At 40.5% G+C, this 72089-nt stretch overlaps 5 protein-coding genes across 6 annotated transcripts in view; 3 read left to right on the plus strand and 2 right to left on the minus strand.

Annotated features, from left to right (window-relative positions):
• Window positions 1–2493, minus strand: part of LOC116207155 (protein LURP-one-related 11-like) — a gene marked incomplete at its 5' end in the record, with an annotated part of 8289 nt that extends 5796 nt beyond the window's left edge. Inside the window, one exon of the mRNA XM_031540028.1 lies at window positions 2471–2493. Within this exon, the coding sequence (XP_031395888.1) occupies window positions 2471–2493 (23 nt within the window). The remainder of the gene's footprint in view (window positions 1–2470) is intronic.
• Window positions 2494–25792: 23299 nt separating this feature from the next.
• Window positions 25793–32222, plus strand: LOC116192651 (probable LRR receptor-like serine/threonine-protein kinase At1g06840). Its single transcript, XM_031521252.1, has 20 exons — window positions 25793–26263; window positions 26792–26942; window positions 27045–27116; window positions 27214–27285; window positions 27500–27643; window positions 27754–27825; window positions 27944–28015; window positions 28164–28238; window positions 28416–28484; window positions 28567–28635; window positions 28793–28864; window positions 28969–29055; window positions 29167–29235; window positions 29349–29854; window positions 30023–30181; window positions 30372–30658; window positions 30791–30842; window positions 30985–31235; window positions 31447–31581; window positions 31661–32222. Exons 1-20 carry the CDS (start codon window positions 26113–26115, stop codon window positions 32012–32014), a joined length of 2919 nt encoding a protein of 972 aa, XP_031377112.1. The 5' UTR covers window positions 25793–26112; the 3' UTR covers window positions 32015–32222.
• A 2554-nt stretch (window positions 32223–34776) lies between these two features.
• LOC116192579 (heavy metal-associated isoprenylated plant protein 39-like) lies at window positions 34777–35774 on the minus strand. Its single transcript, XM_031521163.1, has 3 exons — window positions 35597–35774; window positions 35403–35481; window positions 34777–35202 (listed from the first exon to the last, which is right to left on the minus strand). Exons 1-3 carry the CDS (start codon window positions 35603–35605, stop codon window positions 34976–34978), a joined length of 315 nt encoding a protein of 104 aa, XP_031377023.1. The 5' UTR covers window positions 35606–35774; the 3' UTR covers window positions 34777–34975.
• Window positions 35775–45502: 9728 nt separating this feature from the next.
• On the plus strand, window positions 45503–48682 carry LOC116191468 (O-glucosyltransferase rumi homolog). The gene is made up of 6 exons (XM_031520260.1): window positions 45503–46006; window positions 46085–46713; window positions 47230–47422; window positions 47556–47620; window positions 47730–47940; window positions 48019–48682. Exons 1-6 carry the CDS (start codon window positions 45821–45823, stop codon window positions 48385–48387), a joined length of 1653 nt encoding a protein of 550 aa, XP_031376120.1. The 5' UTR covers window positions 45503–45820; the 3' UTR covers window positions 48388–48682.
• An 18060-nt stretch (window positions 48683–66742) lies between these two features.
• On the plus strand, window positions 66743–71503 carry LOC116192316 (probable LRR receptor-like serine/threonine-protein kinase At1g63430). Of its 2 annotated transcripts, XM_031520845.1 has the most exons (13): window positions 66743–67323; window positions 67698–67836; window positions 67924–67995; window positions 68095–68238; window positions 68335–68484; window positions 68601–68717; window positions 68907–68971; window positions 69150–69410; window positions 69511–69716; window positions 69804–69936; window positions 70026–70183; window positions 70608–70823; window positions 70992–71503. In XM_031520845.1, the coding sequence occupies exons 1-13, from the start codon at window positions 67233–67235 to the stop codon at window positions 71235–71237; spliced, it is 1998 nt and encodes a 665-aa protein (XP_031376705.1). In that variant the 5' UTR covers window positions 66743–67232; the 3' UTR covers window positions 71238–71503. The 2 variants fall into 2 exon arrangements, with proteins under 2 accessions (XP_031376705.1, XP_031376706.1); XM_031520846.1 differs by lacking the exon at window positions 66743–67323 and having other exon boundaries at window positions 67698–67841.
• The last annotated feature ends 586 nt before the right edge of the window (window positions 71504–72089 follow it).

Below are 72089 nucleotides of genomic sequence, written 5' to 3' on the forward strand. Positions count from 1 at the left end.
TCCATTTGAATAACTATCAAATTTCTCGGCAACGCTATAATCTATATACATTGGCTACACATATGATTATTCACGCATGATATTTAATCCGTCTGATTCGAGTATTAGATCGATGCGTGAAAATAAATAGAAGGAAAGGCTCGTGCTATGTAGGGGTTAAATTTAATGGGCATATTAATAAATCGGTGACAACTATTGAATTGGACATGTAAGTAAAAATAAAATTCTGTCGCCAGTCAAGATCTGTCCACAAAAATCAATATTTATTTTTTTATTTGCAACCGTAAATTTAATTAAATTTTATTTCTTATTAATTATATTTTTATTGAGGTTCCTTTATCTTTCTCATGAAACCGATAACATCTATAGGGTAGTTTATAGGGTAAAATAATTTTTATTTTGTACATTCTAAGGGCATCTGCAACCACTAAAGGTGAATTTTTCTTTTTTTTTCTTCTTTAACAATATATATTATATATGACTTTTAGACTATTATAACTTAAGAAATTTTTAGAATTCAGAGTAACGTGGCTCAATAATATCATGCCACTTGTCATATTATGGTTGATAGGAACTCTAAAAGTCATTCAACCATGGATTACCTAAATCTTACGTGGCATCATCCAATGATTCGATCCGACTTTTATAATTATATATAGATATATAGATTCTTTCTTATATATATTGAAGAGTAAAATAAAAATTACGAAATATATAGAGAAATACAATAATTAGTTCCACAACATTATTTTGATATTGAGCAATCAATCACTTTCCTATTTGTATATCAATAGTACATCCTAACAAGTTGATCGAAAATTACATCTTCCTGTGTATTTGAGGTGCATTGAATAAGATGTGACCATTTATAGAGAAGTTACAAGAATTAGTGTTGTCCCTTCAAAGTTCAATGTCATATATAGCTAATGAAAGTATCGGGTACGTGTACTTAGCCCACGGCCTCCCTTGTAACTGAAAAATATCGAGTATGGGTTAACTCTCATATTATAAGGGAAAATCATAAAAGACCCCTTTTGTTCCCCTTAATACAATATATTTATATTACCCTGTCAAGTCAATGGATTACGCCAACATCTCGTAAATAAAACATGTCGTGCTTGGATGTCTTGGCCATGAGATATCGTCCAAGTTCTGTAACACTCGGTGCCTAGGTTTGCATAAGCATGGCCTATTGATATACGATTTGCCAAATGTACCTTAAACATCATAAACTCAATTATATGATTTTGGTATACCTACCATACAGTAAAATTTTTGCAGTGGACAATTTACATAATCCCTTCATCTTGACACATATTAGATGGTCTGGCTTGTGCTTAATACTAATCTTACACGCAATTGTGTTGGGAAGTATAACGAATATAATTATGTTGGCATGAATCGCTAGTTGGAATAGGCCTTGGCTAGGGCCATGGGGGCCAGAAATGTGCTTTCCAGTTCCATTTCCTGTCCCACTCTTAATATATTTTTTAAAATTTTTTCTCTTATTTTTTTAACGAAAGGAGACATTTTATGATAAAAGTATTTTAGGCTGCTTCATAAATATAACGTCAGTACAACGTCAGTATGATGAACGACACTAATAAATTTTTGAAAGTGACATGTCATGGACATGAATTTCAACGGCTAAAGTGTTTCATCTTCTCACCGAAAAAAAACCTTTTTTCTTTATATTAATTAGTCATTACACCCGCACATTGTGTATGATTATTATTCGCAGGAACTTACTGAATCTTTAAAAACATTATTTCTCGTATAGTTGCACGATTAAATTTAAAAAGTATTAAGTTATATATTTTACATAAAGTACTTTATTTATATAGAAAAAAAACTAAGTTATCCACTTAAAGAATTAATTTATACATTTTGTAAAAAGATTAGTAAAATCACATGTATTTTAATTAAAATTAAGTTAATCAATTATGACCTTTTAGTTTCTAAAAGAATTTTTAATTTTTAATTATGGAAATTGTAGAGGTTATTTGGATTTATATCTTTTATTAAAAAAAAAACCAATCATAAAATTTAAATCTTCAAATTTTAATAGAAATAAAAGCTAAATTTACTCAAATTCATTTATAAACCTTTCAATTTTTTAGCATTCTAGTTAATTTTTAAATGTATTTAATGTTAACATAGAACTTATTATAGTTTTTAAATATTTCAAAACCTCCTTACAATTTCAATTATATAAGTAATTACTTGAGTGGAAAATTTCAAAAAATAAAATTTTAAATTGAAAAACCTAATTACAGTTTCAAGAATATAATTAAGTATTTATAGAAATGAAAATGGAAAAATGAAAAATAAATCTAATTAATTAAATTCCAAAAGATATATTTATTCATAAATTGTATGGTGGAACCTGATTAAGCCAAAGATGACATTGGATGAAACCATTTTCATCTTGACTTTACGTTTTGGCAATATATATTATATGTAGATATATAGATTTGATGATGATGATGATGATGATGATGATGATGATGATAATAATAACAATAATAATCTCCCCAGCAATTATCCCATTTGGCTTAACAATAATTATATATATCTAATTTGGCTTAATAATAATAATAATAATAACAACAACAACAACAACAACAATAACAACAATAACAATAACAATTTTCCTAGGAATTACCTCATATAGGTTAATAATAACCTTATAGATATATAAGTTTGATAATAATGATGATAATAATAATAATAACAATAATAATATTTCAATTATCTCATTTGGCTTCATAACAATGATGAAGATGATAGAAATATCAATCATTTTAGTGGAAGTTATTGAAATATTAGGTATATGAAGAGTCGGTGAATGAGAAGTCACCATTTTAAATTTTTGAACAAATGGAGTGATTTGGTGATTGTCAGCACCCAATTTTGGTCAACCGGCTTCAGAGGGTCAGAATCGTCGTTTTTACCACCCGTGAGGGAAGTATTTCCGATTAATTACCCGAGTATTCACGACTTTTCGGAAATAGCACATTTTCCTAATCTAGCACCAATTTTATGATTTTTCAAAATAATACCATTTGGGACGTTTTCGAATTTCGCGTACATCGATGTCAATTTTCAAAATCCGGGACAAATTCGAGATTGAAAATAATTTTATCGCATAATATTGACCGGCAAATTTTTTCGGAGCGTGATGGCGGTCTCGAATTATCTTTCTGACATCCGATCAAGAAGACGAGATTTTAAATTTGTACGCGCGTCGATTTAAAAAAAAATAAATTTCAAAAGCCGGTCAGAAGTCAGACTGCTGACTTCTGACCGTGGCTTTCCCTTTTTCCTTCCTTTTTCCCCTAGCTTCGTCCTTCTTCTTCTCTTCTTCTGACTTCTTTCTTTTTTTCTTTCTTCTTTCATTTTTTTTCCGTTGATGGCTGCTCCCTGCAGCGCCGCTCCTCTGCCCGAGACCGACTCGTCCTGTCACCTCCCTCTCAGCTATGTTCTTCCTCTGCACACGTTAACTTCGGCTGGCACGGCAACGACCGGAACCGGCTCGGCCCCTCCTCGAAAACCCGCGGCTCTATCTCGCTCTCCCTCTCTCTCTCGATTCCGGAACAAAACCGGCAACACGGAAAAAACTCTGGGGACTCAGAGAGACAAAAAAAAAACATTTTCCCACAGCTCACGCTCTCCCTCAGCTCACCCGGATTTTTCCCCTACAGCTCACGGACGAAAAAAAACCTTAGCTCGCCCCCCCCCCAGCTCACCCGTCGCCCTCAGCTTCCACGGTCCGGACACCCATAGCTCGGAACCGACTTTTCTTTCTTTCCTCGCCGAACCCCCAGCTCCCTGGCCGAATCCCCAACTCCTTCGCCGAACTCCCGACTCTCTCTTCCTCCTCTCGCACTCGACTCGTCCCGACGCCCACAACTCGCCCGATCCGGACACTCCCTCGGACCTCCCTTCTCCCTCTGTGCTTCGAGTTTGACTAATCGGGTCGATTCTTTTTCGATTGCACAGACAACGCCCGTGAACGGCCAGAACGGCGTGCGGTGGCCCAGCCCCGTCCTCCAGCAGCTCAGCCCAGTTCAGTAGAGGTCCAGCCCGGCCCAGTCCGCCCCCTCATCGGCCCAGTCCAGTAGCAGCCCATTCGGCCCAGCGAAAAGCCCGCTCGATCCAATAGCCCAGTTCGGCCCATTCCGGCCCAGTCTTGCCCCAGCAGCCCAATCCGTCCGGCGTTTTTTATTTTTTATTTTTTTATTTTACAGAACCACCCCTCAACTTCCCGAATTAGGTAAATCCTTGACTTAGTGGCATGATTAGGGCTCTATTTCTGAATATTAATGCTTACTTGGATGAATATGATGCAAAATGAATGTTATTGGGCTGTGCGGGTGATCGGATTTGTCTCAAACTCGATTTTACGAACTTTTCGTTTTGTCTCATTTCAGCGCAGAGGACGCAATTTTTATTTTTCAGATCTGCCCTGAATTTTAAAATTGTTCCCAGTCAAGTCCCGGTTATTTTAATATCTTCAGATCAGTCCTGAACTTTTCGAAATTTTTAAATCAGTCCCTGAACTTTTCGGAATCTCCAGATCAGTCCTGAACTTTTCGTAATTTTTAAAATCAATCCCTAAACTTTTTGAAATTTTCAAATCAGTCCCTGATTTTTTCGGAATTTTTACATTAGTCCCTGAACCTTTTGAATTTTCACATCAGTCCCTGAGCTTTCGGAATTTGCAAATCAGTCCCTTAACTTTTCGAAATTTTCAAATCAGTCCTGAATATTTTCCAAAGACATCCAGCCCTTTCCTACTTGGATCACCGATCGACAGCGTGTGTGCCATGTTTAAATATTTTATTCTTGTAATTATATGTATACGGCATGACAACGTGTGTGCTTTGCATGATTTTCTGCTTTCCATGAATCGGTGCCGTTTTATCGATTTCGTTGATATCGTGTTTGCATGTATGTTTGTATGTGTTTATCATGATCATGGCGGCACCGGTTATGTAAATTTGTATGTTCGCCGTGTTTGATGTGGTGATATGCTCTTGATCTGTGCTTAAATGAATCGGGTTAATCATGCAAACTCGACCTAAAATTAATTTTTAAATCCTAAGGCGATCGGGAATTAGGATTCGCATCGGACGGTCCATCAATGATCGGCTCGACGGTCCGAAACCCGAATATTTAGAGCATTTGGCAAAACATTAATTAATTTTATCAATAATTTCACTAACGGGGTAATTGGACGTTCACACGATTAATTAATTCACTTGGACCTAATAATTTTGTACGAATTGGTAATAAACCGGTAACACGCGTCGATAGGTTGCAAACATGCGTTGGTGCCCTTATCAAAACTTGCAAATTTTATAAATCTCGAGACACGTAGTTCGATGTGACATGGATGTCTAGGAAGGACTTGCGCGTCTTGACTCGAGGCCTCACCTGATTTCAGGAAACTCAGGTCGGGACGTGGAAGTTCTTCTTAGATCACTTCCGGATAGATTAATCGATCTTTTGGCTCTTTTAGGGTTCTTGACAACCCTGGAAGGTCCAGGGGATCGGTTAGCGCCGGTCACAGGCCGAGGTGGTCCGCACCGCGTAATCTCTCTTTCCTGAAAACAATTTTTATCTCAAGGGCAAAATCGTCTATTTGCAACCTAGCGACACCCTCCTAGGGTTATAATAAGAGAAACATGCGGTATCAGGGCAGGGATGGGCTACCTATCTAGGCGCAGGTTCATCTTCATAGCCCGCCCTATCCGACCGATGAGTTTTTGTTATTCTAGCATAGCCTCGGGTAGTTAGTTCGGGTGGATTGGCTCAAAATACAAATACCGGATTAATTGTATACTTGGCTAAGACAAAATGGGCAATAGTGGGATAGGCACTAGGTTTTAGGATGTACAGGCGGAATCAATGTTCGGTAATAACCTGTAACAACTGTAGTGTCACAACATAGAACAATCCTAAAAGCAACCCACAAATACAAGATTTGACAATAGACGTCACTTACGTCAAGTCTTTGAAAATAATGCCAAATGCGAAATACCTTCCCGAGGCGATCTTTGATCGATTCACATCTTGTACCCACTTTGTTTGCTTTAGGGTAGGATTTGTATGCCAAGATTCCCCGGTTAATAATTGGTTAATTAACGTAAATTCGGCAACAATAAAACCCCATTGTTTGTTTATTTATGTCCGCTTGTTAACATTCTTGCACTTGTTTGTTATGCGGATCGAGCCCGATCCTTCAGGGCACGATTCATAGGGGGTTCAACGCCCCAATCGTAGATCACGGGGTTCAATTCCCCTAACACTGAGCGCGCATCTTAATTTCAATTTCGGTCTTTTCAAACCACACGGTGAGCACGAGTGGAATAATAACCGAATGCAATTCGACCGGGATTCAGTTGTTGTAACTTGTATTTTATTTATTTGAGAGGACAATGTAAGGATTTATATTGTACATTCATTCATGTAAGAATCCCGGTCGGAGAGTGGACGGTCGGAGTGTTCCTTCGAATTTACGGTGTCAAAACGCGTAAGATGAGCGGAACTTAATTAAGCGGTAATTAAATTAAAATGGCAAGCCTAGACAAGGTAGAGTACCGATAGAGCATGCGAGATATAAGCTCGCATGTAACAGGACCCCCGAATTCGGAACCTTGGGTTTCGTAGACCATATGCCTTAGCAATTAGGTGTACCCTGTACCCCTAGACCCGGGTAACTTGCCGGCCCTCGACCTTCGGGTCGTAAAATGGCAAGTGGCGACTCCTTCTCACGTGCGTCCGTCGCGCGTCCCCGGGAAGGTGGACACTCCCAAGCCGCGTTGCATAGGCGCGCGCACGCGTGCCCTGACGAGATGAAATTCGGGTGCGCACAGCTTGGCGACTCCACTGGGGACACTTAGAGGGCTCGGGCTCGTTCCCGCTTGCTTTGTTTGCTTGTTTATTTACCGCTTTTCGCACTTCCCGCTTATCTGTTTTACGCATTTTATTTCCCGCACATGCATTGCACATTATAGTAGTTTCTTAGGTACCTTGTCCGACATCCCACGGGCACCAATATAGGAAGCTAGGTTAGTCAGAGGTTCCGAGTAAGGGAACGGATCGAGTCGGCTATGCCACCGAACCGGCCCCCAAAGATCCTCGCTCGATTTCAAGGAATTCACACCCTTGAGTCGGGAGCCCCCCATCCCTAGTTAGCGGTTCTCCCAATAGCACTGAAAACCATGCATACACAAGGACCGTCATGCTGGACCAATTTTTACCTCCATGCCGTCAACCGACCCAAAAGTCGAGTCCTTGAGTCGGCCCGTAATTTCTTGTTAGGACGGGCATTTTGTTGTTTTTAAGAAAGAGCGATGTATACTGTAAAGAGCACAGCTATAGTTTACCTTTCCTCACTGCATACATTTTTCGAAAAAAACTTAGGACATTGCATTGATTTGATTCTAAAAACGTTAAGCCGACGTCTCCTACATCTAGGTAAGGATGGACCGCCCGGCTCCCGGTCTTAGACTCGAAGCAATCACGCCACCAAAGCAAGACATCATGCGCATCTGGAGGACTCTCCGACCGGTGGACCACGCATTCATCCAGGGCATCATCGGGGATGTGGTTATGCTCACCGAGACCCCGATAGATTGGATCTTCTTGAGGACTGCCGCCGAATTTTGGGATCCCGAGCACGCAGTATTCAACTTCCAAGCGACGGAGTTAGCGCCTACGATCGAGGGGTACACGGCACTCATCCAGAGGCCTACGCCCACGACCCACGGCATCTTCGTGCCGAACCCGTTCACAACCGTCCAGGGTCAACTCTCCACTCTTCTCCACATACCGGCTCAGGACATCCACGAGGAGCTTCATCAAAGGTGGGATCAAGGCATCCGGATCGCATGGCTCTCCGATTGGACGCTCCTCCGCGCAATGACGCCTACAACGGCTTCCTACCAGCGCGATGCCTGCCATGGATTCCTACTCTTGGTCTTTGGCACTCTCTTGTTTCTGCACTCGCCGAACCTCATTGACGGGGCTATAGCCCAAGTCGTCCTCCAAGCGGTGGGAGGCCATAGTTACGTGGAGGCTTTACTAGCCGAGACCGTCCGGTCTCTTGACTATGTTAGGGAGGTTCGGCGCGGCAGGATGAGGGGATCCCCGCACTTGCTTCAGATTTGGCTTCTTGCGCACATCCGCCCCTTTTGCTCATCACATCCGTTCTCCTACATCTCCGACGAGCGTTCGCTGATTGAGCGCCTAGTACCGGTCATCCCACCCCCCGAGCACAGCTTCTCGGAATGGAGGCACTTTTGGCGCGAGTTGACGCCCGCCCGGTTCCTTTGGGCCGCTCGATGGAATCCTGGCGGCCCCATGATCACGAGATGTCCCGGAATTGTGGGAGTCCCCCTTCTCAGCCACTTGGGGAGCACCCTCATATTCCCCGGTCGGGTAATCAGACAACTCGGCGGCTTGCAGGACATTCCCGTCGAGGCGGATCGCCTACCCTACCGCATCCAGTGGGCCGACTCTACATCCACGGCCCCCGCAAGATTCCTACAGATTCGGGAGATCCGCTGTCAGCGGGACGTTAGCACCATACAGCGTCTGTACTTCCCCGAACACCCCACCGACGAAGAGCGAGCATTCTCCGCCACATCAACATACGTGGCCCGGTTCTACCCACGAGGGTCGACATCGCCACAACGGTCCCAGGCCGTTTCGACTCCCCGAGCTGCACCTACCCCCACTCCCGAAGCCGAAAGCTCCACCCAAGCAGCAATGCGCGCGGAGCTACGGGCCATCCGGGAGGAGCGAGATAGGCTCCGTTGCGAGCTTGTTGACTCCCGCGCAGAGGTTGCGGACTACGGGGAGCTTCAGACGGAGTTGGCTCGAGCACGCACTCGAGTCGTACATTTAGACCGGGAGATGGCCCGTCTAAGTGCAAAGTTGGACCGAGTGCACAAGAGGGCGCGCGAGATCGCCCACCCATAGGATTAGCGCCCATTTTTGCCCTCGCTCGGACCTACGCCGCTCTCAACCGGCCACCGAGCGCAAAGGGATGTCGGCTTTACGTTTATGTTCCTTTCCTTTCGTGCGTTGTATTTTGTAGAAACTATGGAATTTGGATTCAATCAATGTAATGACATTAGCATTTTGAAAACTCATGCATCTCATACATCCTATCATCTTATTTATTCCGTGCTTGTCGTTCAAAATGTCGATATTGTCCTTACATACTTTTGGAATTCTAGGTAACCATAACTGGCGCCGCACCGTTATCTCACTCGTCTGCAATCGAAGATGGCACAGAACAATCAGCCTGCTAGCTCCGAGGAGAATACTCCACCGACGCCGGTTTATTATCAACCGTCCATGACTCAAGCACTGCCACCACTAACTCCTGCAGGCGCACCCCCAGTACACTCGGGAGAAATTCCGCCACCAGTCCCAACACCGGAAGCCCAAGCACCGTCCACCTCTACAGAGGGTGCGGCCCGCATCGTCGCACTGGAGGGCGATATCTCCACACTAAAGGGCACGGTCAATCAGATGGCTGCCGATATGGCCGAGCTTATGGCCCTACTCAGAGCTCCAAACCGCACCTCTTCGAACTCTACTCCGCCTCTGGGGTACGGGCCAACAGTCGACCCAAACCCTTGGGTCCCGCCGACCCATGCTCCGGAAGGTATTGAAGCGCCTGCGATACACGCACCGGCGGGCCTCCCAGCCAACGTCCCTCCGCCATCGGTGACTTTCCCGGTAGCCATTCCTCTTCCACCGTCGAACCCGACTACTCTAGTACCGCCGCCGATGTCCATACCGGTTCCGGCACCTGTTTACGCGGCTCCTCCGCCGATGGTCTTCCCGGCACAGAGCCCCCACGCTCCTGCTCACACAGCCGAGCCTGTCTCATTCCAAGCTCCACAACCCCACATCAGCTTTTCTTACCCAACTCTACCTCCTCTAAACATTCCCATCCCTGAACCGGGCACGCCAACCCAGGCTATCCCCATAGCTCCACCGACAAACTTTCTCCCGGAAATGGGGACTGAGCAGGAGCAGAGATTGAAGAAGATGGAAGAGAACATCAAAGCCTTACAATCAGGCGGCCCTCGCCTCGATGCCGGCGATTGCAATTGGAGTCTTTTCCCGGGTATGCGGCTACCCCCGAAGATTAAGGTGCTTGAATTCCAAAGGTACCATGGCACGACCGACCCCCGTCACCATCTCCGTCACTACAGGGGAAAGATGCTGCAGTACTGGGACTACGAAGAGTTCGTCATCCACACGTTCCAGGACAGTTTGGCGGGAGCGGCTCTCGATTGGTACATGTCGCTGAAAGCCGCGGATATCCCTACATGGACGGACCTTTCGGGCAAATTCATCGACCAGTACAAGTACTGTGCAGAAACGCCTCCGACCCTGTTGGAGCTCAGTACAATGGAGATGGCCGAGGATCAGGGCTTCGAGGCCTACGCAGTGAAGTGGAGGGCTAGAGCGGCGAAGCATGTCCCCCCGATCAGTGAGACGCAGCAGATCCAATTATTCCACTCTACCCTCAAAGGGGCCTACAACTTGCACCTGTTGGCTCACACGTCTTCGTTCTCCAACCTTATCGACGCCGGGAAGAAGCTCGATATCGGCGTTAAGCTCGGCAAGATAGAAGGACCGGCCGAGAAGAAAGAGGGAGAATCCTCGAAGAAGGTTGCTACTGGGACACCCTCCGCGGGAAACAGGAGAGGAAGAGACGCGTCCGTTAATGCTGTTAACCCAGGGCGCCAGGCCCCCCAACAGTATTCCATCAATTACACGCCCGCACCACCGACCACTCAGGCGTATGCCCCACCTCCGACGCATTATCAACAGCAACTCCCAGCGCAACAAGTATATTATTCCGCCCCGCCGGCCTCCTTTCCGTTGCCGGCCCCGCACAATTACGTCCCTATTCCTCCTCCAATCCAACAAAGCAGGCCTCCGGCTTCGAGAACTCCTCAGCCGGTGCAACGGGCTCCGGCCTCGCAGGACCAACAAGGCACCGCGCCGCGGCGCAAACAATTCACACCCCTTCCGGCCCCGCTCTCCCACATATACCGGCAACTCCTCGTAGGCAATAGGATTGGATCAGTAGCGCCTAACCCCGATTTCGACCCCACCATTCAGGATCAGGGTCGGCGCTGCGAGTACCATCAGGGCGCACCCGGTCACACCACCGACGATTGCTGGAAGCTGCGGGAGAAGATCCAAGCTATGATTGATGGCAAACAACTCACGTTCAACGCCGTCAAACCTCCGAACGTGCAAGCTAATCCTCTTCCCGATCACGGGTCAAGCTCGGGACCCAGCATTAACATGATCAGTGTTTGCGCCATAGGGGAGTACGAGACCGGGCAGGAGCCATCCGCCCCGTTCGTAATCGAATATGTGCCTGCGAAAACCGGTATAGGGTACGCGGGGTTTGATGCCACGCCCGCCCCATTCGTGATAGATGTCCCCGCACGAGAGCCATATCAAGATAGCAAGGTTCCGTGGACCTACGAAGGGAGTGTCGGGAACCTCGAGCGTCAATTCAGCGTCATGGGCGTGACGCGCTCGGGACGAGTGTATGAAAACCCGGAGGCCGCGAACAAAGGAAAGGCGCCTGCTGCGACATTAGGAATCGCCCCGGAAGCTACGCCGATCCTACAAAAGAAGGTGATCGAAGAGGAAGCCGAGGCTTTTATGAAGATCATCAAGGCAAGCGAGTACAAGGTTGTTGAACAAATGGGCAAGTCTCCAGCCCACATTTCACTACTCGCCATTCTCTTAAGTTCGGGGCCACATCGTGAAGCGCTCCTGAAGGTCTTGACGGCGGCACAGGTCCCCAAGGAGACGGCTCCAGATCTCATTGAAGAAACCGTTGGATCGATATTCTCCAACAATATTTCATTCTCGGATGACGAGCTTCCCTCCGAAGGGTACGCATACTCGCGGGCGTTGCACATCGTCTGTAAGTGCAATAACTTCGTGGTAGGCCGGGTCATGATCGATAATGGTTCGGCTCTCAATGTATGCCCTGTTTCCACCCTGAAGCAGATGAATGTGGATCTGAATCGTATTCGCCCAAGCAAGACAGCGGTTCGAGCCTTCGATGGCTCGCGGAGAGAAGTGAACGAAGAGATTGACCTTCTGATCGAGGTAGGTCCATGTTCATTCAATGTCACTTTTCAGGTGCTCGACATCCCCAATGCCTTCAGCTTGCTGCTCGGGAGGCCATGGATCCATTTCGCGGGCGCAGTCCCCTCCACCTTGCACCAAAAGCTTAAGTTCATCGTGGAAGAGCGACTCATCACGGTCAAAGGTGAGGAGAACTATGCGATTTATAAGGAGACGGTTGTCCCCTACATCAGTATTGGGGACGATCAAAACCTCCCCTTCCATTCGTTCGACACCATCTCCGTCATCCGAGACTACGGAAAGGCCAGTCCGTCTCGCGCCGACCGCATGGTGGGGAAGATCTTGCTGCGCCATAACTACATTCCGGGTTCCGGACTCGGAGCACGTGGGCAAGGGATCAACCGCCCAATCGAGATCGAGGAGTGCAAGAACAGGAGGGGACTCGGTTTTCGCCCTTCCTGCCACGAGATTATTGAAGCCCGTAGAGGCAAGCACCTCCACCGGCTCGCAGCGCACTACGGGAAGATCAACAGGGGCACCCCAGTTCCGCCACTCTCTCACTTCTTTTCAGGACCACAGCACATCGTCGGAGGTACTATTGACGGCCCCTCCTCGGATTTAGACGACGCGCTTGTCGATCTTCCAGGCATATACGCCGTCACCGAGGAGACTCCTTCAGGGGTCTACATCCGCCTTGAGCAGGAGAATGAGGAGCTCAACAACTGGACCTCAGTCCCGCGCTACTCAGCTGTAATCGCCGATGTGTAAGGCTATCTTTGTAGACGATGTTTCCCGCGTGTCGGCAAAGTCATAAGCCACACGACGGAAGAGGGGTTTTTGTTATGGCATCAATGTTCCCACCTTCAATGAAATTCCTACATGCATTTTTGAATTCTCGTGTCTCCTTCGTTTCCTTCTCTCTTACTCATTCACAGCACTTTAAATATTTCTAAGACGACTCGTTTAAATTTCCAGGCTCCACTCGAATCCAAATCTTCGACGCGTCGATTCGAACCCATCCGAAGAACTCCTCGAAGAGCCCCAACCCATATACTTCGGGGAAGGGCTCGACGAGGACGGTCGAGTGCCTGAGATAGAGGAGAGTTTGCACCGCCTCGAGAGCCGTCAACTCACCTCAGTTGAGCCAACAGAAGAAATCAACATAGGCACTGAAGAGGAGCCTCGCACGCTAAAGATCGGGACGGGCCTCGATCCAACACAACGAGCTCGGATGATCGATTTCCTGAAGAAGTACCAAGAGGTCTTTGCCTGGTCCTACGCCGACATGCCGGGCTTAGATCCGTCGATAGTCAAGCACTCTCTCCCACTCGATACAGAGAACTTCCCGCCCAAACGGCAACACCTACGGCGGCAGCGAGCCGGCCTTCTCCTCCGCATCAAGGAGGAGGTCGTCAAGCAGATAAATGCGGGATTCCTAGAAGTCTGCAATTACTCTGAATGGGTGGCAAACATCGTGCCGTGGAGAAGAAGGACAGAAGGGTCAGGGTTTGCGTCGACTACCGGGACCTCAACAAGGCTAGTCCTAAAGACAACTTCCCTCTGCCTCACATCGACGTCTTGGTCGAAAACACTGCGCGCCACAATCAGTTCTCCTTCATGGATGGCTTTTCGGGGTATAACCAAATTCGGATGGCCGAAGACGACAAGATCAAAACGACTTTCATCACGATGTGGGGCACATTTTGCTACAAGGTCATGCCCTTCGGGCACAAAAATGCCGAGGCAACCTACCAACGGGCAATGGTTACGCTCTTCCACGACATGATGCATAAGGAGATCGAGATCTACGTCGGCGACATGATCGCAAAGTCCAAGGAGGGAGAGGATCACCTCGTCAATCTGAGGCGTCTCTTCGAACGTCTCAAGAAGTACAAGCTTAGGCTCAACCCGGCCAAGTGCACATTCGGCGCGAAATCCGGAAAACTGCTAGGATTTGTGGTCAGCGAACGAGGCATCGAGGTCGATCCTGACAAGGTGAAAGCGATTAGGGAGTTACCTCCGCCATCAACAGTGCGCGAGGTACGGAGCTTCTTAGGACGACTGAACTACATCGCGCGTTTCATCGCGAACTTATCAGATAAGTGTCAACCCCTCTTCCGGCTGCTTCGTAAAAATGCAGCAATTGAATGGGACGACGACTGTCAGAAGGCCTTTGACGATATTAAGACATACTTAGTTCAGTCGCCGGTGTTGGTCCCGCCCACACCAGGTCGACCTCTCATTCTTTACCTGACAGTGCGCCGGCAATCATTGGGGTGCATGTTGGGGCAAGAAGATGAGTCCACACGCGCAGAACATGCCATCTACTATCTGAGCAAGAAGTTTACTGAAGGGGAATCCAATTACCCGGAGATCGAGAAGATGTGCCGCGCACTGGTATGGGTCATGCAGAGACTTCGACAGTACACTCTCTATCACACTGTCCGCTTGCTGTCAAAAGCGGATCCCCTGAAATATCTACTTGGTAGCCCATCCTCCATGAGGAACATTGCAAAGTGGCGCTGTCAACTAACGGAGTACGACATCGAGTATGTGCCCCGCACATCAGTCAAGGGGCAAGCAATTGCAGACCATTTGGCGGAATTTCCCATCGAGGATGACACGCCGATCAACTCCGACTTTCCAGACGAAGGGATCCTACGAGTAGATGAGGAGGAGGATGGGACCGCGTGGAAGATGTATTTTGATGGCGCGGTGAATTCCACCGGTTCTGGTATCGGCGCAGTGCTGATATCCCCGGACGGACGTTATTACCCGATTGCAGCAAAAGTTAATTTTCTCTGCACCAATAATGTGGCCGAATACGAGGCATGCATCCTTGGCTTGCAAGCAGCGATTGATTTCAAGGTGAAGGAGCTAGAAGTGTTCGGAGATTCAATGCTCACAATCTTCCAGACGTTAGGGCAATGGAAGACGAAAGACGCAAAGTTAGTACCATACCACGAGTATCTCGAGGAGTTAACGGAGAACTTCGAGAAAATCTCGTTCACCTACACGCCACGTATCAAGAATCAGTTTGCAGATGCACTTGCGACACTGGCATCAATGGTGAGCATCACAAAAGAAAACCTCATCGAGCCACTTGAGATCGAGATTGCCAAAGGCCCGGCTTACTGCGACACAATCGAGGCGACCGATGAACAGCCATGGTACGGAGACATCAAACATTTTCTGCAAATCGGCCAATACCCGACATTTGCCGACCGTCGGGACCGGAAAACACTTAGGCGACTCGCAGCGCATTACTTCCTGAGCGGAGAGACTCTCTACCGCCGTTCCTTCGACGCCACACTACTCCGGTGTGTTGACGAAAACGAGGCACAACGCCTCATGGGAGAGATACATGAAGGGAGCTGTGGACCCCACATGAGCGGTCTCATGCTCACCAAGAAACTCATGCGCCTAGGTTACTTTTGGTCCACCATGGAGGCCGACTGCGCCAAACACGTCAGACACTGCCACTTGTACCAGGTCTATGCCGATCAGATCAAAGCACCCCCCAATGAGCTACGCCCGATGGCGGCCCCGTGGCCCTTTTCAATGTGGGGCATCGATGTGATCGGCCCTATCAATCCCAAAGCATCCAATGGACACATGTTCATTTTGGTGGCAATTGACTACTTCACCAAATGGATCGAGGCCATAACGCTCGCTTCAGTCACCGCAAATGCCGTGGCACGTTTCCTTAAGCGCGACATCATCGCCCGATATGGAGTCCCCGAGACAATCATCACCGACAATGCCAAGAACCTGAACAACAGGATCATCGATAACCTCTGTGAGCGATTCAAAATACACCATCGCAACTCTACGCCATATCGACCCCAAATGAACGGTGCGGTGGAAGCTGCGAACAAAAACTTCAAGAGGATCATCGAGAAAATGACGGTGACCTACAAGGATTGGCACGAGATGCTCCCTTTTGCGCTCTTGGCATATCGAAGGTCCATCCGCACTTCAATCGGGGCAACTCCGTATTCCCTAGTCTACGGCATGGAAGCAGTCCTCCCAATCGAAGTGGAGATTCCTTCCATGAGGGTCCTTGCCGAGTCCAAGCTCGAAGAAGCAGAATGGGCGAAGCAGCGCTACGAGCAGCTCAATCTCATTGACGAGAAACGGCTAACAGCGCTCTGCCACGGTCAATGCTACCAACAAAGAATGGCTCGAGCGTTCAATGCAAAGGTTCGCCACCGCGAATTCCGCCCCGGTGATCTCGTCCTACGAAAGGTCTTGCACATCACACCTGACTCTCGGGGCAAGTTTGCATACAAGTATGATGGACCTTTCGTCGTCAGGGAAGTCTTCTCCGGAGGGGCAATTATCCTAAGCGATATGGACGGGACCGAAAACGTGCTCCCGGTCAGTGCCGATGCCCTTAAGAAGTACTACCCTTAATGGCCTCTTTGTCATCCGGCGGTTCCTTTGTGTTCTCGGAGGTTTCAGGCTACCCTCCAGGCCCTTATCTTCCTCTGTCTTCCTTTGGGCTCTGTGCCGTTTCACCTCACCACATTTTCTATTTATCACGCACGTGTCCTGTCCATTCAATTCTTCTCATCTAAGGATACTTCAGAGAGAAAAATAATAATTTTCCCGCTAGGTCGAAAACCTCCTTGAGGCGTCCTAGGCAAAAGTTAGGGAACGAGAGGCACGACTTAAAATCCCGCAAAGGGGAGTCGTGGCAAAAGGAGAGCGCAAATCAATTTCTCGCTAGGCTGAAAACCCGCAAAGGGCGGTCTAGGCAAAAGTTAGAGGAACCGAGAGGTGCGATCGGACCCGAACAGGGGCGATCGTAGCAAAAGGTGAGCACTCATGTGAGAAAAGTCAAATAAAATACCCCGCTAGGTCGTTACTCATCCTACGGCCTAGGCAAAAATTAGGGGCAATTGTCGGCTTGACCACGAAAGAACAGCGGCACTTCGCGTGAAACTACAGCTAGTAGTGGTTCGGCAGTCCTCGACGCAAGCAAACTCTCTTCGACTCTCCAGGCTCGAGACATACCTCGAAATGGGGTCGAATCGTCGTATCCTTAATTTGGAGGATCCTAAAGACCCCTCCCTTTACCTTTACTCAAAACTCTGTGGGCCATGCCCCACCTTGTAAAAAGCCTTTCTTTTAGTCAAGTACATGTCACATTCGGGGACACGGCCGCCCCTCAAATGGCCACTGTGTCCAAATCCTTGAAGCATCGCTACATAGATTTCCTTTGCACATCGTAATTCCAGCGGTATTGCGTGACTGACAACGACCGTTAGCCGCTATTCCTTGTGTGCAGGTGTGAGCATTCGGATCCTGAAAGGTGTCTCTTCCTGACGGACTCATGTCTGCCTTATGCGACAAGACGAAATTCCAATCCGAGCGGATGACCCTCAAGGAGACACACAACGCCCAATCCTGCGACAAGCGACGAACGACGCTGGCCACGGCACCGTCATAAGCACAATATGGACTCGAATTCAACGGATCATAGCCTTCGCCCTCCGGCGCCCTGCGTTGTCCCCCAACATTAGTCATTGCTTCTACATTCCATCTTTACCGCTTCTCGGACTTCGTGTCCATCTTTACTGCTTTTCGGACTCCGTGTCTAGGACTCCGTGTCCAGGACTCCGTGTCCATCTTTACTGCTTTTTGGACTCCGTGTCCATCTTTACACCTTTTCGGACTCTGCGTCCATCTTTACTGCTTTTCGGACTCTGCGTCCATCTTTACTGCTTTTCGGACTCCGCGTCCAGGACTCCGCGTCCATCTTTACTGCTTTTCGGACTCCGCGTCCAGGACTCCGCGTCCATCTTTACTGCTTTTCGGACTCCGTGTCCATCTTTACAGCTTTTCGGACTCCGCGTCCAGGACTCCGTGTCCATCTTTACAGCTTTTCGGACTCCGCGTCCAGGACTCCGTGTCCATCTTTACAGCTTTTCGGACTCCGCGTCCAGGACTCCGTGTCCATCTTTACAGCTTTTCGGACTCCGCGTCCAGGATTTCGTGTCCACCTTTACTGCTTTTCGGACTCCGCGTCCAGGACTTCGTGTCCACCTTTACTGCTTTTCGGACTCCGCGTCCAGGACTTCGTGTCCACCTTTACTGCTTTTCGGACTTCGCGTCCAGGACTTCGTGTCCATTTTTACTGCTTTCCAAAATTCTTGTTCACTTTTACTGCTTTCCGGACTTCGTGTCTGCCTTTATCGCTTTTAGGACTTCGTGTTCACATTTATCGCTTTACGAACTTTATCCCTGCATTTGCTTTTTCGAGTTACAAATTCACACCGCATCATTTCCTTGTCATGACTCATTTGTCTTTTTCCTCCCACAAGCAGGTCCGTTGCATCTGGGAGAATGGCCAGGTGGTCGTCAAGACCGAACAGGTGCTTCTCATAATCTTTGGCTGCACCCTCTATCCGAGCACGCAACCAAAGAGGGGCAAGCTGTCAGCACCCAATTTTGGTCCACCGGCTTCGAAGGGTCAGAATCGTCATTTTTACCACCCGTGAGGGAAGTATTTCCGATTAATTACCCGAGTATTCACGACTTTTCGGAAATAGTACATTTTCCTAATCTAGCACCAATTTTATGATTTTTCAAAATAATACCATTTGGGACGTTTTCGAATTTCGCGTACATCGACGTCAATTTTCAAAATCCGGGACAAATTCGAGATTGAAAATAATTTTATCGCATAATATTGACAGGCAAATTTTTTCGGAGCGTGATGGCGGTCTCGAATTATCTTTCTGACATCCGATCAAGAAGACGAGATTTTAAATTTGTACGCGCGTCGATTTAAAAAAAAAAATTTCAAAAACCGGTCAGAAGTCAGACTGCTGACTTCTGACCGTGGCTTTCCCTTTTTCCTTCCTTTTTCCCCTAGCTTCGTCCTTCTTCTTCTCTTCTTCTGACTTCTTTCTTTTTTTCTTTCTTCTTTCATTTTTTTTCCGTTGATGGCTGCTCCCTGCAGCGCCGCTCCTCTGCCCGAGACCGACTCGTCCTGTCACCTCCCTCTCAGCTACGTTCTTCCTCTGCACACGCTAACTTCGGCTGGCACGGCAACGACCGGAACCGGCTCGGCCCCTCCTCGAAAACCCGCGGCTCTATCTCGCTCTCCCTCTCTCTCTCGATTCCGGAACAAAACCGGCAACACGGAAAAAACTCTGGGGACTCAAAGAGACAAAAAAAAAACATTTTCCCACAGCTCACGCTCTCCCTCAGCTCACCCGGATTTTTCCCCTACAGCTCACGGACGAAAAAAAACCTTAGCTCGCCCCCCCCCCCCCCCCCCCCAGCTCACCCGTCGCCCTCAGCTTCCACGGTCCGGACACCCATAGCTCGGAACCGACTTTTCTTTCTTTCCTCGCCGAACCCCCAGCTCCCTGGCCGAATCCCCAACTCCCTCGCCGAACTCCCGACTCTCTTTTCCTCCTCTCGCACTCAACTCGTCCCGACGCCCACAACTCGCCCGATCCGGACACTCCCTCGGACCTCCCTTCTCCCTCTGTGCTTCGGGTTTGACTAATCGGGTCGATTCTTTTTCGATTGCACAGACAACGCCCGTGAACGGCCAGAATGGCGCGCGGTGGCCCAGCCCCATCCTCCAGCAGCTCAGCCCAGTTCAGCAGAGGTCCAGCCCGGCCCAGTCCGCCCCCTCATCGGCCCAGTCCAGTAGCAGCCCATTCGGCCCAGCGAAAAGCCCGCTCGATCCAATAGCCCAGTTCGGCCCATTCCGGCCCAGTCTTGCCCCAACAGCCCAATCCGTCTGGCGTTTTTTATTTTTTATTTTTTTATTTTACAGAACCACCACTCAACTTCCCGAATTAGGTAAATCCTTAACTTAATGGCATGATTAGGGCTCTATTTCTGAATATTAATGCTTACTTGGATGAATATGATGCAAAATGAATGTTATTGGGCTGTGCGGGTGATCGGATTTGTCTCAAACTCGATTTTACGAACTTTTCGTTTTGTCTCATTTCAGCACAGAGGACGCAATTTTTATTTTTCAGATCTGCCCTGAATTTTAAAATTGTTCCCAGTCAAGTCCCGGTTATTTTAATATCTTCAGATCAGTCCTGAACTTTTCGAAATTTTTAAATCAGTCCCTGAACTTTTCGGAATCTCCAGATCAGTCCTGAACTTTTCGTAATTTTTAAAATCAGTCCCTAAACTTTTTGCAATTTTCAAATCAGTCCCTGAATTTTTCGGAATTTTTACATTAGTCCCTGAACCTTTCGAATTTTCACATCAGTCCCTGAGCTTTCGGAATTTGCAAATCAGTCCTTAACTTTTCAGAATTTTCAAATCAGTCCTAAATATTTTCCAAAGACATCCAGCCCTTTCCTACTTGGATCACCAATCGACAGCGTGTGTGCCATGTTTAAATATTTTATTCTTGTAATTATATGTATACGGCATGACAACGTGTGTGCTTTGCATGATTTTTCGTTTTCCATGAATCGGTGCCGTTTTATCGATTTCGTTGATATCGTGTTTGCGTGTATGTTTGTATGTGTTTATCATGATCATGGCGGCACCGGTTATGTAAATTTGTATGTTCGCCGTGCTTGATGTGGTGATATGCTCTTGATCTGTGCATAAATGAATCGGGTTAATCATGCAAACTCGACCTAAAATTAATTTTTAAATCCTAAGGCGATCGGGAATTAGGATTCGCATCGGACGGTCCATCAATGATAGGCTCGACGGTCCAAAACCCGAATATTTAGAGCATTTGGCAAAACATTAATTAATTTAATCAATAATTTCACTAACGGGGTAATTGGACGTTCACACGATTAATTAATTCACTTGGCCCTAATAATTTTGTACGAATTGGTAATAAACCGGTAACACGCGTCGATAGGTTGCAAACATGCGTTGGTGCCCTTCTCAAAACTTGCAAATTTTATAAATCTCGAGACACGTAGTTCGATGTGACATGGATGTCTAGGAAGGACTTGCGCGTCTTGACTCGAGGCCTCACCTGATTTCAGGAAACTCAGGTCGGGACATGGAAGTTCTTCTTAGATCACTTCCGGATAGATTAACCGATCTTTTGGCTCTTTTAGGGTTCTTGACAACCCTGGAAGGTCCAGGGGATCGGTTAGCACCGGTCACAAGCCGAGGTGGTCCGCACCGCGTAATCTCTCTTTCCCGAAAACAATTTTTATCTCAAGGGCAAAATCGTCTATTTGCAACCTAGCGACACCCCCCTAGGGTTATAATAAGAGAAACATGCGGTATCAAGGCAGGGATGGGCTACCTATCTAGGCGCAGGTTCATCTGCATAGCCCGCCCTATCCGACCGATGAGTTTTTGTTATTCTAGCATAGCCTCGGGTAGTTAGTTCGGGTGGATTGGCTCAAAATACAAATACCGGATTAATTGTATACTTGGCTAAGACAAAATGGGCAATAGTGGGATAGGCACTAGGTTTTAGGATGTACAGGCGGAATCAATGTTCGGTAATAACCTGTAACAACTATAGTGTCACAACATAAAACAATCCTAAAAGCAACCCACAAACACAAGATTTGACAACAGACGTCACGTACGTCAAGTTTTTGAAAATAATGCCAAATGCGAAATACCTTCCCGAGGCGATCTTTGATCGATTCACATCTTGTACCCACTTTGTTTGCTTTAGGGTAGGATTTGTATGCCAAGATACCCCGGTTAATAATTGGTTAATTAACGTAAATTCGGCAACAATAAAACCCCATTGTTTGTTTATTTATGTCCGCTTGTTAACATTCTTGCACTTGTTTGTTATGCGGATCGAGCCCGATCCTTCAGGGCACGATTCATAGGGGGTCCAATGCCCCAATCGTAGATCACGGGGTTCAATTCCCCTAACACTGAGCGCGCATCTTAATTTCAATTTCGGTCTTTTCAAACCACACGGTGAGCACGAGTGGAATAATAACCGAATGCAATTCGACCGGGATTCAGTTATTGTAACTTGTATTTTATTTATTTGAGAGGACAATGTAAGGATTTATATTGTACATTCATTCATGTAAGAATCCCGGTCGGAAAGTGGACGGTCGGAGTGTTCCTTCGAATTTACGGTGTCAAAACGCGTAAGATGAGCGGAACTTAATTAAGCGGTAATTAAATTAAAATGGCAAGCCTAGACAAGGTAGAGTACCGATAGGGCATGCGAGATATAAGCTCGCATGTAACAGGACCCCCGAATTCGGAACCTTGGGTTTCGTAGACCATATGCCTTAGCAATTAGGTGTACCCTGTACCCCTAAACCCGGGTAACTTGCCGGCCCTCGACTTTCGGGTCGTAAAATGGCAAGTGGCTACTCCTTCTCACGTGCGTCCGTCGTGCGTCCCCGGGAAGGTGGACACTCCCAAGCCGCGTTGCATAGGCGCGCGCACGCGTGCCCTGACGAGATGAAATTCGGGTGCGCACAGTGATTGCCCCATTAATTATATATTATATATTGACGAGTATGTATGATTGACACTTTATTTTCCAATTTTCTCCATCTGATATTTCCACTTAAATTTTTGGTGAATTGAATCAGTCCATTGATGATTCTAATCTCAAAATATCTTTGACTTTGCATGGGCATACAAGTCAAAACTACAACGCCACTTCAGGTCAACTACATCTATTATTTAAAATATCGGCCATTCAAGCCACCTGGAGGAAGAGATGACAACGAGAAGTATGATCATTCCTGGAAGGTCGACACGGGATTATTTTTTTGATCGATATTCTTTTTGTGATTGATTGGGATTTTAGTCGTATTGTAACATGTGGATTCGCGGTTTATTGGGCCATACGAGACGCTAGATATCTAATTAATGTTTCCCAAATAAGAAAAAAGAGAAAAAAATCAAATTTATTGCCCTATGCTACAATTTAATTTGAAAATAGTTTTTGAAAAAAAAAGGTTCAACATTTGATTTATGCATTTTTGATACTTTGTCGGTTGTTTTTCTTTTCAAGGTTATTCAAGTTCATTGGTTTTTCTCCGAATGAAAGATCAAAGTTTTTATTGCATCTAATTCTAATAAATTTTCTCATTTTAATTAACTAGCATTCTGAAAATGTCTATCAAATGAACTAGGCATTATATACCCGCACTTCCCTGCGGATCCAAAAATGATCTAAAATGATATATTAGATATATATATATAATATTAAATTTTTTTATTTTTTATATCCACTTATTTATTAATGATGATAAGATCTTCAGGTAATGTGTTTGGCGTTTCTATGGATCCGTGAAGAATAATTCCCAAGAGTGGGGGAAGGTTTGTAATTGGCAACCTAAATTTGAAGGAAAAAGTTGCATATATCCTAATTTGTATAATGGTATTTATAATATTGAATTCCTTATTATTTTTTCTGGACGAGTGTTGGGTAAAATATATTTTTTCTAGAAATAATTGATCTGACTATAGTGACTAGATTGTTTATCTCGATGGGCCAATCAGATTATCTACTCTCTTGATCAGGTCGAATTTAAAATAATAACGAAGGGATTAAAAATTGTGAAAATAAAAAATGGGGATTTTAAAAAATATAGCATTGTAGGGGCATGAATCGGACAATAACAATTGGATTGTTTGTCTCGACGGATTGACCGGATTATCTATTACTTTTTTGGATCGAATTTAATAATATTGAAAAAAGAGGATTTTTTCTTTAAAGTAAAAATTTAATGGGCTTCGGCCAGTTAATTCACAAAAAAGTATAAAAATTTTAAAAATAAAACTAGAAAAAAAAGGGAAGAAGTAAAGCTCCCCGCTTATGGGAGAAGAGTTTTAGAATGTTTATAGATAGATAGATTAATAATATCGAAAAAGAGGAATTTTTTAAAGTAAAAATTTTAAAAATGAAATTTGAAAAAGATAAAAGCAAGCAGGCGGAGAAAAGCTCCCTCACTCGCCCAATGGGACAAGAGATAGATGTTTATAGAATAGATAGATCGCTACAATTAAGGGCATGCCTCTCATTCGTCTTTGTCTATCTTTTATAAAGGAGACATGAATTTAGTATAATAAAATAAAAATTTTAAATATATTTAATAAAGGGACATGGATAATCTCACCTGAGTATCGAACTTGATCTATGGGTCACTAAGCGAGGACGTATACCGTTACGCTATACTCCCTTTATTATTATTATTTTCTTATTAAAGACTATATAAATGCTTGCTCATTCCGCTTGTGTATAGAAGAATTAATTTATAGAAAAACTGTTTAGGTGGTAAAAGAAGCTATTTATTTTTCCAATTTTCAATATTTAGTCATCAATTTAACACACGTTAATTATTTCAAATTTTATCCAGAATTTCTTGAGTATACATTGTATATATAAAAAATTATACTTGTATAATTTTGCCATGACGATTGATTATTCAAAAGTTTGAGAGTTTAGAGAATGGGCATCAACATACAGCCCCACGTGTTACACTTCAACTTTGACATATTATAGTTGATTGATTAATTTAAAAAAGAGGGACAAAAGAAAGGAGAAAAACTAGTATGATGATGTACATACTAATTAAATAGCAAACCATTTGTTTGGTCATTTGGTTATTTGGTCAGGATATGGCTTCGATGGTATGATGTTCCTTCTATTAAGAGAGATGTACACTTCACAAACACGTGCCATGGCTTCGCCAACACCATTTCTTCTTTATTGATTCCACCACAAGCATCCTTGCTCCCAGGGGCGGAGCCATTGTATTGGCATGGGAGGCAATTGCTCCCCCTGAATTTTGAATTTTTTTAAATTTTACCCAAAACGTATGTTTGTTTACGAATTTTTCTATGTAAAATTAGTATTTTGCCTTCCTGAAAAAAAAATATTTATGTACTATTTATATCAAGTAACATTTTTGCCCCCGGATGAAAATCTCGACTCCGCCCCTGCTCGCTTCTGGAACTAATATGGCACTTATGTGTCCATCCCTCCCTTTCTGGGGTCGTCAATGACCTCGCCAGCAACCTTGGAGGGGAGGGATGGCCACTGCGCGACCAAGGAGTGAGGGAGGTGACCATCGACAAGCCTCGGAGAGGGAGGGGGCCCTTAGAGCGGGGGGAAAACCACTGACCAGGCCATCCCCTCTCTCTGGTATTCCCTTATTTTCATAGTTGTGGTTCCTTAACTTAATTATGAATATACATTTGGATTGGAAAATTTTAAATTTTCAAACCTAGAATTCTAGCTCCAAAAACCACCTAATCTGTCGAGTCTATCCTTCTTAAATTAAGTCTGTAAATTATACGTTTTCTTGTTGAAGGATAACATAAAGATTTACTTCAGCTTTGAATGCTACTATACATATCAAACTATAACTCCGTGGAATAATTCCTGAAATATAACCTAGAATTAGATCTTCATAGTTTAAATGAAACTTGAAAGAATGAATGAAGGAATAATCTATGAATGTAACAACTACCAACCACAAGAAAAGATTCCATGATAGTCAAATATTTTTGTCAATTGTCCTATCCAAAGAAAGGAATTTATTATTATAAACCCCGCCAACTGCCAGCAGCAAAATGACACCCTTCACCTACCGCAGAAGTCAGCACAGCTCGCCGAAGCACCCATTTCTTCTTCTTCTTCTCTCTTTCGTTTTTTCATTATTATTATTGTTGTTGTTATCAAAGTCGTCATCACGAAACAGATGGCCATAACCATAACCCAAAATCACTGGTGGAGCATTCATGATCATGTCCCCTGCTGCATACCTGCTCTCCATCTCATTCCCATCAGATTCATCTTTCTTCTCCCTTTAAGGTTTGAATTTTCTGATGGTGTTTGCGTACTGCAAAAGTTGCCTTTCCTCCCTCTTACTTGGGCAGTTGGAGCTGGACCTGAGAAAGATGTTGAAGTAGAAAACTCTTTCTTAATCTCTAGCTAGCCGTTCCATTCGACTATCGAGGAGCGCCCTCACAAAGTCACCTTCTTCATCAAAGATGTGCAGTTCCAGCTTTCGTCGTAAGGCTGGCGAGGCATCCTTTCCGAAAGTCTCCACATATGCAGCCTTTCTGACTATGTTGGTGCTATATTCCCCCCTGCTCATGCCTGTCGGAGCCCAGAATAATTCTGTTACGGATCCTCTGGAAGGTGACTATCAGCCAATATGATGAGTACCGAGTGGAGTTTATCTCGTTTGGTTTGGTTGAATTGTTTAAATTACTGTATTTGATCGAGATTTTAGGAATAAACTAGCCACTTTTCTTTTCGTAGTAAGATCGTGGTCGGGCTATATTTTCATTTGTAGCAATTGTGATTCTCGAATACAAGAGGACGTATAAAGAAACCAAAATCTTGTATGTTTCCTTACGGTGATGGTGATAACCCGCTTCCTAATTCTCCAATACCTTCTCCGTGCTTTTTGAATTTAAGTAATTATCCTTTTATGGATCAAAAAGAACAAAATTGCTGTTCCTTTTTCTAGATACACACACAAACACATATACGACCATATATATACATGTCCCGCTCGCGCTCCGAGTAGCTAGCAAGTGCTGAGGTTTTTTATCCTGGATACTTGGATAGATAGAAACGGAGAGGAGGTTCAGTTTATCTTATGCAAGAATAAAATTTCGAGGCTTATATTATATCTGGTCAAATTGAATTTGTCCTGTGCAGTGAAGGCTCTGCGGGACATAAGGAGACGTTTGAAGGATCCCAATGGCAATCTTACCAACTGGAACAGTGGAGATCCATGCACATCTACGTGGACTGGGGTTATTTGCTTCAATCGGACCTTGGACGACGGTTATCTACACGTTCAAGAATTGTATTGATCCAATCATATTCCCCATCATTGCTTACACCCCGCATATTCATATATTGCCACCATGATGCCTTGATCGTCACCCGACCTTCTTTAAATTTGCAGGCAGTTGCTCAACATGAATCTCTCTGGAACGTTGTCGCCGGAGCTTGGTCTCTTATCTCACATGATAATACTGTGGGGGCCATAACTATGCTAATACCAGTCCATTTGATGCATTGCTGATCTAATAATTCTGCTTCTGATGTCCTCTTTTTCCTTTATTCTTTTTCAGGGATTTTATGTGGAACAACATAAGTGGCAGTATACCTAAGGAGATTGGCAATATCACTTCTCTCGAACTCCTGTAATAATCAGATATACACCACTCCTTCTTCCTTTCTTCTAGACCTGGGTTCTGATCATTCACATGATCCGGGTCGTATCGAATTCGACCATGCCTTGTCATGCCATACATTGCATGATATATAGAGTACCCAGCCTCCTTAAAATTGCATGGCAGAACTCATTGTTGTTCTGTGTCTTTAATCTTGTATCTGCTCTGCTATTTGTTCTCCCAGGCTTCTGAATGGAAACCAGTTAACTGGTTCGCTGCCTGAAGAGCTCGGGTATTTTCCCAAGTTGGATAGGATACAGATTGACCAGAACCAAATCTCGGGACCACTGCCTAAATCCTTTGCAAACTTGAATAAAACCAAGCACTTGTGAGTTTTAATGCTCTCTCTATATATATGGCTCGTACCTTGAGATTTTATATTTCAGTTTTCCTTTTATATTGCTTGTTATTGATGTTCCTCTTTCCTTCGATGAGCAGTCACATGAACAACAATTCCATCAGTGGCCAAATCCCGCCTGAGCTGTCGAGATTACCAAGTCTTGTTCACTTGTAAGTTCACCAGCAATTTCACTAAATTACTGCTCCACATATCGAAGACTGCATAGTTCATGAATTCATTCGTTTTACATTATTATAACTTACATTCGCACCAAATGAACTTCTGCAGCTTACTCGACAACAACAACCTATCTGGGTACCTTCCGCCGGAGTTCTCTGAGCTACCAAAATTACTTATACTGTATGGTTTCTCACAGTATAAAGCTTTCTCCTTTATACTAGCAGATGGCTCATCAATTTATTTTTATTTTTATTTTTTTGATCACCTTAAATGCTGGTGTATGGTTGGGGCAGCTTAACTGATGGTTCTGTATTCTCTTTGCTTACAGTCAGGTTGATAACAACAACTTTGAGGGGACTACCATTCCTCCTTCTTACAGCAACATGTCCAAACTGTTGAAGATGTAAGTGTATCATACATATATCCTACGCCTCTGGTTTCATCCCAAGCAAATAGACTCGATTTTGACCGTAATTAAAAGTTGACAGCAAAGCTCTAGTGAACAAAGACTCATAGCTCCGATTTCGCAACATCACATAGATTGTAAGAAGATTGATTGTTCTTTTGTTGCCTCTATCAGGAGCCTGAGAAATTGCAGCTTGGAGGGACCAATTCCTGATCTGAGTAGGATACCTCAGCTTGGTTACCTGTAAGTTCATAAGTAGTAGTAATGTTTGACAACTCGGGTGCTTGTTACTGTCCACGCTAAAAGCTCTTATTTCCTATCTCAGAGACCTTAGTTCGAATCGGCTGAATGGATCCATACCACAATCTGAGCTTTCAGAGAATATCACAACAATGTATGTTCCTCTTATCACTTGATTGGCACTCTTTAATTTCCGGATTCTCCTCATGATACACTGCTGATCGCTAGAATCCTTAGACTGCACCTGCTGGGAATCACGGACTCTTTCTTTGTTGAATCTAACATCTGCCTTTTTACACATCATCTTGCAGAGACTTGTCCGACAATAATCTATCTGGAAACATCTCTGACATCTTCTCAGGGCTTCCTAACCTCCAGAGACTGTATGCATCAACACTATTCTCTTTGCTTGAACGTTTAATTAGTGACGCTCTTATCGGATACTTCATCCCCCTCAAGTCTCAATGAGCTAGTACCATGGCTGCAGGTCACTTGCAAACAATTCGTTGGACGGTTCTGTTCCGTCCAGCATTTGGGAAAACAAGACTTTAAATGCAACCGAAAGAAAAACCTTGTAAGACACAGTTGATCTGCCACTAATTTTGATTATTCGGGTATGTTCTTGCTTGTCTAATCATATTATTACTGGCCGCTGAGTATGTTTCATTACGCTTTCCGACTGCAGGGACTTCCGGAACAACAAATTTTCAAATATTTCTGGAAGCACTGTTCTTCCTCCAAACGTCTCCGTCTGGTCTGCTTCTGCTGCCATATTGATACATTCACACATTGTTCTGATCTCACATTTGGTGAATGAGCACCATTTAAAATACAGTTGATTTTTTTGTTTCTGGCCGAACATTTCAGGCTTCAGGGGAATCCCGTGTGCACGGCGACCAATCTCGTTCAGTTGTGCGGAACACAAAATGATGATGGAGATACGTGGCAGGGGGCAGCAAACTCCAGTTCCATTGCGGAGTGCCACCCTCAAGCATGCCCGCCCCCTTACGAATATTCAGTGCTTTCGCCCGTGCCTTGTTTCTGCACAGCACCACTGCTTGTTGGCTACCGCTTGAAAAGTCCCGGATTCTCCTATTTCCCTCCGTACAAGGGTATCTTTGAGGAGTACCTGAGCTCCGGTCTCAGCTTGTACCCTTATCAGCTGCAAGTCCTGTCCTCCATGTGGCAGAAAGGACCTCGACTAGCTATGTACGTGAAGCTTTTCCCCGTGTACAACAACGACTCACGTATCTTCAATGAGAGTGAGATCCATCGTATCAGGACCATGTTCACAGGTTGGAATATCGGGGACAGTGATTTGTTTGGGCCTTACGAGCTTCTCAACTTCACTCTGCGGGGCCCCTATGAACAAGGTTAATAATGCTCATCTTCAAATATTTTCAGATCTGGTTTAAAGTACCGGGCGGATTTGCCCATCCCTGTAATGATAATCATCATTAACATCTCATGCAATTTTGCACAATAAATCCATGCCCTTGCTAATTATTAATTTAAGGTCCTTTTATATCATAATGTAACAGAGAACAATGCTCGTCAATCATCTGGCATAAGCAAAGGTGCAATAGCTGGAATCGTGGTCGGGACTATTGCTGGGGCAGTTATTCTATCTGCTTTGGTGTCACTCCTCATCTTAAGGATGCATTTGAGAGATCATTATGTACTCTCGAAGAGACGCAGATGTGAGTATATGTGCCAGATAGAATATGTATATATGATTGCTCAGTCTAGTTAACTGGGCATAGAATACATAGATTTGTTCTTGTTTCGGTGGAGTCAATTTGAACGATGAATGAGGCCCGCGTCTCTCTCGATCCATCCATGTATGCAGCTAGCAAGAATCTTAATCCTTTGGTTTACATATCTCTGCAGCGTCAGCTTCAATGTCCATAAAGATTGAAGGAGTGAGGGGGTTTACTTATGAAGAAATGGGCTTGGCTACGAACAACTTTGACAGCTCGACTCAAGTAGGCCAAGGAGGCTATGGGAAGGTCTACAGAGGCGTCCTCGCTGACGGCACCATTGTGGCCATAAAACGTGCTCAGGAGGGATCATTACAGGGAGACAAGGAGTTCTTGACAGAAATACAGCTGCTATCAAGGGTACATCATCGGAACCTTGTTTCTCTCATTGGATACTGCGACGAAGAAGACGAACAGGTAATTTCCATACCTTCTAGTGAAATCAAAGCAAATTGTGCTACCTTGTGAAAAAAATTGTGTTGTATGGCATAAGTTTTGGTGAATTTTGATATGAAATATCCACTGGTTTACTTTTATGAGAATTTGCAGTTGCTGGTGTACGAGTTCATGCCCAACGGAACGTTAAGGGACCATCTTTCCGGTACATTAATTTCCAATATTACACTCTCAACTATGTCTAGTCAATCTTACTAGGGTTCTCAGAGCATACACAAGGCACCTGTTTATATATGTCCACGGGCAGGGGTTCTGAATAGTTGTTGGTCGATTTTTGGCCCGTGCAGTTCGGTCTAAAGAACCTCTTAGTTTCGCGATGAGATTGAGCATCGCCCTCGGCTCAGCCAAGGGAATCTTGTATCTACATACAGAAGCTAACCCTCCAATTTTCCACCGTGATATCAAGGCCAGCAACATATTACTAGATTCCAAGTTCACAGCAAAAGTGGCTGATTTCGGGCTTTCTCGACTTGCCCCTGTTCCTGATATTGAGGGGGCTCTGCCTGATCATGTATCCACAGTCGTCAAGGGGACTCCGGTGAGTGAGGCCACACAGCCCTGCCTACCGATTCCAACTTTTTTCGTCTCTAAAAACTCAAGAAAAATCCATTTTCCGTTTCCTTTTGTCACAGCACAAATAGTGAAATTAAGACGAACTTGAGAATCGAATTCAGCAACTGAAGCTCATTTATCTATATATAAAAGGTTAGGGGACATGAGAGTGAGTCGACTCTTTGTTTACTGTGCAGGGCTACCTTGATCCGGAGTACTTCTTAACGCATAAATTGACGGACAAGAGTGATGTTTACAGTCTCGGTGTTGTATTTCTGGAGCTCCTGACAGGGATGCAACCCATTTCACATGGCAAAAACATAGTCCGCGAGGTAATATGTCCATGCTGTCTAACAATACATTACATTCTTTTCCTGGAATAATCTCATTAATCTCGTACGTGCCCTGCAGGTCAATCTTGCGAATCAATCTGGAATGATCTTCTCAATCATCGATGGGCGAATGGGATGCTATCCTTCGGAATGCGTGGAGAAGTTTCTGAAGCTGGCCCTCAAGTGCTGCCAAGATGAGACTGATTCCCGACCTTCAATGGCGGATGTAGTCCGTGAACTCGAAAATATATGGCTTATGACTCCAGAGTCCCTCTCCAACGCAAAGAACGCAGAGTCTCCAGCAAAGGGAGCAACACCAACAACCCCTCCTTCTTCATCGTCATTCTCTCTAACTAAGGATCCTCATGTTTCATCCGATGTCTCCGGCAGCGATCTTCTCAGTGGAGTTGTTCCTTCCATTACCCCTAGATAATAGGCAACGTACTTGTCTTTAGGACCTTTGCTAAGGTAATAAAATAAAAAAATAAAAACAGTTTATCGCAATTATGATAGTTGATTATACCTATGCCGCTGGATTTCGATTGAGGAATCTCGTTTGTACATGTGAGCTATTTATTTGTGTAAAAATGATAATATCCTACCTATACTTTTATTTATTTTTACATCTTTTCTTCTACAAATGTTTCCGACAAGACTCGATGAGTCAATCTTCTTCCATTTACTTATCATGATGGTATATAATATCGAATGAGATGTGTAACTCCATCAGCAAACATCAAAGTAATATGAACAATACAACCACCAATACAAAGATTACCCAAATGCGGAGAACACCGTGAGCGATCTTGACGCCATACAGAAAATTCGCATCAGCCTCTTTTTTTTTTTAGCTCCATGGTATTGGTTGGGACGATGGGCAGATATAGAAGAGATCAGAGTAGCCCATTATCTTCTCTTGGATGTTCTTGACGTCGGTGACGTCTCTCTGTGGCTGGTGCCATCAAGATATGGTTTTGAGGCATGTCCGTATGTGTGAAAGTGAAACGTTCTTTCCTTTACCAACATTGATTGGTTTAAGCGGTTCGACGCTTATTTTCCTTAAGCAAGGTTTCGGGTTCGAGTCTTATAATAGGAGAAAATTCATATTGGGAGAGTTTTACTCCCTCAGTAGGCCGACTGAGCTCAAACTAAATTAATCAGTACCCGTCGGACTTTTGGATATCAGAATACACACCGGAAAAATGTTCTTCCCTTTTAAGTGTAACTCATGAACTTCTCAACAATGATTCGTTGAATCATAGTCATGGGGTTGAAAATTATTATTCTCAACGTTCTCTGATCTCTCCGATTGTCTCTCTCTCTAAATCTTCTGTTTGTGGGTTTTAATGGTGGTATGATCTTGGCAGGGAGGTGGTGGTTGCCTATGGAAAAGGCAGACGAAGAAGATGAGGGTGAGGGAGGGGTCCTTCGAGGCGGTTGATTCTCTGAGGGCTTTCTGCTGCAGTTGGGGAAGAGGCTCGGGACTTGCCGGAAGTGGAGGATCGCTGGAGGTGAAACGGCGCTGCCCCGCCCCTCCCTTCTCCCATCCTTTCCCTTTTCCCTTTTCTTTTTCATATATTTTTTTTATTTTTAAAATTTTTTATAATTATTTTTAATAATAAAAATTCTATGGGGCCTATGTAGCCAATATCTGTGCCCCACATGTCACCTTCAAGTGCTATGTCAGCTCATACTGTTAGAATTAATGGAGAACGTAATAACATGCTGAAACGTATAACGAATCAATAATTTGTGTATTTCTCTGAAAAAAAAACTTCATGCTAAAACTAAAAAAGAGCGTATAGTTCATGCTTTTCTGTGTAGTTTTCTCTTTTTATATATATATATATATATATAAGCTAATCATATCTAATTTTATTCCATAAATTATCGTTCAATTTTTCCATTCATATATCATTACAACCGGGCAAGGAGAAGGGTCAGTTCCAATTCCACATGATAGAAATGGAAACGGCATCGCAGTCTTATACTCTTTTTTTTTTTTATAGGTGCCATACTATAGGGTTCATGTGACCGAGTGGAAACATACATAATGTATTTCTTTTCCTTCCAGCAATAAATTAATGATGTTGGTTATGAATAGGAAAGGCATTGAGCGTGGGATTGTCAGGAATTAATAATACCTCTATGATCACTGAAAGCAAAATCTACCTAAGATAACATTATTTTAAAACAAATGTATTTTTTTGCCTTTTTTTTTGGGTTAAATTTGTGACAGGGATCTGTCTTTTGACGATATCCATGCAACAGCTATATATAGCGTTTGTTAATTTATGGTGATTCGTGTGGAGGGGGGGCCATGCATGAATCATGCTGATGTAGAAGCAGCAATCTTCAACGGCTTGAAGCATCCCAAACCTGCATTTTTTATAAGAGAAATTGTCATCGATCGGTTGTTTTTTCTTCAAGAGAAAACCGATGTATATGCACGCATGCCGGCTTTGTTTATTTTCGCATAATAATCCAACTCTACCCAACTCAGCTATATTCTTTTCCATATTTAACTATATAATAATTACTATTTTATCTTTTTTCCATTTAATAATACTTTCTTACTCATATTTTTTCCTAATCATTTTTAAACTTTCATTTAATAATACTTTCTCGCTCATATTTTTTCCTAATCAATTTTTAATAATAAATTTTCTATCTACTTTCATTTATATGTACATACATATATACATATATATATATATATATATTTTAATACATCAATATATTTCTCAATACTTACAATCATTACACAAAATGAAGTGAGGTTAGATCACTTATCCAACTCGAAAATCAAAAGCAAGTTGTATATCGTCTCATAGTCATGGGGTTGAAAATTATTATATCACTAGTCGACGGTGCAAAATCATCCTTAAGCGAAACAATAGAGTTGTCATAAGCCATGTAGGAAATCGACCCTTTACGTGTTAGGGTGTGGCATCTATTTATCTATAATTTTGGTACGCACTCTAAGTGTTATTTTTTCGAATCTGAATCCCTATATCAACCCTGCACATAGCAATTGGTCTGGGGTCCAGAAATGAAAGGGCTCCTTTTTTATTTTTGGGGTAAACAAATGAAAGGGGCCCTTAGGCGCCCGCCTAAATCGTGATTCATGGCTAACGTATATATGATATGCAAGTTGATGGACATATAAACCGAAATTTTTGGACCTAAGAAAAACAATCTGCAAATCGTAAAGGAAAACTGGATAAGGAAATTATTACTCTCATAACATGACGATATAGAAACTCATGATATTAGTTACAAAAATCTATGAAAAAACAAACAATTATAATTGCAAAAAAGGCAAGAAGCAATTGAAATTTTCTTAGTTTGGCATATACCAAAAGCTCAGATAAATCAAAGGCGTTGGTTGTCATTATTTCTTCTCATCTTTCTTAATATTGTCAGCTAATTTCTTATTATCGTCAGCTTCTTTCTTATTTTCTTCCTTTTTCTCTTCTTTCTTTTCCTCCTTGGCTGGGCCAACCGATATGATCTCCACCTTCCCGATCTTCTTCAACTTCTTCGCCACCACAACCGTGTCCATCTCCCCTACCACCGTCACCTTCTGCTCCTTCACATCCGCCGCAATCGCGTCCACTCCTGCTCATTAATGTTAATTAAACAAGCAACATTAATTAACAGGACTGCTGTTTGTGGTTGGTTAATCATCTGATGTCTCCAAGGATCGAAAAAATGACAATAAACGATTACTGGAAACACGTGCCATATAGATGTGACACCAGAACTAATTAACAGGTCTTAGTATGTACTATAATATAGAGAAAGATGTATACAAGTACCGTAGACATCAGCAACGGCCTCTATGGCCTTCTTCTTCGTCTTCTCGTCGGTCATCGTCATGAGCTTCACTACCACCTTCTGCATATACAAAACGATTTGCATGGCATGATGAGCAAACACAAAAAAGCGCGAAATTACCCTTATTATGTAAAGCATATCATGGATGGTGATGTATATCTATTATAGACTTTACCTGTGCCATTCGAAGCCGATGAGGGGCTCTTTTTTTGGCTTGAAGAAGTCGATGAACAGTCGAACTCTGAATTGATGATCATATATGTAGTGGTCGGGGTAGTGCTAATTAGCTGATATATATATGTGTATAGGCGTTGACCAGACCCATCTGCACACAATAGTCAACGCTTTAGTTGGCCAGTGGTAGGTTCACATTATGCAATCACAAAGCCTTTTCCATCATCGTTCCTCTCATATGCGCTTGGTTGATTGACAACTTATACTGTTTATTTTTCCAATATTTTTTCTAGCCATAAATTATTTATTTTTTCTTCGATAGCTCAATCAATAATTAGTCGCTGGCCACACTCTTCGCAGAAACAATTAAAGAAATAACAACACCAGGCGGTGAACAAAATTACGAGTGATGCTCGCAGGGCATCCACTCTTGAAAATTCGATGGACTTCTATCCGGGCTATAATAAGTCCTTTTGGAAGCTTTTCGTGAGAGGTAATAACCTTTCCTCTTCTACCTGTCATATTTCAGGTTCGCTTTAGGCGACGTATACATTTCTGACAATACTTGTACCCGAAAACCAAATCCGCTCCAATAAATAATCGATCGTCTTTAGAATCTTCTTCTGATCAATCGATCGGCACATGCCATGCGTAAAATCTATTTGGAGCACCTAAACCTTATATAACGCCTCACAGAACTTTGAGGCCCAATAGGCCTTGGCCGAGTGTGGTTATTGTGTCTCCGTGCCTCCGTCTCTACGTAAGTTTGCTTTGCCTTGGGCCTAATCTAACTGAAGGATATTTGGTCCGCCCATGAAGAACCCGATTCATCCGACCCGATTCGAAACCCGTCTTTTACTCTCGTATATTGAATGCATTGATATGCATTACTCTTCTTTTGATGAGTGAGAAGTAATGGCATTGAAAGTGGAGGTTATAGAAGAAGTAAGTTTCTATAACTCCTGCTGTTATTACATGTAATTAAACAGAATGTTTAATTGGCATTGGTGGCTGCACAAATATACGAGAAAGGGCAGCCCATTGTGTCTGTGAGCATGTAATGTGTACATGCTGGGCAATAGTGCATGGGTAAGAAACAAAGGGAATAAGAATAACGCGGTGTGTGCTCCCATTAGAAATAGTGCGAGAGAGGCTCTTGTGCTGTGAATCTTGCTTGGTTCCTGCTCAATACATAGTGAGAATCCATCGCCGTAGCTTTCTTTGTTCATTCTTGCAGCCGGATCGGTACATGATCAACTCCACGAGAGGAATTTCTAGAGCCCGATAAAAGCACGTAAAGGTAACTCAAATTTTATCTCGGTTAATTATTTTGGGTTATTAGTATTCGGGTCATGTTTCCAAACACTAACACATCTCAATAAACGATCTATATAGAGAGGAATTCCTAGGAACCCGATAAAAGCACGTAAAGGTAACTCAAATTTTATCTCGGTTAATTATTTTGGGTTATTAGTATTCGGGTCATGTTTCCCAACACTAACACATCTCAATAAAATATATATACATATATATATATATATATATATAAACTTGACAGCGGAACAATAAATAGGATCATAAAGGTAAATATCATAATATCATTAGGTTCATTAATGTGTGAATTTTAATATATATATATATAGAAAATTGATTGCGTGAAACAAATAGGATCATAAAAGTAAATATTGTAATATCATACTGTTTGAAAGCAAAATCTATATCTGAGCATTTTTTATTATATATCTAGAAAAATTGGCTAATTATATTGATGAGAAATTTTACTTAATAAATTGTTATAAGGCTAATAATGATTTTTAAAATTAATTAAATAAAAATAATTTTAACTAATTCATAAATTAAATTAGAATCCTTTGTTAATATTTCTTTGGATATATAATCTTTAATTACAATAATAATAATTATTATTATATTATTTATTTAATTTCTATATCACATTTATTAGAAAATTTGTTATAACGATAATACCTTTCGAAATTTATTTTTAGTTGCACGGACTCAATAACTTAGTTCTACCTTCCTTTTTTAAAATTTCTCCTTTTTTTCATTTTTAAAAATTTCTATGAACTTATATAATGTTTCAGTTTTATCCCACTAATATTTTCTAATATGTTTGATTATAATCCTAATTTTTTTTCTCCTCCCTTTCCAAGCACATCTCCTTGATAATCAATCTCAAAATAGAGCATGTGCTATTTATATTGTAAAAAAGTCAAATTGTAATTATTTTAATGTAATATATGTACATGTGTTTCCATTATTGAAAGATTCTTTTTTTTCCGTACTTCCAACTAACCAATATGCCCATTTATCTTGAAATAATATATAATTTATCAAGCAACTCTTGAAATAATATATAGGTTATCAAGCAACTCTTGAAATCATTAAAATACACCCATGTCAATAAAACAATAAAAAATTAATTAAGTGGCACGTATTTAGTTTTAAAAAAAATCGATTTTATAATTGTTGAAAGTAATACGAAAGGAATTCCACAAGTTTATATAATGATTTAGTCCAGTAAAATATCAACTTAAATTTTTGGGTTGCAAATGAGCTTAAATCCTCATAAGTGTAATTCCAACATTTGGTACCAGAGCCTTAACAGAGTGTACAACGGTCCTCACCAAGTCAAAACTGATGAAGCCAAAAAAAAAAAAGGCTTTCGGAACAAAGAGCCTGGATAGAATATGCAACGATCCTCACGAAGTCAGAACTGATAAAGCTTCCGAAAAGAGAGCCTGGATAGAGTATGCAAAGATCCTCACGAAGTCAAAATTGATGAAGCCCGGAAAAAAAAAATCAGAATAGAGAGCCTGGATAGAGTATGCAACTATCCTCACGAAGTTAGAACTGATGAAGCACCGAAAAAAAAAATAGGGTTCCGGAATAGAGAGCCTAGATAGGGGTCAGTTGTTGAAGGTACGTGTTTAAGGGTACGGGCCACGGTAAAAGAAGTCACACGTTGCACGTGAAGGTTGTCAAAATCACAAATCAGAAAATGTGTTGAAGTTTGTGGGAATAGAGATTATGGCTAAATTTTCATATCTCGAGAGCACAACCTCAAAAAGTCTGTGCGAGGAGAAGGTTCAAGGCAGAATTGACATGGACAATATGCTCGAAATTCTATCGACATTTGCTCGTTTGGAAGAATTCTGGCCACCTTAAGATGCATTGTACCATCCCAAACCACTCTTTTGAAGAACCTACAATGCGCGCAAGGCTAGCTGCATCAAACTAACATGGAGATACTTGATACTGTCAATAAGTTGCGCAATCTATAGGTTATTTGGCTGGACAAGCCCAGTCAAGTGATGCTATTAGAGCCGAATTTGGAGCACTTCACTGGAGAAATCCACGAGCTACGCATATGGCTTCCAAAGCAACCAATGCGATCACAGCCCGGATCCCTCAATTAAGTGACATTTTCAATCCATCAGGCCTAAAACCGTATAAATTCAGTTGAAATTTAATACAAAATAATATGCACATTTATCGGAAACAAAAAGAAAAAAAATCAATGTCGTGCAATTCTGAAAAAAATAACATAGCACGCACCTACCATATATGTTTACGTTAATTTGGTTATTATATTATTATTATAAAAAAAAAAAGAGAAATAAAATATTAATTTTTTTGCTTTATATTTTTAGAGCTAGTTAGTGAACATAATTTTGACTACTAGCATTGCGAGAGAGTTAGTCCCTAGTATTCAATTATTATTTGATCGAACTTCTTCTTTCTAGAATTGGGGAGTGCTGTCATCCTCATCTTCATCGAGGGATGTCATCATTGGTATCGTCGTCATCCTTCTCAACTCGTTGGCTTCCTCCGGAGAGATTTTGTGGTTGTCTCCAGTGGGTGACACTTGCAAGTGGGAGGCAGAGGACCAAAAAATTCAAAATTATCGAATATTATGTAGATGGTAAAATTTCCTAAATATTTTCAAAATGTTCTATTATATCAATATCTAATAAAGAATATTCATCCAATTTTACAATTTTAAAGTTCAAAAATTAGCTATATGAGAAATAGTTGCGCGACTATATACTATCAGAATTATATATATATATATATATATATATCTTAATATATAATATTTTGTGATTAGATATTAAATTTTTATCTTAAATAATATGTTCAAAATTATCAAATATTATATAGATAATAAAATCTTCTAAATTTCAAAAATATTTCGTTATGACGATATCTTATAAAAAAATATTCCTTTTATTTTTAAAATTCAATTATTCTCGATTTATTAAATTAAATATTGTATCAACAATATCTCATCTGAAAGTTGGAAAATATTCTGTTTTACTCCAATGATCAAAAAAATATCTTTTAAAATTTTAAAAAATAGTTTTTATTGAAAATTACCATAAAAATTCAAAAACTCAACAAATAGAGAAAATCGAGTTTTATCATACCATATCTTTTAAAATTTTAAAACATTGTTTGTATTAAAATGTTAATATAAAAATAATAAAATTAACAAATTCGAGAAAATTCCATTTAACAATTTAAACGTTTTGAGACCATTTAACCTAATCCATTATAGTTATACTTTATAATATAATATAATATAATATATATATATATATTGATTTCGCATTGGGAAAAGTATTGTTTTGGTCTTTTACCTTTCATTAGTTTTCTATTTTAATCCTATTTCTATTTCTTTTTCTATTAATCCTATACCTTTTTATTATTTTTTGCTTTCATACTTCCATTACTTAAACCATTAATTTTGCTGACATTACACCCACATAAGATGCCAGCATTATATATATATATATATATATATATCAACACGTGGCTGCTACATTTCAATCCCAATTTAATGGATAAAATTAGGAAAAGAAAATCAGAAAAGGAAGAAAAGAATAGAAAATAAATAACAAAGACCAATTGAGACCAGTACGTCATCTACCCATCTTCTTCAACTGATGCAGCATTTGTCTAACCCAAATCAGGGATCGGAGCGATTGCCCCTGCAGCCACGACCCAACTTCAGCGAACTTCATCCCAGTTTCCTTCATGAGTTTAACGAGATTACGGTTTGGGATTGTATAATTGCCCTAAAATCCTTTGATTATGAGCTTCAATTTCGAAAATTGAGTTTAAAACCACTGAGATTGTGGGGGCAAAGTTTATAAAGTTAGGATGAAGATTATGATCACGGGATCGGGGTGAGTTTTCTTCTATGTAGTCTGAGTTCATGCTACTTTCGATCCTCCAACTCCAAGTCTCTGTTTCACCGAGAGACAGTTTCTTCTTTTCTTTTTCTTTTTAACTTTTATTTTGTATATTCTTTCTTTTCCTTATTTTTCCTTTAATTTAACCTTTTAACCTTTTAAAATATATAAATGTGGCAGCCACATGTTGATATGTATGTGATGCTAGAGCATCTTATTCGGTACCATGTCACCAGAATTAACGATTTAAATAACGGAACGATGAAAACATAAAAGTAATGAAATGTATAGAATGAATAGAGAAAAAGAAACAGAAATAGGACTAAAGACAGACCGAAACGATACTTTTCTCATTTTACATTCGCATTAGAGAATTTCTATATTTACGACAACCCTTGACTCCGAAAACCAAATCCACTTCAATATATAATCGGTCATCATTAATAAAATCTTCTTCTCAATCGATCGGCACTCGTGAATCTATTCGGGTTGCACTTAAACCCTATACCCATATAATATAATCCACATCACAGAATTCAATTTGCGTACTTTCAGGCCCCAATAGCCCTTGGACGATTTTGGTTATTGGTGGCTCTGTCTCCAAATACATTTGGGCCTAATCTAACCCAACTCAATTAACGATATTCAATTAATAGTTGATTAATGTTTTCTTTTTTTCCTTTTTATATATTTTAATTATGGAGAAGCAAAGCGAAATGAAAGTCTTATAACTTTCAAGATTCATGGTCTTTTCCTACTGGTAGAATTTTCAAACTCCCGTTCTCGCCGACAACCCCGCTCCATCGATTGGGACCAACCTACTTTTTTTCCGTGGACCAGCCCAAAGTAATGATTTATCCGTAACACCGATAATTCCGGTAGGTAGAAGACGTTCCAAGGATGGCCAGTGCGCACGAAGACAAATGACCCGAGATAATTCCAGGAAAACTTTTCATGTGAAAGACTGGTATGGCCTACTAAGAGTTAGCGAGGGGGTAGATCTATCGTATCAGACGGGATAAACGGTAATATATATACTATATGGTAACACGAATTTGATTTGGAGGAAAAATATATGACATAGCACAATTATTTTGTTTTTGTGTTAATTTTATCACAATCTTTTAAAACTACACTATATAACACATTGTTTAGGATTTAGTGTCAATTTTATCACAACCTTTTAAAATTACACTATATAACAGATCATTTAAGGTGTAGTGTTAATTATAACATGACGTCAAATCTTCCATGAGAATTAAACAGAAAAATGATGTGGCGTACATGCCGAATAACTCATATTCCGACCCGCCCGATACCCTTTTACCCGCCCGACTCTCTCACCATCAATACCCGAATCACATTCCCGCATCTTCACACATTTCTCCTCAAATTTCTTTTTAGTTTAGCACTTTGCCATTTCTCTTTCCTATTCACCCACGAGCTTGCCAATCTCTCTCTTCACACTTCTCCCTCTTTTGATCCCATAGAAAAAAAAATGAATTACGGTTTGTATTTCATTTGACATGTGTGAACTTCTCTTTTTCTTCTAACAATTTTTCATCCCTTATTCATTATATGAACTGCTCAATATGTGATTTTTTTTTCATTATATTGATGGTGAGGTTGTTTTCCGAGAGAGCAATTTTGTATTTGAAGAGGTAGGAATGTGATTCGGGTATTGTTGGTGAGAGTTTGGTAGATAAAAGGGCATCCGGCAAGTCGAAATATGGATTATTCTACATGTGGTGAGAATCTGGACTAACTATTCATCCACACGTGTCTCATATCAACCGCCTTCCATTTAATTTTCACTAAAAATTTAACATCATGATAAAATTAATACAAAAGTAAAATATATTTTTCTCTTGATTTAGAAAAGTGGGACACGTCTAATTAAAATGCTAACAAGTTGGGCAGTACAGAGTGCGGATTAAATAAGGGGTGCGTTTCCTCCTTTCCCACGAACTGATTGGCCATTGGGCATGTGCTTGACTTTCCATTCGCCCCCACCAACGTTTTCTTCAAATCAGGGAAAGACAAACAAGAAATAAGAATTTCACCGACAATCATTGCCCTCCCACCTATTTCCTTCCAATCAAAATTGATCAAAACAAGAATTGCAGAGGAATCTAGAAACTGGACTGCAGCCCACCGCAGATGACATGCTCAAACACAAAAACATTATGTTAACTTCTCCTGAAAAATTATGCTTGATAATCATAATACTCATCGTAATACTTATATCATTGGGGGTATAATTTTTTAACTGGAACAATTTTCAACTTGATATTAAAAAGGATATAACAACACTTCAAAAATACATGTATTATATTTTTTCTTGTGAGATCAAGGAATGTTGTCCTAATTTGGACATAAATATTTCTACAAATGTTTTCATTCAGTTATCGATTTGCCTTAATTATGAAGTCTTTTCAAGCGAATTTCCAGTATGATAAATGTCACGATAATGGAAGAACTGCTTTGTTTGTTTATGGAGTATAATTTAGAGTAAATAGGCATTTTGATCCCTGATTTTGGAAAGTTAAATCATTTGAGTTCCTGACAAATTTTTTACATCAATTGAGTCCTCATCATTTTCAATTCAATATGGTACTCGTTACATTATTTAGGTCCCTATGATTGCAAAATTGCATCAACTTAGTCCTTGAGTTTATCAATTTGCATCAATTTGGTCTCCTATCGCATTAGATTGGTCATTTTTTATGCAAAATATATAAAGTGATTCTTTTGGGTAAATTAATTAGGTCCTTCCATTATGATGGTGTTAACTAAGGAGCATGTTCCATCATTTATATCCTATATTTTTTTCTTCATTTTCATTATTATTTTCCTTTTTAATTTTTTTTAAAAAAAGAAAAAACAGTAGGGGAGCTTCGATTGAGGGCTTCCCCCGCCATCAAGCTCCCCCAAATGAGGTCGCCATAGGGTATGGACACACCAACGACCTTGCTTGGGGCGGAGGTTGCCTTGGGGAGCCCCCAATCGGAGCTCCCCCTCTCATACTACTTTTCGAAAGAAGTAATTTGATTGGTATGATCCACTGTTTAATTTTATATGTATTATAAAATAAGATAAATTCTGGGAAGAGACAAAGTTTTAGATTCGAAATAGAATGACTTATTATTTCTTCATTCATTCTCATCCAATCCAAAAGGTTTTTTCTTCTTGGATGAGCTAAATGGAAATTGGCACATACAATCCGCCCAATCACTTCTCGTGGATTTTCTTATCATGAATCCACTGATTTATGCCGCTTCCGTTTTGCTGCTAGATTAACTGTCGCTTGGACTTAAGAAAGAATCGCTTGGATTTATCCATGGTTTGTTTATTCCTTATCCTAAAAATTCTATTTCAATCCGATCAATAATGATTTAGGATTAAAAAAAAGATTTGATTTTTTTTTACATTAATGTTTAAATATTTATATTAATATTTTAAAAAGAGAAGGAGCAGAAAGGGCTCCCCTTCAATTTTTTTTTCAAAATATGACGAAACGACGTCGTTTTGAGTGACTAATCTAAACGACATTGTCTCATCATTTAATTTTAAGTTTTTAAACAACGAAATGACGTCATTTTGACTAGTGACTCAAAACGACGTCGTTTTGTCATATTTGACCAAAAAAAAAATAGAGAGAACCCCCCACCAGAGCTCCCCCTCCGGCGAGCTCACCTGGGAGAGGTCGCTAGCGGGATAGCCCCAATCGGAGCTCCCACCTCTGCTCCGTCTCTTTCGAAAAGAGATGGCGTAGAGGCGATAACTCCAGCTGGCCCCCCTGCAACCTTGTCTGGGGGAGCTCGACGGTGGATAGCCCATAATTGGAGGTCTCTTACTGTTTTTTTTTCTTTTCAAAAAAAATTCTATTAAAAGGGAAAATGAAAAATGAAAAAAAGGACCTAAACGATATAGCATGCTCCTCAATTAACACAGTCATAACGGAATGACCTAATTAATATGCCAATAAGAATCTCTTCATGTATTTTACATAGAAAAGGACCCATTTGATATGACATGGAACCAAATTGACACAAATTGATACACTCAATGACTAGATTAATTCAACAGAAGGACCTAAATAATGTAACGAAGACTATATTGATGCAAATTGAAAGAGTCAATGACTCGATTAATGTAAAAAATTTGTCAGGGACCCAACTGATGCAACTTTCCAAAGTCAGGGTCCAAATTACATATTTATTCTATAATTTACGCCACTTTACTTTTTCTTTAATTCAACGACATAATTATTATTTTATTTTTTTATCTTTTTCGTCGGTATAATTATAAATTTTCTCATATATTTTTTTAACTACCATTATAATTAATTTTTTAATATTAAATTCTCTCAACTATTCATTACTTTCCCTATAATTCAACAACACAATCATTATTTTTTTATTTTCTTTTTCAATTTAATAATAAATTCTCACGTATACTTTTTTTAATCATTATTACAGCTTCACTTAAATATATATTTAAATATTTAGAGAGAAGCGTAGTTAAACTCTGCTCCATTACTAAACGCCACTATTTAGTGAGTCGACTTGACTCAAACTGAATTAGTCACCATTGATTGAATTGTGGAACCCACCGAAAAACTATGGTAACATTAAAGTGGAGAACTGCCTAATATTCTAAGGGATATCGTTGAATAATGTTTGGTAATTTCCCTGCAGATGGAGAGAGGCAGCAGCCACTTGGTCAGAATGATCCCCGTATCATCTGCCACTGACAGCGAGCGAAGTGCCCAGTTGTACGCTTAAATTTCAGTGTTTCATTGAAGGGAGTATAACATAACAACATAGAGGGCAAAAATAAAACTTATAATTTTTAATATAACATAAAGCGGTCGGGAGTCGTGTCGTGTCCGTCGTCTGCCGTAGCTGATGTGTCGACAAAGCACAACCTGATCGAGCAGCTTCGACTTGGCAGGCCGTCCACTAAATGAGCCAAAAGTTGTATATTACAACAGGCGAGACCCTACTATGCATCGACTCCAGCTGTGGACGCGGCGTTTACGCCTGCCGGGCACGACCTCTCAGTGGCGGCCTCCGCTGCTCATGATCGGGAAGGGACTGGGAGCTATAGCAGCAGCCCCAACTCTTATCCTATTCGTCTTCTCGGCCTTCGTCTTTGCCACGTTTCTCTCTACTCTGAAGAACGATGACAAGGTAGCTGTTAGTTCGGTAACTCTCACAGTAAGGGGCATAAACCCATAGGAAAGTCATGAGTTGTTATTGTGTCTGCAGTGGAATTTCCGGGCTATTCATCAGGCGAACGTATCGGCAATCGTCGCCCAAAACAATCCGGCGAACGAAACGGGAGTCACATCCCAGAACCATCAGCGGAGCATCCAACCACCACCGATACTTGAATTCCCTCTTAACTGCGGCAGTGGCGGGAACAAGACCAATGGGACCTGCCCGAAAAGCTATTATCCGGCAACATTTGGGCCCAAGCACGACCAGCTCCTGGGCCAGTTACTAGAAGCCGGTACATGTCCAGACTACTTCCGATGGATCCATGAGGACCTCCGGCCGTGGAGGGACTCTGGGATCACAAGGGACATGGTGGAGAGAGCCCGAAGAACGGCCCATTTCCGGCTAGCGATCATTGATGGCAGGGCCTACGTGAAGAAATACAGGAAGTCTATACAGTCGAGAGACTTGTTCACCATATGGGGTATCATGCAGCTTCTGAGGAGGTATCCAGGTCGGGTCCCGGACCTGGAGCTCATGTTCGACTCTGACGATCGGCCCGTTGTCCAGTGGAGGGACTACAGGAGAGCCAACAGCACAGCCCCGCCGCCACTATTCCGGTATTGTGGGGACAGGTGGACGCTGGATATCGTGTTTCCCGATTGGTCCTTCTGGGGTTGGTAATGCCATCCCTTTCTTGCTTAATTATCATTGCCAAATAAAAATCTTCCATTTTCTTATCTTTGTTGGTTAATTGTCAATATCACAGCCGTCATATATACCGTGGGCCTCACATTCATTTTCTTTCGTGAACACAATAACTGAATACGACTGTCGTCTGTCAATCTAAAGAAATACCTCTTCAATTGTGTTTGGTATGGTGCAACAGAAAAGTAGTAGAATGAAATTGCCATACATACGTTGTCGTATTTTGCTCGGTGATCCAATTTCATTTGATTCCCATTCCATTGTGAAGTACGCACAAGGTTATGTTTTGCGGTTTTTATGCCATGTTAGATAGGAGATTAGTTATTGTGGCTAAACATTTGAAGTGATGAAACATGTAACGAGCATGGTACAGAAAGACGTTATAGCTTCCATGTGAAGTCCCATCTATAGCCGATGCTACGACTCAACTACTATATATATTTCAAGATTTTGAGGTTGTAATGGAATTGAGCATTGTGTTTATGAAGGGCTGAGATCAATATAAGGCCATGGGAGAACTTGCTGAAAGAGTTAAAAGAAGGCAATGACCGGACCAAGTGGACTGACAGAGAGCCTTATGCGTACTGGAAGGGGAACCCTTACGTGGCGGAAACCCGAAAAGACCTACTCAAATGCAACGTCTCCGAATCACATGACTGGAACGCTCGCCTGTTCATCCAAGTAATTAATCGATCAATTCCCTTTCTTCTGTTCCTAATGGCAATGGTCGATGATCGAATATCAGATAGATCCAGTGTCTAGCTGCGGTAAACCTTACTGGCTATAGCTGAACAATATCCATGTCACTGCACAGGACTGGATCAAGGAATCTCAGCAGGGATTCCAGCACTCCGGCCTAGCAGACCAGTGCACCCACAGGTGAGGTCGCATCTCCCCGGTCATATCAATCAAATGCTCAGTACATATAATTTTGGTGAGTGTATGTACTAACTCTGCTTTTTTCTCTATCCTGATTGAACATAAATAGATACAAGATCTACGTAGAAGGCTATGCTTGGTCGGTAAGCGAGAAGTACATTCTAGCATGCGACTCCACGGCTCTGCTCGTGAAGCCCCACTACTACGACTTCTTCACCCGAAGCCTAGAGCCCCTCCACCACTACTGGCCCGTAAGAGAGAACGACAAGTGCAGGTCCATCAAGTTCGCGGTCGAATGGGGTAATACCCACAAACGTGAGGTAACGTTTCCCCCCATAAGCCAAGCTCCAATGCTTCTTTAGCCCCCGAAAGTAATCATATGACCGAACGCAATGCAGGCCGAGGCAATGGGCAGAGCTGCGGCAGCCTTCATCCAAGAGCAAGTGAAGATGGAGGACGTGTATGATTACATGTTCCACCTGCTGAACGAGTACTCCAAGCTCATGAGGTTCGTGCCCAAAGTGCCACATGGGGCAGTGGAGATCTGCTCAGAGGCAATGGGCTGCTCTGCTTCAGATGGGCCACATAGGGAATTCATGATGGAGTCGTTGGTTAAGGGTCCATCTACTAGTGGGCCCTGCAGTTTGCCTCCACCCTTTGAGCCCAAAGCGTATGCTTCTCTGTGGAGGAAAAGCATCAGTGCCATTAGGAGGGTCGAGAGGTGGGAGAATGCATACTGGGATGAATTCCTCAAGAAGAATCAGTAAGCTCTAGATTGAAACAGTTATCGATCGGTAGATGAAAGGGACCGAAGCATAGAGAAATATAGACCAACAAAACTACGTTGAAGAACACAAAAGTAGGTTATCGATCGGGTCCCCATGATATCGGGAAATTTATATCCACGTTTGTAAAGGGAACTCTCGATTCTTAATCATCCTCCTCCTCCTCCTCCTCTTTCTAGGACAGACTGAGCATTTAAGATGTCTACCAAACAAGGGTGCCCTTATGGTTCTTGATCATTCATTGGATATTGTCGACCGTACGGTCATCATTTACCCATGCTTCTGCTTTGCTCGATTTGCGAAAAATAAGATTTTCTGAAATGTGAAATTAACAAGTCCATATACATTTACATGCCTGTTTGTCATATTCCGGCATCACCAGGGGAAAGTCATATACACCTTTCCTTATTTCGTATCCCGAACACTTCAGTTAATAGGTGACACTAATCGTGCGGCTTTCAGTGGCCATAAGGGAGGAGAGAAGAGTAAGGCACTTGCCCAATCGTGTGAGGTGTGAGGTGTGTCTCGACCTCGAATGCCAAGCTTAGGCCTGTTTGGTTTGATGATTAGATTTTAAAATCATGATTTTGATTTTAACTATACCCACTACACAACAAAAACACACGTTTCCCAAGTCAAATTTATAATATCATCTCATTTGTCTTTTTCTACGATCAAAATCAAAATCAAAATTAAAGTTACTTTAACTCTGAAACCAAACGCTTCCTAAGCATTTCAAATACGAGCTAGTGATGCGAAAACTAGCTAGATATCCCATCAATTGCACACTTATATGAAACTTACATTGCGTTTGATAATAAAATTAAATTTGATTTAATTTAATTTAGTTTGACTTGAGGAGATAAAGATAAAAGTGATTGGGAAAAAAAGCAATGATTACTTTGTTGTATTAAGAAAAAAATATTGAATAGTTGAGAGAATTTAATGATTATGCTGTTGAATTGATAAAAAAAATGTTGAATAGTTTAGAGAATTTAGTATTAAAAAAATTTATTGTAATAATAGATAATAAAAAGTAAGTGAAAGAATTTGAAAAAAAAATAAATAAAAGTAATAATTATATTGTTAAATTGAGGAAAAAATTAATTCAAATAATTTAAGTTAAGTTGATAAACAAACTAAGCAAAGAATTGAATGAGAAGCGACAAATATGACACTTGGATGCTTAGCAACCAACACCGTATTCAATTTGGTGAAAGACATTGTTCGGATGGGATTTGTTTCTGGTATGTGATAATAAGTCTGATGAATAGTCTTTTTCATCCTTCTTTCTGCCTTTTGCATCACCATTATATTTTGGCACCAACTGGATTTAAATGAACCCAAATTTGATGGATCGTGGTCCTTTTGGACCACTTTATCATGACTTGTTGATATGTACAAGTACAATTTTAAAAGCCATTTTTCCCCGAACAGGATTAATTAGCATAATCACCATACTGGTCAAGTTGACGTCGAAGTTCTATGACGGTTGCAGTGATTTATCATGGCAGATCACCATAAACTGGGATCGAGTTCTTAGGCTCTTTTCATTTTCATATATTTCCTAACCATGGAATTCCCATCCCATAATACTCCCGTTGACAATGTGAACAAATTGTTATATATGAAAATGGAATTAATTTATTAACATTGACACAAGTCTCTTGGTGTCCCTTACGACAACATATAGAAAAGAAGGTTGCCCCGTCGATACAACCTACTATTTTCCTCCATCACGATTAGTTGGATAATATCAATCTATATATATGAAACTTGTAGTGACCGAATAAGAGAGAAATATGTTTTTCTTGGTACGATGTTGATAATGGTAAAGCAATTGACTCGAGAGATGATTGTGATGGTGCATGCAACCCAATTTGATGCCAACTTTAACTTGCATGTGTATAACATAAGGAAGGTATTTCCAATCGAAAGGCATTTTTTTGGGGCTCCACCAAATGAGATGGGGAGGAGGTAAAGCTATAGTTCTTGCTTTTTCAAAATTCAAACATTCATTAAATTTTACTTTAATTGAAGTTTCTTCCTCCTAAATCCACCATGATGTGTGAGGATGACATCTTATCTAACCCATCAAGTTAAGCTAAACATTAACATAAAAACATACGCCAATCGGCTCCCTTTTCTTTTTGCTCATCTTGCACGAAAATCTAAGACTTTCGTAGTATTATCATTGTAATATATTGGATGATTAGGCTTGGTTTAAGAGTACGCGTTGCTAGTGACAGAACAGTCTTGAATTAAAATTACTTAGAATAAATTAAGATGCTTAGAAAGTCAAGTTGCAATCGCAAAAATTAGCCCAAAATTACTGGTCATGATTGGGAGATGGCTAAAAGGTAATAGCGGAGCCTCTCACTGCACTGCCAAACATACACTGGGACCGGTGCCGATCGATGATGTAAGATAAATTATATCTGTCTACTGTGAATAGGTCATGTTGTTGTCTAACTACGTACAATTATCAATCTTGTTAATTATTTGTTCCATACAGTAAAGTCAGTCTAACAATTTCTCCTCTAACTTTAAAATAAAAAATAATGCTCCTTTTCTCTTATATAATTTCTCATGAAGCAAAGGAAAAAAAGAAGCTGGAATCTATGGAAGAAAGCTAATTAAATTTGATTTGCTAGAACCCAACCCAACCCAACACAAAATGTCTAATGTAAAAGCAGGATGAGATAAATCACAGTGTGATGCAGTTGGTAAACTTTGATTCATATAAACAAATAGCTTTATATGTAGTGCCGAGATTTGAAATTCGCTATAAGTGTCTCGTGAATAAATCTAATTTGACACTTGAATGAGAACTAATTGCAATTAATAAGTTGAGAATAGTTGTGATTTGATCGAGAAAAAGAAAAGCGTGACGAGGGCATGAGGGGATAAGAAAAGCAAGCATCGCATGGTGTGAAAGAAGACACATACTCGACCCGGATTAATCCAACATTTACTTTCAAATGGCTTTTCCATAAAGCAACAGAGCGTGCCACATTAGAACTTATCTTGCTTCCATTAGAATTTTTCCCCAAAACAACTGTGGACCCCATCACCCATATCGTCTATTTTTGCTTGATTTTGTAATGTATATATATATATATATATTTGATCATGTCCAACGAGACAGCTCAACACATCAACTGGACCAAAAGGCAGCATGCCACCATATTCGTAGAGAAGCTATCGATTGTGCGTGTTGAGACTATTTCTCCAATTCCGGAATTATATATCATGATGATACATTCACGGTTGCTCGAGAACTTACTGCATATAGATATGTGACGTTGTTGTCATCTTAATTCGGGTAATAAACCAGACATGCATGAATGGGATCGATCGAGATATTAAATTCGACGAGGGTAGTTGATGTGGACATGGAAGTGAACATGGAGAGTTTGAGGCATTAGTTGGTAGCATACATATTTTGATTTGAGCTTACATTTGACAGTTCTAAACCCTTGTTTGTCCTCTCCATGTTGAAGCCTGTCTGGAGGAATATAAATCCTTGATATTCTCTATCCTGTGCTTTTGTTGTAGTTGGTTAGAAAGCTTATTTGGCCTCATTGGGGGGCCGATCCCATTTACTTATCCTTACCGTCAAATCAATTCGATATATGAAATTCCACAGTGAAAAGATTGATTTGAAGGCCACGATCAATTATATTCTCGAGGATCATAGATTTTTCGAATTAGTTTTGGTACATGTAAGTGATGATAAATCTCCCTTTTATCTAAAAACACTATTCGATGCATAAGAATAGTATTGGGATTTAATTGAAAGTTCTAAGCATGTTTATACGTCAACTTCTACATCTATAATTGATTTATAAAATGTTCTGTCTTAAGTAATTGTAAGTTAGATGGACACTGTTGGACATGAGGATCTCCCTTCCCGGCATTTTCAAAATTCATAGAGCCAATAGGGTCTGGAATTAGATCGAAATGATGCTTAGTAAGGGTGATCACGGTTTGGGTTGTGCCGCTTTCGGAATACCGCTTTCATCTGTTCAGAAATTTTAAAACCCGTGAAACCGAAATTAAGAAAATAACCAACCCTTATGGGTATGGGTTTTGACGGGTCAACTCTCGGGTTACCCAAGAAAAATAATATAAGAATAAAACTAAAAACTGACAGTGCAGAGAGTGGAAAAATGAAAAAAATCTTCATTAATCGAGACTTGTCCCATTAGGCTTTCGTGATTGTGATGCGTAGCCGAGCAACAAAGGTAGGAAGAGATGAAGAAAGATAAGGTTTGGAGTGGAACTGAGAATGATAAACGATCAGATGGAGAGGGAGAAATGTAAGTTTGAAGTAAACTATGAACTGTGACGTTTTTCATTATGAACTCTGATATTCGAAAGCTCAATTAGATCCTGACTAATCCAGTCTCCCAGCATTGATTTTTTTCATTAACAAAATTCGAACTCGAGATATTGCTTAAGGGGAACAAGTGTCCAACCGCATGAACCAACCTATGTTGGTATGGATCGTGATATTTTGATTGGCTTGGTTGGGTTGAGCTATTGGACTGGACTTGGCCTGAGCTCATATATTAAATATTAAACATAATATATTGTAAATTATATATATATATATATATATTATTATGTAAACTCGATTCGAGTCGAGGTATTCGGTTATGGAATTTCCAATCCCGAATAGTAACCGAAACCGACCAAAGAATGAGACCCCGACCCTAGAACCAAATTGTGCTCTAGAAGAACCGAAAATCCGGGGCAATTTGGCTCAGTTCGGATCGGATTTTCAGGCAACTTGTTTTTTTATCAGCCCTGATGTTTAACCGGTACGTCGAAACATATATTTCTCTTGGGCATGCGATGTCGATATTGTGTGCTTTTAACATGTCAAAACACAGCTATTAAGGGTTATCCATCTTTGGATTAAGAACAAGTAGGGAGTGCTTAATTAGATTAATGGCTAGGATATAGAAAATTAAAATTATTAATAATAATAAATTTCCTATACCCGAAAAACAAAGGATTATAATAATTGCTTTGTGGAGAAATTATTTTAAGCTTTGCAACTACATCCTTAAAATATACTCTACCAGAAGGTGTCTCTCTTGCTTGGAAGCATAGTCAGAATATGGGCCCCTTCCTGTTTTTCTTCTTTATAGACAAAATTAAGTTAAAATAAATGTCATCTTCTGTCATCTCCACATAATAAATAAATAACATTAATAGAAAAATGGGACCTAAATTGTGACAAAACAGAAAAGGGCAATTTAAAATCATTAAAATACTATAATATGAACGTTCGATTTTTATTCACATATACGTACCAAAAAATTGGTCTACCATTTAATAACATGCCCCCTTCAATTATGAGCATTCCTTCCCGTTAATATCTTAGCTAGGAGACACTTATATTTTTATGCGCAATGCCCTGTATCCTGGGTCTAGGCGAGAACCCGAATATAATGGCTAGTAATAGTTTACTGAAAATCTCGAGTAGGTATATACAAAATAATATATATGCATATATGTATATATATATATATATATATATAACTGCAACTCCTAAAGAATAAAATGTCAAGAAGTCTTATATAAATCATAATAATATTTTTCAAATGAATATAAGGTACTTATCTCAATAATAACTGTTACAGTCCGTTTGATTTTAGGGTCGATTTTTAAAATTTTAACTCTAACTTTAACTATATTCATTACACAACAAAAGTCAACAACATATTTTCTTCAATTTTTTTAACAATTCAATTCAATTTTTAATACTAAATTCTCTAAACTATTCATTACTTTTTTACACTTTTTCTCATAATTCAACAATACAATCATTACAATTCAATTAAAATCAAAACTCAACTCTACTTAACTCTAAAACCAAACACAACATTGGTAAAAATTCCGATGGCCCTTACGAGGCAACAATAAGGACCAAATTCGAGCTCCGCTCAAGCTTGGTTCCGAGGGTATACAGTTAATATATATCTGAAACTCGGGCATATTTGTTTAAAATTATATTCGAGTCGTCCATCTCATGTAAGCATCTTTTATGATCTAGCAACTCTCTTAAGATTTCCAATGCTTATAAATGGTATATATATTAACAATTTATAGTTAGAAAGATAACATTATTATGTAGCACATATATTTATAGGAGACAGCTTCATTAAGAAGTTCAGATAATTTTTTTTTATGATTTAAGAGACTAATATATATATATATATATATATATATATATATATATATTTGTTTTCCGCCAATTTCATTGGCTGGCAGCTAATCAATCAAAAGCCTATAAGGAAACAATAATATTTCTCTTGAATTATTGCTCATGTTTTCTCATCAAAGTTTCAATAAATTAATTCACCCTACAAAGATTCAATAAATTATAATAAATATACCTAGCCTTTAGATCTTAAAATTATCTTTTCCTAAGAATATGATATATTATCAACAAAGTATTGGTTAAGTGGTAAACGGCTGCAACCCCCGTAAGGAAAAAAGTGCAAATTCCAGTTCTAAAAAGCACACTTGTTCGGTGGAAGAATAATACCCTTTTAACGCTCGATCTTCCGAAATTGTAAGAAAAATGTTTCCTACAATTTCTATGACCAAAAAAAAAAAGATTCATTTTCACGACCAATAGGGTATTAAAGTAAAACAATATACCATGTCCTACAAAAGTGTACATGATCGTAAACATGGAAAATGACAACAAAATTATCCACAAAATTGTATCTTATAGATACAGCCCTTTAGGGGACCGAGGATGCTGAGGAAAACCATTCCATATCGGTTCCAGACCAATCAAAACTTAATACACATAAGATAACGCGACCAATGTATATTTGATTCAAATTAGCTGTATTACATTTCCCGTGACAATACAAACAGAATAAAATTTTGTAATAATGTGATTGTCAACGACAGATGAATTCACATTGCTAGTCCGTTGGAAAATGAATATATTATTGATTCTGGGCATCAAGAAAATGTTCCATCTGTGTAGGCCGCTAAACACTCACCAAGAAATTATAATTATGCCATACCCGGAATTCTCAATTTCGTGGATGGCTAAGTCGAAAATACTTACTACTGAGCAATCGTTAATCATGTCTACCGAGACCACAAAGGTCCATAAAAATTGACTTAAAAGTACTGCATACAACATATGCTTGTTTTCGGTGAACCCTCGACGTCGAACTCAAACAAATGCCTCTGACCTGCCCTATTGGAGAAATAGATAAATCAAGATCTTACTAGCTAAGCCCGGACGCTACATAATCTTCTAAAAATATGATTCCTGCTCAAAATATTGAGGCTTTATACCTTTCTCCGTAGGACCGACTAGATCAAGCTAACTAAAATGCGATCCACATGTAATTTTTTTGGGTCTGAAAGTACGAAAATAACCCATGTGGCATTCGTTCAGTGGTGGACAGAATGTAATTATTATACATATGGCCACCAACAGGAGCTTAGTCCGTGATTATAATCGATAATCTGTATCGTGATATTTTGACGAGAAGATGACGGAGGGGACCCTGCTTTCCTTTCAGTAGGCGCAGGGTAGCAGAGAAGGACTGAAAATACTATCGTGCGCCAAGAATGAGGCACACGATTAGAGGCGCAATCTCCGGGAACCTCTCATTATAACCATAAGTGTGGGTTTCAGTAAATCGCACAGTAACCTTTTGACTAATTTACTTTCTGGAATTTTATATTATTTTTTAATCACGATTATTTAGGGAATATATATATATATATATATATTGCTATAGAGTAAGATCTCCTTTTTTTGTAACTTCTATTTGTAGCAAACTTAACCATTCATGTAGTTCCTCAAGAAAAATAGGTGTGTCTGACTTTTCGTTTTAAATTTATCACGATTGTTCTTGAATTATTAAAGTTCATGAAAATAAAATGAGACCGCCCTTCAATTAAGAAGACCATTTTTTTAATACTAAATTTTGCACCCACAGTATGTGTGGCGCACTCAATAAAAATGTGATTTGAAATTTCACTTATGTATTTTTATCATTACATGCCATCCTTAATTATCATAATATAGTCATTATAGATTAAAAAATGCGATGACAATTAATAAAGAAATAATTAAAAAAAATAACCGAAGTTGAGAGAGGGTTTTAAGGAGAAAAAAAAGCAAAAAAAGAAGTGGGAGATGACCACAAGGATATTAGAGGGGAGAGAGGAGTGTTTAATATTTGAGTAATTTTATAATTTTATCCATCTATTATTTAGTTTTACTTTTTTGAATGGAGTAAAAAATAATAAAAATACTCTCGTAAAATTATGCAAAAATTGACTGTCATGGAACACTATATATATACCCTTCTGTTTACATTGGAGGGAAGTAGAGGTAAAGTGTATGGATTTCGTTTATCTATACTATATATAAAAACATGACAGGTTTATTAAGTTTTTACTATTAAAAAAATGCTCATATATTCTCGTGACTTTTCCTCATACCTTTTCGACTCGTGACTTTTGGTCGCATATTTTCACTACATATATACCGGCCTTATACTCTCGTTGTTGTTTGATGGCTTTCCTATATAGTATGCTCCAATAAAAGTTAATTTGATGGGCTGGTCTACAATTCACAATGTTGAAGATGCATGTATAGTACAAGTAAATTACTTTTATTTTTTTAAGTAAATAAATTACTTGACCTCAAGTAATTTATTTATTTTTTACATAACTTATTTGAATTATAACTAAATTATTTGAAATTATTCAAATAAATACATGCATTTTAAATATATCCATCATTGAATTTTATAATCTGACTTCGATAGACCTTCGCTATATAGTTTTGCCTCATCAAAAAGCCTCATAGTGACAGAGGTGGCGGTGATGGATCCCCATGCTCAGATCTCCCCTTTCATATCCTTTCATTTTTCAAATTACGTTACTTCAATGTCCTATTAAACCAATGAGTTTCTCATATTCAGCTTTATATATTTATATTATCATATATGTTGACGTTATAATTAATCAATGATCATTTAATGAACAAGATTAATTTACATGCAACTTACGATGTATCAGGTGCAACGCACGTACAATTCTACTAATATAGTATAAATAGATTTATAAACGATTATATGTGTCGATAGATGATGCCTACAAAAACTACTAAGAAAGACTTCTTTAATTTTCTATGTTGCTACTTGTGGAAATATGAGAATGGATGTTTGAATATTTTGTATTTTCTGCATGGATCATGTTATGGTTATGTCAATAAAGAAACCCTAAATATTAATATAGCAACATATTAAAAGGCAAAAATAAAGAAAAAGAAAAGGTAGTCAGCAGCCCGACCGAATCCACTATCAGCTACCTTGGAATTTTGTCCCCCATGGTATCCATTTGGCGCAAAGCAAAATTTAAAAGGACAAAAATATGTGTTGAAGCATAATATTTTTTTTTTGTCAATTTTATCATAACATCTTAAAATTATATTATATAGTATATCGTTTAGAGTGTATTGTCAATCATAGTACAACATTTTGTTTTTGTATCAATTTTATCACAACCTTTTAAAATTACACTATATAACACATCATTTAAAGTATAATGTCAATTATGATATAATTTTTTATGAAAATTAAACAGAAAGCTGATGTGACTCACAGAGTATGAATAGTGGGCCCAGATCCTTGTCACATGCAAAATAATTCATATTTCGACAGTCTGGTGCCTTTTCACCTGACTCCCTCACCATTAATATCTGAATTTCATTTCCACTTTTTTTTACACATCTCCCATCTCACTGCAGTCCCAAATTTCTCTTCAGTTCAACGCTTTTCCCTTTCTCCTCCTCTTCACCACGAGCTTGTCAATCTCTTTCTTCACACTTCTCCCTCTTTTATTCTTATAGAAAAAAACGAATTAAGATTTGCATTCATTTGAAAGGGTCTGAACTTCCATTTTCTTTCTAACAATTTTCCATCCCTTATTCACTATACGAACTATAATAAGTTCAATATATGATCATTTTTATTCTATTGATGGCGTGTTGGCTTTCAGAAAGAGCAGTTATGTATGTGAAGAGGTGGGAATGAGATTCAAATATTGATGGTGATGGGAGTCGGGTGGGTAAAATGGCACCGACCGGGTTGAAATATGGACTATTCCGCATGTGGCAAGAGTCCAGACCCACTATTCATCCACATGTGCTCCACATTGGCTTTATGTTTAATTTTCATGAAAAATTTAATCCATAATTGACACCACACCTTGAACGTTGTGTTATATAGTGTAATTTTTAAAGATTGTGATAAAATTGATACAAAAATAAAATGTTGTGTTATGACATATATTTTTTCTAATTTCAAAATGCTTCTTTCCTTTTCTTTCCCCTGCAAATAGAAAAGGATATATTAAATAGAAAATGACGTGGGACATGTTGCCAATAAAATGCAATTGTAGGCATATAGAAAAGAATAATAAATTTTCACCGCAAATAGAAAATAATAAATTAATTAAATGAAAGTGACATGGGATATGCTGCCAATGAAATGTAATGGTACTACTAGCAAAATTAATATCCAGATAATATTATGTCTATATATTACTCTAGATGAAGTATGCAAATTTAACATTTATATGTGTATAAATAAAGACATATACTAAAACACAAAAGATATTGTGTATGGTCAACTAAGGAGGAATGACTCATTTTGCAATGAATTCACGATAAATAATCTACATGCACGTAACTATTAGGAGCTATTTTCGCACATATGATATATTTAGCATGTAACAGTCTAATTGCATCCTTTTTCACCGAGAAATTATAATAGAAAGATTTTATCTTTATTGTTCATTATTCTAATAATCATACCGGATCGTTTGATCAGGAAAATCGCAGGACTGTAATAGTGAACCATAATAAAAAATAAAATTATAAAGTAAATACTGAAAACTCGAGTTACATATATAGTTTGACCAAAATCGTGTCTCGAATTTAAACTTCTACAAATTACAAGGATTCTCGAAGAAATATGAGATAGTTCTCAAGACTAAAAGTTCAGTTCAATATTATATAAGATATGGAATGTCATGTCATGTGAAATGATATTTACAAGTTTATGATATACATCATATAGTTTTATACATCTACTTCTATAAGTGCACGTGCACTGTACTTATCATTTTAATTAGATACAAAACTAAGGTGAAATTCTAGAAATGCAAGAGGCTAATCCTTTTTTTCATCCAAAAGCAAGAGGCTATAATCAATCAGACAATATATATAACTATATAAAAGTCGAAAAGCAGAACGACAAATCAAAATGATAGCTTTTTATATAAACCCCTACCTCCTTCTTGAAGGATCTTTCACATAGCCGATTGACTGATGTAATCATGTATCTTATTTTAATGCTAAGCACGTATTATTAAAATAATCTAAAATCGTTAAATTCATTTATATTACAACACTTATACGGCTTACACTATTCCAATAAAATTTAAAAATAAATATCTTTTTATATTTTTGATACATTTTAATATTAATGAAATTATGATAATTAATTATTATATTAAAAATGCAAATAAAGATGGTTTTATAAAAGAAATTCACAATTTGCGAATAAAATTTCTCAAAAAATATATAATAGATAATATTAAATTAATTTTTGCATCTAGAACAAAACGCAGGCGTGTACGTTGTTTTAATTAAGAGAATGAGGCAATAATGTTGTTTACTAAGCAAAAAACCATAAAGAGAGGCCTCCTCAGTAATTTGCCATAAATTTTAGCTTTTGGCAAGTAACTCCCTTGAAGTGTCGCCAAATTGCAACCTGCCCAACTAAATCTAATCTTTATGATAAAAAGCAAAAGACATTATCTTATCTAGCTATACTTTACATTTGTGTTTTATGCTTCTTTTATGACAAGAGCAACTTCGCGGACTTTAATACCACTTATTTCATACATACTTTGAATTTATTGGTAATCATAAAAATAACATTTATTTTGAATTTTTAATGTTTAACTGTAATATTTTCTCTTTTTTGTGTCTCCGCGTCTTTCATAAATTAGAAGTACGATCGATTTAGAGTAATTATCATTTTTTTTCCATACGAATAAGAACAAAGACAGGTTGTTCAGTCTCATCATCAACTACATGAACATCATAAACTACTTGAGCCATAGCCACTGCCGACAACCTGTTCGACGAAATGCCTCACTGAGTACAATCCGAAGTTTCCTTCTCCGGTCGTCTCCAGTGTTGTCTTCCTGTCGGTGGTTCCGTCTCTGCTTTAGTCTGGTCGTTCTCTTTCCAGTGTTCGGGAGCTCGATTTTGCTGCTTCTGCGTGCAAGTAAGGTGTTCGATGATATGCTCATGAGAAGTGTGCACTTGTGGAATAGTCGTCCCCTGATTCCTGCTTGCTTGCTTCCTGCCTGCCTGATTCCTGGTTACGCCGCTGAGAGGCCTGTGGGAGGCCAAATCTTCACCAGCAATGGCGGAATCGGCTCCTCAATCAGTAACAAATGGTGTCCAGAGTCTTCCGCAACCCATCTCCGGTGAGAAATTGGCACCGAAAGGGCCATTAAACTGGAGAAAAGTTTTTCCAAAGGTAAACCAAAATCTTGAGTACTTTGAAGGAGTCGACCACTGTAATGTAAAACCTCCATCGGAGATCCTGCAGATGGGACTCGACCAATGGTGCTACACTCTTGTTGGTCGATTCTTGGGCAAGACTCCCGAATTTGGAAAGATTGCTGCTGTTGTAAACGGTTTATGGGGTAAACAAGGGAAGGTTACGGTTAGCACCATGGGCTCCCTATTTATTTTCCAGTTTCCTAATGAGGATGTCATGACATGGGTTCTAGAAGCAGGACCGTGGCATGTAGAGCGCAATTTTCTGATCTTGCAAAAATGGAGTCCGACTTTCACTGAAGAGGAACTGAGTTTGAAGAAGATGCCGATGTGGGCCCAATTGCGGAGAATTCCCCTTCAGTACTTCCATCCTAAAGGCATCAGCTTTTTAGCAAGTGCGATTGGTAAACCACTCTACATGGATAGAGCTACTGCCCTACGCTCGAGACTGGATTATGCTAAAGTATGTATAGAAATTGACTTTGGGAAGAAAATTCCAAGTGTTTTGAATGTTGATTTGGGAAATGAACACACAGTAGAGGTTCTTGTGGACACCCCATGGCTGCCTGAGAAGTGTGACAAATGCAAAGTTTTCGGTCACAGTTGCAGCAACCCATCTGCAGCCACTCCAGCAATACTGACACCAACCCCTGTGGAAGGGAGTTCTCCTCGGGCTGGTGAAAAAGCTGATGCTGAACGTGCTGAACTGTCCCCTCCTGATACTGGAATGCTCGCTGGACAGGGAGTTTGCGAGTTGGAGGTCCCCAACTCTATTACTCCCACTCCCCCCCTTGCATCAGAGCAAGGAAAAGTGGCTGAATGGAGTGACTTGCACGGGGACAATATCGAAGTCCCTTCCAAAGGAGAGTCCTCACAGGTGAATAGCAAGCAAGTTCTCTTAGAAGATGTGAAGTCTCGTTCTGATGCGATCAGCTCAGATGATGAGCTGGAGGTATCCTCGCGTCGGGGAGTTACAACACAGAATCAGAGCATTACAGTGGAGGAGGTGAAATCAACCCAGAAAGTTCAAGGCAAAAGGAAACCTAGAACGGGCAAGGGAGGTAAACCTCCTAAATTACTATCATGATAATTACCTCTTGGAATGTTAGAGGGATAAATGACCCTCTGAAACAGAAAATGGTCTTTAAGTTTGCGAAGGAACACGATATAGGGATTTTTGCTCTCATTGAGACACGGGTAAAGGAAAACAATTGTCTAAAGATAGTGAATAAATGGAAGGGCTGGTTGTTGATGGAAAATTATCAGCATGCCCATAATGGCAGATTGTGGATTCTGATACGAGAGGACTTGCAGGTGCAATTCCTTAGCAAAACTAGTCAATATATCCATTTATTGGTAAATGTTCCCAAAGGAGTTGGTTGGGTTGCTTTGACTTTTGTTTATGCTTCAAATGACTTGTCGGAAAGAATGGTGTTATGGCATGATCTGCAGACTTTAACAGTGGGTATGAGGTATAGTTGGATGTTGATGGGTGATTTCAATGCAATTAAAGAATTAGAAGAGGCCAAAGTAGTTGAGAGGGAAATTGTTGTTGATCAAAGTATAAGAGAATTTGCAGACTTCATTAGCACATCGGAGCTTAAGGATCACCCCTATACCGGCTGTTTTTTCACATGGAGCAACAAAAGACAGGAGGGGTTTCAAGCTAGGAAGATTGACAGAGCGTTGGTTAATGACTTATGGTTTCAACGGGATATTGCCTCAACAGTGGAATTTCTTTCTCCCGGAATTTCTGATCATAGTCCTATCATGTTGAGATTTGGTGCCAAAGAGAATGCGGGCCCAAAGCCTTTTAAGTTTTTCCATTTCTGGACTGAGCATCCAGAGTACTTGAAACTTGTGGAACGTGTGTGGATGGAGGTCCAGGAAGGTAATCCTATGGCAGTGCTTTACAAGAAATTGAGGAATCTAAAGAGACATCTGAAAGATTTCAATAGATCTTACTTTGGGGATGTGCATGCTAAAGTTGACGCCTTGCAAACTCAACTCGCTCAGATCCAAACTGAAATTCTTGAAAGTAATTGCATGTCTTCTGAAATTATGGAAAAGGAAATCGCTATAAGGGTTGAGCTATTAGAAGCCATGGATAAAGAGGAGAAGCTACTGAGACAAAAGTCAAGGGTGGCATGGTTAAAAGCGGGGGATCAGAACACTTCTTTCTTTCATAAGGCAGTGAAGATAAGAAATGCAAGAACCTCCATTCGAGTACTCTACACTAACTCAGGTTCCAAGCTGGAAGATATACATCAAATAAAAGCGGAAGCAGTCAACTTTTACCAAAGCCTTCTAGGAGAAAAGGATGCAAGTGTAGCGGGCACCTCTGCGACGCAACTTTCTTCTATTCTCAAAAAGAAGATCTCTCAGGCTCAACAACAACTGCTTGTGTCTCCTATCACAGAAGAGGAAATCAAATCAGCTCTGTTCTCAATGGGAAATGATAAATCACCTGGCCCAGACGGCTTCACGGTGTATTTTTATAAGCATGCTTGGAGAATTGTTCATAAAGACTTCTTTGCTGCTGTACAACATTACTTTTCGACAGGCGAGCTGCGCAGAGAGGTGAATTCTACAATATTAGCACTTGTCCCTAAGAAGGAGAAAGCTGATCGCATGAAGGACTTCCGCCCTATCTCATGCTGCAATGTGGTGTATAAATGCATTACCAAGGTGATCACCAACAGAATGAAAGGGGTCCTTCCTGATGTTATAAGCCTAAACCAGACAGCTTTTGTGCAGGGCAGGAGAATATCTGACAATGTCTTGCTTGCTCATGAGCTTGTAAGAAACTACCATAGACAAGGAATAACCCCCCGTTGCGCTATCAAAATTGACCTAATGAAAGCCTTTGACTCCTTGAACTGGGATTTTATTCTTAACTGTTTGAAGGTCATGGGATTTCCCCTATCATTTCTCAGATGGATCAAGGGATGTATTACCTCTCCTTACTTTTCAGTGGCTATCAATAGCTCCTTATGTGGTTACTTTGCCGGCCAAAGGGGATTGCGACAAGATGACCCCCTATCACCCTATTTGTTTGTTATTGCAATGGAGGTCTTCTCAAAGCTTTTGGACACTGCTGCAGACGAAGGCAGAATCGGCTTCCATCCTAGATGTAAGTCTATCAAGCTCACCCATCTCTGCTTTGCTGATGATCTATTCTTGTTCACAAACGGGTCCAAAGAGTCTCTTGTTGCCATTCTGGAAGTGTTGAACACCTTTTACAACTGGTCTGGGCTCAAGCTGAACCCTGAGAAATCTGAAATCTTCACGGGAGGCATCACTGAGGAAGGCATCTCTATATTGGTGAATAGCTCGGGTTTTAAGAAAGGTACTCTTCCTGTGAGATACTTGGGGCTCCCTCTTGTCTCGGGCAAGCTTTCCACGAAGAACTGCGAGGCTCTTACTGAGAGAATCCTAAAACGTATAAGGAGTTGGTCTGTGAAACACTTGTCTTACGCGGGACGAGTACAGTTGATCAATTCAGTACTTTTCAGCATGGCCAGCTACTGGTGTATCCACTTCATTCTTCCCAAGAAAGTCATAAAGTTGGTGCAGCAGAAGTGCAGATCCTTCCTCTGGAAAGGCCTTGAGCAGCATATAGGAGGAGGAAAGCTCGGCTGGGAAACTCTATGTCTTCCAAAGTCTGATGGAGGACTCGGTATCAAGGACCTAACCCTGTGGAATAAGGTATGCGTACTCAAAAACCTTTGGTCTCTCCTCGTGCGTTCAGGGTCTCTTTGGGTGGCCTGGGTTGCTAAATATTTAATCAAAGACCGAAGTATTTGGTCTTTAAGGATACCTGGTGATTGTTCTTGGAACTGGAGAAAACTTCTGCAGCTGAGGACTTTGATGTCTCCCTATATCCGCTATTGTGTTGGCCCTGGTACGAATGTATCTTTCTGGTATGACAAGTGGTTACCGGTCGGTTCTTTAATAAACTATTGCACCAGGGGGCTCCAGTGCTTTCCGTCGATTAGGGAGCACGCAACAGTTAGTTCGATTCTGGTTGATGGATGCTGGCATTGGCCTAGAAGCTCGGATTTGCAAGCTGGCCTGCTCCGTGATCTCGCTAATGCAATTCAACTCTCTGATCGTGATAGGGTCACATGGACGGCTCACAAATCCGAGACATTTTCTGTTGCTAGTGCGTGGAAATGCTTTAGTCCCAGAAGCCAGAAGATGGAATGGAGGAACGCAATCTGGTTTGAGGGGCAGTTTCCTCGATCCTCTTTCATTAGCTGGCTTTGTATTCATAATAGATTGAGTACAAAAGATAGGCTTATGAGTTGGAGAATCTCGATTACTGCACCCGAATGCGAATTCTGTAGTTTGGAATTGGAGACCCGAAATCACCTCTTTTTTGAATGCCCTATCACCCAAGGGATTTGGAGAAGTTTATTAGACCGTGTTGGAATGAACAAACACAATGTCGACTGGAATACGGAACTTTGCTGGGTCTCCTCTCTCCGTGGAAAGAAGCTGGATATTATTTGTCTTAAACTTCTCTGGACTCACTACATTTACTGCATCTGGAGGGAGAGGAACGCCAGGCTCTACCGGAATCAAGTCTCGCCTCCAACAATTATAATACGAAGGATCTTCTCGGATGTGAAAGCAAAGTTGTCTGTTCTCCCTCGATTCTCATGCAAAATTGCACACTCTATCATTGCGAGGCATATGTTTCACCATTTTGATACTGCAACTAGTTGACTTGGGAGTAGCTCTTGGGTGTTTTTTATTTTACTCCGTATAGAGGAAAATGGTATTGGTTTCTGATGTAAATTCATCTGTTATCAATGAAGTTTCATCATTTATCCAAAAAAAATAAGAACAAAAGTTGTCTATATTCTCCTAAAGGGAACCACATTTCTATTGTAAACTTTATAAAGGTAATGAGTGAATAAGGGTAGTTGATTGGAAAAGCATTCAAAGTATAGGGGGAGTATTGCAATTTTCTCTACTTCAACGCAATAATTCTATTTCAAGGGGATAATTGCAATTGATGCACGAGGCGCCATCCGAAATATCGCGATATTTTTGTTGTCTCGCGCGTGACCCGAGAAAAGAGCTCCCGGCTGCCATTAACGCAATCATTGACAGCAAAAACACTCCCAACTACGACAAACCCTTCACAGTAAGCAATTACTCATCTTCAAAACCCCAAAAATTAAAAGAGAATAGAAATAAATACCTATAAAAAAATAAATAATGGAAAAAAAAACATTTTTCTTTGTATTTTACTTCCTTTTCTTTGTGTTTTCAAAAATCCAAAGCGGCCCACTAATCTAAAACGAGTCATCCATAATGTTCTTTTGTGATGAATTTACTTTTTTTTCACATTCCTCGAACTAAGACTTTATTTAAAGACTTAATACTCCATTTGATTTCGCAGTTAAAATTATAAAAATTTTAACTTTAACTCAACACATTACACAATAAAAATACATATTTCTCAAGTAAAAATTTTTAACTTTATTTTTAACTCAACACATTACACAATCATTTTTTTTTTCATAATTAAAATTAAAGTTACTTTTAATTTTGAAATCAAACGTACGATTGTATTGTGTATTTTTATATAATTAATTAATTATAATTACCCAAAAAGAGTCAAGTTGACGATTATAGTATCTCTCTATCTCCATCTCACTCTCACTGTCTCGCATTGTGTTGCTGTATTTGCCCCCTCCCTCCTCCCTTCCTTCTCTCTGATCCTTTCATCTTCTTCTGTACCAGTAGACATAACCTCCCTTTGAATGCAAGTCTCTGTGTGTGTGTGTGTCTCTCTCTCTCTCTCTCTCGCTCATCTCAGCTCACTGCCCATATCGTTTCTTGGTATTTTGCTTTCATGGGTAGTTGCCAAATCTTGGATTTAAGCTCTACTCTGCTACCCCAAGACCATCTTTTTTGATTCTTGCCACCGCTTCCCGTATTCAAGAAACCACCCCCCCCCACCCCATTATCTTTTCTTCCTGCCCTTCTCCTCTACAGTATCAGAACCTTTCTAGCTAGTCTAGCCGGGTCAGTTTCGCGCACACATCCCACCAAATCTGCGGAATTGTTCTTTTTCCTCGGCTGAGTGTTAGTTGGGTGAGCTTCTATCTATCAGGGCTTGCTTGAAAGTGAGTTCTTTCGGGCTCAGAGACTTGGCCCCAGCAAGAAGATGAGATCATTTGGTTCAGTTCAGATTCTTTTGGCCCTGTTCGGTGTTCTGTTTGTGAAGTCTGATTCCTTTGCATTTGCAACATATGAAGGTGAGGTGTTCTTCCCTTTTCATGAAGTTGGTTGCTTGACAGATCTTGCTTGGTTTCAGCCTCCTTTGACTGAGTTTGATCGCCCAGTGTAGAGATAGTTTACTTGGGAGGATGCCCAAGTAGTCATTTCTTGTGCTCTGGTCAAAGCAGAACAGTGGAGGGTCCCTTTCTGACCCAATTTAGCCCCTTGATCTCTCTGCTTTTGAATGGTTTCAGAGATTTCAAGTGTGATTTCCTCTCTGCTTCTGAATGTGGCTCTAGTAGAATGCTGAAGCCATCCTACGATGAATCAAATATATTCGAGCTACCTTCGGTGCAATTGTTGCTCCTTTTGCTTGATATGTGTGCTAAACAATGGTATGAATTTACTGCAGCTTGGGCACTCACTACATTTAAAGAAGCCATTTACGAGGACCCGAATATGGTATTGTCAAATTGGAATGGCCTAGATGCAGATCCTTGTGACTGGTCTGGTATTTTTTGTTCGGTGGCTCGGGACCATGTCCTGAAGATGTAAGGCATGATCAATGGACGATTCTTTTCCAGTTTCTGGTTCCTTGACATATGGAAGCTGATGTACGCGTTAATATGATTTTGCAGAAACATCTCGAGTTCGTCCTTGAAGGGATTTCTTGCACCAGAGCTGGGCCTGCTCACCTACCTGCAAGAATTGTATGCTTCCCCTTCTAGAAATTACAGTGTGATCTTTCCTATCAGGGGAATTTGCTTCTTTCCAATGTATCTTACTATGGATGCCCTAATGCTCTGCAGAATTTTGCATGACAACACCTTCATAGGGGTGATCCCCAAAGAGCTGGGAATGTTGAAGAACCTCAAGATTTTGGATTTGGGGAAGAATCAACTATCAGGTCCAATTCCTCCTGAGATTGGAAATCTAACAAACATTACAAAAATGTACGATGCATCCCTTCTTTGGTTATTTTGAATTCAAGTTGCTCCAATTTTCTTTCACTTAATCGATTTCATTCTTGGCTCCTTCTCTTTTTTCAGAAATCTTCAGTCCAATGGCCTTACTGGGAGGCTTCCTCCTGAGCTTGGGAATTTAAAGTATTTACAGGAACTTCGGCTTGACAGGAATAAGCTGCAGGGAACTGTTCCTGCTGAAGGCAATTCCGATTTCACATCTAATATGCATGGAATGTTAGTAGAAACATCTCATACTCGATCCTTATATTGAGTTTCATTGCCCTTTGTAGCTATTTTTCTTTTTATGTTCTTTACAAGTCATCTCTGTTACAATGCACATTTTGCTTCAGGTATGCCTTGGCTGCAAATGGAAATGGCATATGTCGCTTGTCTCAGTTGAAGGTGGCCGATTTCTCGTATAATTTCTTCGTCGGGAGCATCCCCAATTGTTTGGGTTATCTTCCGAGGTAAAACCTTTCTGCCTTATTTGTCTTGCTTGTATTTCTTCGAAAATTCTGACCCAGAGTCAGTCTAAAAAGGTTCCTTCATGATAATATTCAGGAATGAGATTGATTTGATTGGAAGGAATCTTTCCGGAGATAATCTGTTGTAGAAGCTTCTGACATAGCTTGCTCTATTTGTCTCATGGTTCACAGTGTGAGCTTTCAAGGGAATTGCCTCCAAAACAAAGACACCAAACAACGTCCTGCTGCACAATGTGGTAAATCCAAATACTTTCTTAATCTTCAAATGTGAAAGTTTGTGATATAAGTATATTTCACATATGGGATGCTGAAGTAGATTTTTCTATTTTCTCAACGGATTCTGCGAAATGAATCTTTGACTTGATCAGAGTTACATTTTTTGATGTTAATAACAATAGCAATGCTTACATGCAGGTGGCGCCTATCCAGCACCCCCTAAAGGCCATTCAGTTCCTCCAACAGCGAAACACCGATCTTCTGGAGATGGCAATAAACATGAGAAAGCATCAAGACCTGCTTGGCTTTTGGCTCTGGAGATTGTGACTGGAACAATGGTGGGGTCCCTTTTTCTAGTGGCGATCTTCACTGCTCTTCACAGGTGCAACACCAAGTCGTCCATCATCATACCTTGGAAGAAATCGGGGAGTGAGAAAGAACAGACTGCAGTTTTCATAGGTTGGCAAGGCGTCTTTTTTGGCACTAAAGATCTTTTTGTTGCAGTAATAATGTTATCTCTGAGACTTAAATCAGATCAACTGGGTCGGTTTTTACACAGATTCAGAGATGTTGAAAGATGTGATGAAATTCAGCAGACAAGAACTTGAAGTAGCATGCGAAGACTTTAGCAATATTATTGGCTCCTCTCCAGATAGCTTGGTCTACAAGGGCACGATCAAAGGGGGGCCTGAGATTGCTGTGATATCACTCTGCATCAAAGAAGAGCATTGGACAGGCTATCTTGAGCTCTATTACCAGAGAGAGGTTGGCACGAATTATTGCTTCAATATTAAAATGTTGGGTGTAAAGTATGTTCAATATCTAATGAAAAGAAATTTTCTTCATGTCCAGGTGGCCGATTTGGCTAGATTAAATCATGAGAATACGGGGAAATTATTGGGCTACTGTAGGGAGAGCACTCCATTTACACGAATGCTTGTCTTCGAGTATGCGTCAAACGGGACTCTGTATGAACACCTTCACTGTAAGTTGATATTCCTTCACTTAACAATGAGGCAGTAACCTTTAGAAGTTTCCTCATACTCACAGACTGTGACCTTTATTTGATTGTAGATGGGGAAGGTTGCCAATTATCATGGACCCGGCGTATGAAAATTGTGTTGGGCATTGCTCGTGGGCTCAAATATCTTCATGCAGAACTGGACCCACCTTTCACTATATCCGAGTTGAATTCTAGTGCTGTCTATCTTACGGAAGATTTTTTTCCAAAGGTACACCAACTCTTACCTATTATTTCATCATGCCTAGTACTGTAGGGCTGTTTTGGTTTGAAATGAGACCAAGATTGTACCAGCTTAATATTATGCTTCTTTAGGGGGGGGGGGGGGGGGGGGGGGGTGGAGACAAGGCAGTAGAATATAGCAAACATGTTTTTCCTTATTTGGATAAGTTGATAGCGAACATGTTACAACACATTCCAAGAACAGTTTGGATCATTAAAATGTTTTCGTAAACTGAACTCTTGTCAAACTTTTTCCTTGTGTCCTTCGTTTTTCAAGATGCTAAAAATGGAAAGCTCAAAAGGCCATGGAAACCATTTTCTGGAGCTATATAGGCTGAAACATCTCTACATTCCCTTAGAATTATGTGCAATACTGACCCTAAATGGAGATTGTTTATGGGATTGAACTGCAGCTGGTAGATTTTGAAAGTTGGAAGGCTATTCTTGCAAGATCGGAGAAGCATTCGGGGTCTATCGGCAGTCAGGGAGCTGTCTGTATTCTTGGAAATTCTATCCAGCGGCGACATGAGGATGTTAAAGGCAACGTTTATGCATTCGGGGTACTTCTACTTGAAATTGTCAGTGGAAGACCTCCTTATTGCAAAGACAAAGGCCACTTAGTAAATTGGGTAAGAAAGCCCTTTGGAAGACACTTTTCTGTTAATCTCTTTTCGTATTCTCAAGATTTCCTCTACTTGAATTCTGCTGGTGGATTTGACAGATAAAAAACATGGACAAATACGAAAAGTGAGTTAAAACCGTGAAATAATCAAATAATCTTGCTGGTTGCTGTGCAGGCTAAGGACTATCTCGAACTGCCAGAAGTGATGTCTTATGTGGTGGACCCTGAGTTAAAACACTTCAGCTACGACGACCTAAAGGTGATTTGCGAGGTTGTGAGCCTCTGCCTCGATCCCGACCCGACCAAGCGACCCTCGATGAATGAACTATCCTCTATGCTAGAGAGCAGGATCGACACCTCAATATCGGCAGAGCTCAAGTCCTCGTCTTTAGCATGGGCCGAGCTCGCTCTCTCATCCTAATTCGAAGCTAACACAATGTAAATCTAAGAAAATGAAAGAGATATTCTATAGAGTTTTTCCTTATTTTGGGGGTTAATAATTTCTTGATGCTTTTTTATGGTCCTAATCAATTTTTCTGTCTGTATGATGTAAATGATTTGCATGCTGATGGGAGGGAGCCAATAGGGACTCGAGGGGTTTGACAGTCTACTGCTTGTATACCATTTATTGAAATTGAAGTGAAAATTTAGTCTTGCTCGCAAGACTCACAAAAACAGTGAGAAAAACTTTCTCGAGACTTAATGGCCTCCTTTTGTCAATACATTTTGTTTTCTTCTTTTTTGTTTTTTTTCTTTTCCTCTCCTCAATGAGATGACGAGCTATCCTCAGTCAATTCCGGTTGAGACAATTCTTCACGCGGCTGAGAAGGCCCAAAATTAAACCCAAACCAAACCATAGATTGAAATGAAGTTTGATCAGATGGATGTCCTCATAACACCAACCACCTCGAAACATAAAAGAAACCAAAGAGTCAGAAAGCTGCTCATTCGGCGGCGCGGCTCGAGTAGCCCTCTCTCGAACGGTGAAGTGGAACTCTTTTGTAGTTTGTACTTTTGAGTCCTAGTACAGTCCAATCTTGTCCTTAGCCTGCGAGCCTGTTCCTGTACAATCTCGTTCGAGTCACCATTGAGGGCGTAGATGTTACTACCGCTATAGTCGACCAGCCACATTTTTTTTTACATCCTGCCTTTGTCCTCAGTCCACCATCCCTGCTTTGAGCCAACTCGAATTCTCGCCATTCGACTGCTAGTGCTCTAGCATTTCCTTCTCATTGTCCATGTGGACGATAAAATCCAATTTTAGCAGTTGCAA

The sequence above is a fragment of the Punica granatum genome, chromosome 1, assembly GCF_007655135.1.
Source record: "Punica granatum isolate Tunisia-2019 chromosome 1, ASM765513v2, whole genome shotgun sequence".
NCBI lineage: Eukaryota > Viridiplantae > Streptophyta > Magnoliopsida > Myrtales > Lythraceae > Punica > Punica granatum.

Excerpts from the sequence above, each read along its gene's own strand:
- LOC116192651 (XM_031521252.1), top strand. The coding sequence starts at position 26,113 with ATGTGCAGTTCCAGCTTTCGTCGTAAGGCTGGCGAGGCATCCTTTCCG. Across the intron at positions 28,016-28,163 it reads CTACCAAAATTACTTATACT|TCAGGTTGATAACAACAACT; the intron begins GTATGGTTTCTC and ends CTTTGCTTACAG. Across the intron at positions 28,239-28,415 it reads ATGTCCAAACTGTTGAAGAT|GAGCCTGAGAAATTGCAGCT; the intron begins GTAAGTGTATCA and ends TGCCTCTATCAG.
- LOC116192579 (XM_031521163.1), bottom strand. Across the intron at positions 35,203-35,402 it reads GGCCGTTGCTGATGTCTACG|GAGTGGACGCGATTGCGGCG; the intron begins GTACTTGTATAC and ends ATTAATGAGCAG.
- LOC116191468 (XM_031520260.1), top strand. The coding sequence starts at position 45,821 with ATGCATCGACTCCAGCTGTGGACGCGGCGTTTACGCCTGCCGGGCACG. Across the intron at positions 46,714-47,229 it reads GATTGGTCCTTCTGGGGTTG|GGCTGAGATCAATATAAGGC; the intron begins GTAATGCCATCC and ends GTGTTTATGAAG. Across the intron at positions 47,621-47,729 it reads GCAGACCAGTGCACCCACAG|ATACAAGATCTACGTAGAAG; the intron begins GTGAGGTCGCAT and ends GAACATAAATAG.
- LOC116192316 (XM_031520845.1), top strand. The coding sequence starts at position 67,233 with ATGAGATCATTTGGTTCAGTTCAGATTCTTTTGGCCCTGTTCGGTGTT. Across the intron at positions 67,837-67,923 it reads CGGGACCATGTCCTGAAGAT|AAACATCTCGAGTTCGTCCT; the intron begins GTAAGGCATGAT and ends ATGATTTTGCAG. Across the intron at positions 67,996-68,094 it reads CTCACCTACCTGCAAGAATT|AATTTTGCATGACAACACCT; the intron begins GTATGCTTCCCC and ends AATGCTCTGCAG.